The 72,089-nt window shown below is 35.1% G+C and overlaps 1 pseudogene; it reads right to left on the reverse strand.

Moving 5' to 3' along the window:
* Positions 1-42,903: 42,903 nt before the first annotated feature.
* LOC120208168 lies at positions 42,904-50,911 on the reverse strand (annotated as a pseudogene).
* Between the last annotated feature and the right edge of the window lie 21,178 nt (positions 50,912-72,089).

Below are 72,089 nucleotides of genomic sequence, written 5' to 3' on the forward strand. Positions count from 1 at the left end.
CAAAACGAACTTCGGATTCAGATTGAGGACGTAAAAAACATAAAATATGACTTTAAATTTTTTTAACTTTTTGGTCAAAGTCAACGGTCAAACTAGTAAAATATCAAAGTCAAAGTTAATGGGTCTATTCAACGGTAAATGGGCAAGTCAACGATTTGGTTCAAAGTTAATGGGTCAAACCAGTTTGGATTAACTCGGGCTGGTTCGTGTTAACTCGGGTTGGTCCAAGTTAACTCAGAGCAGTTCGAGTTGACTCGGACTGGTTCTAGGGTGTTCTAAGTCTAGAGAGGAGCCCCACGTGCACGCGACGGTGTGTGGAGGTAGTAACGGGGTTAGGGTGGTAGTCGATTACCCCAGATGCAATCCCATACTAAAATCAACTCGAAATCAACCAATAATTCATTCTACAAGAAACAAACTAGTTGAAAATTGACCGAAACTTACCCAACAACGGTAACAGAGAAACAATGATATGACCCAAGGGTTGGGTTTTGGTTAGGCGACAACAGGGAGTCCAGTGCTGGGGGTGATGAGGATGAACAACATCGGGTTCGACCGAAAAATGCGTAAAATTATAGCGATAGGGGTTATCTCTAGTGAAACTTTAAAAACTTCTCCCCCAACGGACGGTGGGTCTTTAGTGACAATGGTTGGTAGGGGCTAGCTCGTGTTGGCCTAACTGGTTCAGGTGGTGACAACCACCGACGGCCAGATGAAGCTGAATCGATGAAGCTGGTGGCGGTGGCTAGGGATTTAGGGATTTTGGGTTTCAAATCTAGAAAGGGGAACCATTTTGGGTTATAACCCAAGCCAAAATTAACCAAAAGATATTTTGGTTATTTTATTACACCAATAGTGGCCTATCCTAGTTGATAGAAGGATGGTTGGCCATGTTGTTAAACAAGGGTTTAAACCCCATCAGTTACACTACCATAACAACCCAAAAATGGAAAAATTTAGAAATAAGTCCCTAAACTTCCTAAACATTTAAGATTAACCCCAAAATTTCAAAATTATCTATTTTGGTCTCTTAATTAAATTTAATGAATTAAATATATTTTAAATTAAATATTTAGGGTGTGACAACTCTCCTCCCCTTAAAAGAATTTTGTCCTCTAAATTACTTTGAGTCAATCAGGAAATGAAAACTAGGTCTCTAAAGGTTCCTTCAAAGGACAAAGTCTAATTACTATATTGATAATAATAGAAAATCTCACTAGACTTAGAACAAAAACAATGATCTCGGTGCCTTAAATAAAAAATCTAAGGGTCTTAAGATACGAAACTTGAATATAGAAAGGATGCTATTAGAAATGAATGGTAAGTAACGAAAATAATAATAAATATACATGTAGAAGTCCTGGCTCAACTCAATCATCAGAACGTCGGGTAGCATAGACAAGGGCAAACTATCTAGCCTCTAAAGCAGTTGGTCTTCTACTCTACGATCAAGCTCTATTATCAGCCCTAGAAATAGATATGGAAGTCATTCCTTGACTGTGACTCTTAGCAAGAGTCTGAACAGAAGCCTTTGAATGTGCAGGAGTCTAAGAAGGGGTCCGATCGACAGAGGCTGGATGCAGACAATTTCTCAAAAAGTGCTCACTAGATCCAAAACGATAACATATACCCATATTTTTATGACACTCTTTCACGTGTCGATTTCCACAATACTCATAACTCGATATCGGAGAGAAATCTGAAGATCACCTCGACTAACTGTTGGAGGTAGAGGTGACGCATGCCTCAAACCAGTATATCTCCTCTGATGGACAACAGTACGAGTCCTCTTATCAGGGAGTGCAGAAAGGTTAAACTGGCAGAATGTCTCCTAGATTGCTCTCTACCCTATCTCTATCAGGAGTAGAGGCCTCAACTTCCTCAACATTTTTCTTTATCCCAACTACAAGATCAAACAACTCATTCTGATGAGTAACCACCTAACGACACAGCTCGTATATGAGTCCCTGAGCAAACGTTTAGCACCTATCCCTCTCAGTAGGTACCATACTAGAACCATACTTCAGCAACTTCAACAACTCTATCTCATACTCATAAACTATCATATTTCTTGAACTAGGTCCTGAAACTGCTGTCATCTTTACACTAAATATCGTTCTTTAAGAAAAATGACTCCTAAAATTCTCTCTAAAGAAGTCCCATGTCAGATAATCATCTGATACACTGCTCACTACATACTCTAACCAGGTGTGGGCATTATAGTCCAACATAGAGACGGCTTCCAGATAATGTCGTTGCGAGTATAATCCTAACTGGTCCATACGTCGCTCGGTATTACCAAGCTAATCCTCATCTTCAGTCAGAGCTCCACCAGTGGGGCCTCCAAATGTACTGACATTATTAGAAATAAGGGTCTAAGAAATGGGGACTTCAGGTGTAACACCAGCAGCTAGAACCGCTCCCTGAATCAATTGAGGTAACTGTCTACCAAGATTTTCATATAATACTACACTTGCAGGCTCAGGCTCAGACTCAGAAGCGATCACTCCTCTAACTGGAGTAGTCAAGCCTATACCAAGGGTAGGGGTAGATTCATAGGGGTTGCAACGGCTGAATTATCTACTAGAGGTGGGGGATCTACACGCGTCTCGTCTATCGGTTCTGTAAATCTAGTCACTTGATCTCACCCACGGCTAGGTCGACGACCACACCTAGCACTAATCTTGGAAAACCTGAGTTCTCTATAGGAGGATAAAACCTAAGATTAGATTTGGCACTTGGAGTCTCATACACAGTTAAATTCATAAAAAAAACTTTGTGACATGGCCTTCGTTACTTATTCTGTAAAATATTTAAAAACTGTATTTTTATTTAGGACTCACCCACAGTCCGAGGTCTAAAAACCAAAAGATCTGAAACCAACTAAATGTTGTTGAACTATGTTTTATAATATTTTGATATAATAAATTAAGGTAAAATGTGTTTGGACTTGAATTAATTTTTTTCAAAGTTTTCAAATGTTTTCAAAAATAATTCAAAGTCCATTAAAATGGAATTTGAGCACAAAATTGTTTTTTTGGGTATGTAGTACTGATATTGCTCTTACAGTAACAATACTGCATGAACAATACTGATATTTTTCACGTAGTACCAATACCAAAGGTAAGAGAAATATCATTACTCTCAAGGTAGTATTGATATTACCAGCTTGCTGAAATTCTAGAATACAAAAAGGTACCGATAGCAAAAGGGGTACAAATACTACTTTACATAGTAGTATCGATACCATAAGCATAGGATCAATACCGTTAAGCCCAACAACTAGTAACGAATAGTTTTATTTAAAAATATTAAAGGAAATATCGATACTCCATGTCCTGGGCAGTATTATTTTGTAGAGAAAACATCCCCAACGGCTCCAAATCACTCCCAACTGCTACAAACGGCCACAAACACATTCCAACATATAAATAAAAGTTTAAGACACTTGAAGAAGGGTTAGAATACCTATCCAAGCAATCATACACAAGAGAAGAATTTTCATTCTTATTTTATTTCTCTTGTAAATATTTTTGTTCTTGTGAGCTTAATTCTTTGTAAACACCTACCTTAGAGAGGTTTTCTTGTTTACATCTTTTTCCTTTTGTAAAAGGGTTTTGGTTCTATCTTAGCCAATTGAAAAGATAAGGAGTTGTAAAGGTTACTCTTGATCCTTGAAAAAGAAAGAACAAATTAGTGGATTTGTTGGAAAATCCTAAGTGAGGAGCTTAGGTAGTGGATGTAAACTTCATTGAGGGAGTTGAACCACTATAAATCTTTGTGTCAAATTGTCTATACTTTCTTTATCCTTACTCCCTAAACATAATTTACCAATTAACCCCTCTTGGAACATTTTCGTTTGTTAATTAAGCTTCATAAATCCTAAAATTAATATATCAGAGCTTGACTCAATAAAATGTTTAGAAAATTGAGATGATTAATCAATTCCCGACGCAACCAAGAAGATGGCTTCGACCTCATACTCTTACTACATTAAAGACTCTAATTGGTTAACAAACCACCTTATTTTAATGGAGCAAATTATGTCTATTCGAAGAATATAATAATGCTCTTCATTCAACCTAATGATCTAGGAGCTTGGAACTCAATCATGAAGGGATACTCCATTCTAACCGATGATATGGATGATTGGAGTGATGGAGAGAAGAAGAAGAAGTTCCAACTCAATGCAATGGCTATGCACATCTACTTTTTTGCATTAGGCCCGGATGAATATGGAAGAGTCTCCTCTTGTTCCAAAGCCAAAGAGATTTGGGACAAGCTCCAAATCACTCACGAAGGAACCAATGAAGTGAGGGAAACCAAAATCAGTCTTCTCAACCATAGTTATGAGAATTTCAAGATGAAATTAGATGAAGACGTCAAAGCTACGACAGATAGATATTATGTGATTGTCAACTGTCTCAAGGGATTTGGAGAAGTAATCCCTAATGAGAAGCTTGTGAGGAAGATGATCTACTCTCTTCCAAAGTCTTGGAAATGAAAGAAGACTACAATTATCGAAGCTAAAAACCTCAAGTCACTCACTTTTGATGAGCTTATCAGTTCTCTTCTCACTCATGAGTTGATCCTAAAGGAAGAAGAAGATTATGAAGAAAAGAAAAACAAGAAGAAAGAGGTAGGCATTGCCTTCAAATCCACCAATGAGAGCAATCAAGATACAAATGAAAAGGTGGATGATGATGATGATGAAGAATAATATATGGCCAAACTCTTTAAAAGATTCAAGAGATTCATGACTTCTAAGGAAGCGAAGTATTAATTAAGCAAAAAGAAGAGTCCCCCGGTATGCTTCAATTGTCAAATAACGAGCATGTCAAGTATGATTGTCTCCTCCTAAAGAAGAAGTGATCAAGTAAGAAGAAGGCATTAGTGGCAGCTTGGAGTGATGAAGATAAAGTAGCCAGCCTATGCCTCATGGCCATCAATGAAGATACGATGGTAACTTCGAACTCTAGTGAATTAAATTCTTATTCGTTTGATGAGTTACAAGTTGCCTATGATGAATTGTGTTTGAAATTTAAAACCATGAATTCCAAATCTAAGAAATTGATTTAAAAATTCAAATTTGAAATTGATTTTCTCTTGAAAGTAGAATTTGATTTTGAAAAGCAAAATGAAATTTTGAAAAATGATTTTAAGGTTTCAAAAATCAAAATCAATGATTTGGAAAAAGAAAAATTTGATTTGAAAGTTAAGCTTGAATGCTTAACAAAAGAAAAAAAATCATTTCTAAAAACAATTCAACTATGATAAAAATGGAAAAATGCTCACTTTGCCATTTTTATGGTCATTTGGAACATACTTGTCCTTTAAATAAAGGAAAATATTTTAAAATTTAACAAGTATGGGTTTCAAAAGGAACAAGGGCATTTAAACTAACGTTGAATGATCCAAAACAATTTGGATACCAAAATCCAATTAAATGTCTCTTGTAGGTGTGTGAGAGAAATGGTGATGGAAATGAAGATATTCAAGTACTCTAGTCACACTTGAAAAGGAATGAGTAACCTCTAAGCTTATTTTGATTACCTTGCATAATTGGTTGCTCATTTAGGTTTAAGCATGCATGATTTTTTATATTAAATATTTTTATGTTTTCTATCTCATGTATGTTGAAAATGTATTATGATGGACATTTTAAAGTTTTAATGATTTCTCATAATTTTTAGTTCATTATAATGAATTTTGGTCAAAATTGGTTTTAAATGCAAATGATATATCTCTAACAATTGATATCAATTTTTCAAATTAATGCTTTGATTTTACAAATTTTAATCTTTGACCTTAATTTAAATGCTTATGCATATGGTTTATTGCAAATGATATCTTTCTAACAATTAATGTTTTGTTTGTATTGCATCGTACAACTTTTATTTGTTTGTTGTACTAACGTGTGATTTACATGTTTCGGATTTCTGACTTTTGTTTTAGTCTGTTTGTTTTTTGATCGAGGGAAAGGATTGTGAGTTTCCCTCACTCGCGCTATAACCGTTTGAGTATTTAGAGCCTTCTAACTATGTTCTGTCCCGTTAGGTAATGGTGAACGCTACGCTTACGTGAGAAAAATTATTTTTCTCCGCATGGGCTTTAGCAAGTAACCTCTGGGGTGCATATACCTCATGTTTATGAGTAAACCATTGAGTTTCCTCGTATGGACATAGGGAAATGAATCCTCTTGAATTGAACTAGACCTATTTAAGCCTATAATGGATAATGATCGAGGGTTTGGTAGGCCCAATAGGACACCAACAAAGAATAATTCGAGGACCATGTTAGTAATATCGAAACTCTTCCCATTTCATACTAAATTTATGTCTGCAGTTCTTCAAAAGTTACAAAGGGGAAACCCACTCTAACATTTTCCTCGAATTTATTTATTTATTTTGCAAAAAGCATTAGAACTAGAAGAGTATGTGGTTAGATTTTATATTTCCGTACGAAGCCTGTGAACTAGAAAAATGTGGATAAGGTTTATTTACCAAATAAAAGCATGAGGGTAAATATCATGTTGGGTAGATTACATGTGGGTAAGGTTTATGATATTTTTTTGTTGTTATTTGATTATTCATTGTATATACCGACACATTTCTATTTTTGTTTCTGTTTTTTTTTGTATTGTTGCATTGCATGATCATTCATTAAGAAAAGTGTTGGTTCACGAAGTGGTCATCAGAGTAGAAGGCGGTCATAAAATGGACAAGAGTTTTTATAACAAGGAAATAAAGAATGCAGAGGCGAGGTCATTGTCTGAAGAAACTCAGAAAAAACGGGAGATAGTTTGACTGAGGACTATATCAGTGCTACCAGAGGTCGCTCTAGATAGTCTTAAGCAAAATTATCTGCAAGGGCTACGTGAAATCTGGGAAAGTTGGAAATTTGATACGAGGCATGCATTCTGGAAAAATAATGGTGACATACACTACTAGAAAAACCCCTTTATTGACGCACATTGCGCGTCATCTATGGGTGCAGATGACACACAAATGTGTGTCATTGAAGCCACCGATATAAATCTCAGATGACACGTAATTGTGTGTCATAAATCTACGACCCGCATTTATGACGCTCATTGCGCGTCATTGAAGCCCTCGTCATAAATGAAGATGACACACATTTGTGTGTCATAAATTTATGACACACATTTATGACTTACATTACGTGTCATTGAAGCACACATTATTAAAAAAGATGACATATATATATATATATATATATATATATTATATTTATATTTATATTGTAGATTGTTAAATAATCAAACTAAATCACATTTAATTCCTCATAATACTAAATATATATATCATATTATATATAAGCAATCCATTTGCATACAATATATTAACATTAAGTTATCGCAAATATTGTAATCATATGTCCATACAAAATATCACGGCATAATAAATTTTGCCACTTAGATACCCATTCTTTGCGAATATCATCAATGTCATCATCCATGTATTCTTCCTTCCCATCGCCAACCTAAGTAAAAAATATGAAATAAGTATACAATTTATACTTATTTAAAGTGAAGTATATAACTATCAAAGTGTACTAAAATGACAAAAAACGACCAAGAATCCCAAAAGAAACGAGAATCAGGTTCAACATATAGCGCATAAGCTTGTAACTACATATTGTAATTATTTTTCAGACAGAAATGTACCCCAAAAATGTGTGGATGCCAGAACCTTTGAGAGATATTTAATAGTAGCCTTCCCTGGTTTTATATTTGGTATCCTGGCACTCATCTTATTCAGGTAATCTGCTATTTCCTTCGGTAAGTTGGTATGCACAGGAGTTTCCACACAAACAACAAACATAAAGAAGCAATGAGTAGTGGATAAACTAATATAAGCCAGAATTGCAGAATTCTTCAAACAAACACATCATATAAACAAATTCAAGGATTGATTATTAGATTTGAAAGATTAGTCCAATGTATACAAATAGGAAAATGGAAGAAATTTAGATAGCAATAGCACACAATAAGCATATAATCATCAGAAACTTAGAATTACAGAGGTTCAAAAGAACTTACAATGTCAAAGATATTAAACAGAAAAACAAAAAACACATATATTGAATAGTAAACCCATGGTTCTGCTCCAACAGATATTGCAGGGTTCAATATCTCCTTAACATGCTCCCATAATGGTGAACCAAGGATATTGCCAATAATGCAATGTGTTAAGATCATTTTGGGCATTCAAAAAAAAAAGATAGCTTTAAGGTAAGTCCGTAGGATAAGACAAACAACAAACCAAAGATATGTATTGCATCAGAAGAATATTGCCCAAAAAATGTGAATAGTACAGAGGATTCAAAATAAGTTTTTAAATCACTTCAGGGCACAATTACCTTGCAACAATACTTGGAAAAGCCAATAGATAAGTGGTAGTGAGAACAGGCTGCATTCCTGATGGATTAATATTAAAAGGAATATAGGGTTCTACTTCAGTGATCAGGGTATCTTCCTTATCCAACACACAAAACAAAGAAAATATGACCTTGAGAAAGAACATATAACCATTATTATAAGTTAATAAACAAACACTGAAAGTTACAAATCTCCTTAAATGAATTCAACAATAGTAGTCCTAGTTCACATAAAATTAGTTATTGCTCTCTGCTCGGATTAGCCATGAACTGTACGATCTATGCTGCACAAAGAAGAATTGAAACCAAAGCCTATGTCTCTCCACCAAATGCATCTAATGTCTAGGTAAGTAGCACTGACTTTACCTTGCAGCAGATGTTAGTTTAAACCCATAGTACTGTAAATTTATTTTCCTGCAACCCTCAGTTACAACAACTGCCCACATGGTGACTACAGTAAAAACACCTAATACAACAAGAATGTACGACCACCAACTCACGGCACTGCCTGAGAGTTGAGTTAACATCTCGTACAACGTATCTGTGTATCCAGTTAATATTCCAACACATATAATTAGAGACGAACATTGACATAAAACACACAAGCAGTGAATTAAGAAGGCCACAATACTCAAAACATCGTAGTAATGTGCAGCTTCATCACTTTCAAAATATAAGAAAACAAGATCTTTAAAAACCACACCAATTTTATATGAACTTTCCTTGACTTTGGACAAGGTGAAAGGCTGAAACTTTTAATGAATTTCTATAACTTCTATAATCTTGGATAAAAGCATATTTCTCGTTTCAAGCTGAACATATGAGAAGAATATCACTATTTCCTATTATTTCCTCCAATCCAACATAAGGTCTCTGCAAATCGAATAAACTCTTTTGCTTAAAGCTCTATTTCCAGAGTTTTCCTCATTATAGATTCTAGAGAAAATAACCACTAGCTTTAAATTTATTCGGTTAGTTACTCAGTTTTTATTATTAAATTAAAAACTTGTCTGCAACAATTGAAATAAATAAGAAGTAAATGTAATAAGAATGATACCAAATCCGGATTCTGATATTGTATCACAAATCCATGTCATAGTCATTGCACCATAAACCAAAAGTAAAGCAGTCACCATCACATGCTTAACCCTGCAAAAACCATAAGAATTTAATTTACAAATAAAAGCTCAAATATAAGGCATAGATGGAAAAAATGAATAGAGAACATGTGAAAATTATGTTTAAGTTTTATTCCAGGAAAAGGCTGAATATGCGTCATATCCTGTCAATTTTTTGTGAGAAATAAAATCATTAGAAATTGTTGCTTTCATGTTTATATTGCTAAAGTACCTGTAACTGGCTGCATAAATTGCATAAGGAAGAGAATAGCAAGCAACTATAATAGCTTCTAGTATTGCAAAGCCAGGTGAAATCCACCAGCTACAATGAAAGAATAATAGCATGCTTTGTAAGTAACGATAACTTTTCCTTTAGTAGTTTTTCCCTTTATTGTCAGACCTCTTTGTTTAGAGTCTTCATCATGACTCGAAGACTGATCTGATGCCATGGTTCCAAGTAGAACCTGTTTCAACATGATTCAAGTAAAAAAAAGTTAGTACATTGTTATTTCTTGCAGTTGGGACAGAACTAATAACGTACAAATGTTGAAATAAAAACATACCAAAAATTAAAGATTTTATTTTGCACACAATATTTTAAACTTGGCAGCATATTATTTCACTCGAAAGGTTCAATCATGCATATCATTTCCATAATCATAACTTGACAACATAGATGACAAATATAGTTGCAAAATGTGACTACCAAGAATTTTAGCAAACAAAAAGGCAAGAGTAATTCACTCGAAGAAGACAACCAGGAAAGGGAAGTTCCACCACCAAAAGCCAAGCATGATTCATGTATTACCTCAAGAGTAATGAACCCACAAAGGGCCCTGAATTCTATTATGCCTAAAGCCATCTCAGGTTTATGATTAGCATCCTTATAGAGATTTGGCTTTAACTTATGCAATTCTTTGGCCATTTCTTTATCCGGATGTGCCTGTATTGAAAGGGGTTTTTCCACTGAAAGTACCTATATTAAAGCATATGAAAAACGAAATCAGGTTGGGATTTTACTTGCAAAAGATAAATACCAGAAGAAGAAAATGCTCATATTGTAGTTAAAGTTTATGCTGGTTGCCATTTTTAACTGTTAAGCTTAATTCTTTGCCATTAACATCTCTAATATGCATTCCAGTTCCCTAATTTCTATCTTGATCACTTTGATCTAAACTTAAATTGAGATGAAAACAACCCAAAAAGTAAAATTTTACACTTCTAAATATCAAAAGAAGGAGAGGGGGAAATAATAAGGGACATCACAAAAATGGTAAAAATGGAAATTTTAGATGAATGGTGAGAATTCAATTTCCATGAATACTGAAGCAAAAGTTCTGGCCATTACCATTAAAATGAAAAAGAAAACTCATTAACCCAATTCTAAACACATGCACACAAAAATCAAAATTCAATTTCCCAGTAATTTAAGGAAATAAGAGGAAAAAAAAAAGAAATCCTTAGAAAGAAAGTAGAGAAATACGTGTAAAAGAAAAGAACAAACATTGAACAGAAAAAGAAGATCAAGCCCCCATTTTTTCAAAACCTTGTGACCAAGCACATTCGGATTCTTCAAAATCCAAACTTTTAAACCCAAATTCCTACCTTCTCCATTGTCATTAGCCATAAAACTTGGCCTTAAGTCATGGGTTCCCATCCAAAACTCAGCACATGGCCTATTAGGCTTAATCTCAGACCCAGAATTCAAATCCAAAAGCTTCACCACCTGTGCCTCCATCCCACATCTTCCCCAATTATAGTTTTGAACCCAACCTTTAGCTGATTTTGAAGAAAAATGAGAAGAGAAGAGAAGGGGTTATGAGAAAATGGTAATGCGGAAGAGAGGGGTTTTTTTTTGCTGGTATTTGAAGAGTTTGTAAGGGTATGTAGAGAGAGGGAAACAGGCTGGAAAAAGAGACCGAAAAGAAGTGAAGATGAAATTATGGGGGAAAATTAAAAGACAACCTTTAGAGATGACACAAATGAAAAGTGTACTCCGTGTTTTGCTAAATTTTTTGGATTATGACTATTAAATATGACACATTATTGTAAGTCATAAATCGTTAAGATTTTAAGAAACATGGCTTTTTTTATGGCACACATGTTTTGCAAGTCATAAATTAGCGTGTGTCATCGTTCGTGTGTTATTAAAGGTATATTTTCTTGTAGTGATATCTCTTTTGTTGTATGTGAAACAAATGTGCCATTGATCAAGGCTCTAATCCAGTTTTGAAATCCATCATATAGTTGTTTCACTTTCAACAAAGAGGACATAACTCCCACTCTGGAAGAGTACACCTCCCTGTTTCATTTTGAAACGATGCACTTGGATAGAATCTACTCAAAGGCGACAATAGTAAAACCTTTCAAAGCAAGCTCACAAAAATTACCGGAATGAGGGAGAAACGGGTAACTGACCACATCCAAAAAAAAAGGAGACTCCGACTGTTTTCCTTGGTTGTGCATTAAAGAATTGATTGTCAAACACAATGATACTAAGAAGAGCATGAAAATGTTCGCTTTGGAAATTTACGGATTAGCAATTTTCGCAAAAGTTCTTTGCCATATAGACTCTGTCGTGGTTGATCTATTTGAACGTTTGGAAAGGAAAGTAAATCTTGTTCTTATAGTCTTAGCTGAGACATTCAGGTCACTTAACAGTTGCAAAAGAGCAGAGAGTAGCCGCTTCACTAGGTGTGTTTAGTTGTTTACTGTGTAAATCCGTAGCCACTTCTAGAAGATTGAAAGAGAATACTGTTGTCGATTCTCAAGTGTTTATTATCCATTGAAAGATTTCCTTACCAAAGAATGGCTAGAGCATCTCACAAGAAAATATTGGGTTTCATTTTCAGGAATTTACAAGATCACGACATAGTGTGGCGCATCCCCTGGTTAGTCTATGTTGATATATTGTACAATTATGTGGACTCTGATTGGATAACTTTGTTAGGGTTATAGGGTGGAGTAGGTTATGCTCCACCAATGGTGGTAAGGCAATATACGACACACCAGTTCATCCCAGCCACCTATGGCCTAAGTAAGTCTGAATTTGTGTACCACAGATATCACTACAAGAAAACAGTTCGTTTAATGTTAGATTCTTAGAAGTTAACCTTTCGAACCGATGTGGTAGCAGTGGATGTCATGTTAACACCAGATTATGTGGATTGGAGAAATGCAAGGAAGAATGACATCATTCCCTTACATGACTGTGATCGAGTTATTCCTTTATAATAGCAATTCATATATGTGCCATTTGAGTTGGAAATAATGAGGAATGAATGTGAAGCCGAAATTACCAAGATAGAAAAAGCGTGTGAAGGTCTTATATGAGAAAATTTCATGTTGAAACTCGATATTGGGTTCTATAGTAAACAATTTGAGCTCATGCAAAAGAGGAAAGATGAGTTTGAGACTAATTTCACGGATATACAGAAAGATTACGGAAAGATTAATCAAGCCTGGGAAATTGTTGGACTAGGAAAAACTTCAGAACAGTGGAAGTTGGAACTCAAGGCTGTAAAAGACCGTCGAATTAAGGACGTCAGACCTGAAAGAGAACGTCGAGTTAGAGAGATAGAGGCAGAGAATAAGAAAAAAGATCTGGAGCTCAAAGTAAAGAAGAAATCATGGACTCATGCACAAAGTGGTGAAAGAAAAGAGGCCAAAGAATTAAGACAAAGGCACACCCTAAGCAAGAAGTGAGAAGAGGAGCTCACTTTTGAAGTGCAAGGGTTGCAAGCTATGATTGAGGAGCTCAAAGCTGAAAATCAAGGCCTATTAAGCGAGCTAGAAGAGGAAAAGGGAAGGGTCAAAAAGTTAGAAGTTGAGAAAAGTAATATATTCAAAGGGTTCAAAATGGAGGTGAATAGCATGCTGAAAAAACTCGAGATTAGAGGACGAAGAATAGATGAGCTTGAATCTGAAAAGAAGCGAAGTAGTGAAGAGTTTAAATTGGAAAGGAAACATCGAGATCATGTGCTCTAAGGAAAGCAAGATGAAGTTTTCCTTTGGATACAACGATGTGGGATGAAGAACAAGTGAATAGAGGTCCTCACTCAGAAGAGACAAGAGATGGAAGCAAGGCACAAGGAAGAGTTAGCTCAAGCTAAGGCTAAGAATGAATAGTATAGTGCTTACATTCTATAGCTCGAAAATTCCTTATTTATGGAAAATGGTTAGCATGGGCCAATAGCTTTAAGAGTTAGCCTCGAAGAGAATACCACTTTGCGAAGAATGGTTAGTGGCTTAGAGGATGCTCTGCAAAGTTGTCAAGTGCATATCACTGGTCTTGAGTGCACTATCCGAAGCTCCAGGCGACAATGGCAGAATGTGAATGATTACTATGAGGACTGGAAAACAAATGTGAATCGTGTGATAATTGAAACTACGAATCAGTTGAGTAGTGTTGCAAGAAAGCTAGGAGAGATGGATATCCAAGCAAGAGTCATCCAAAGCTACATGAATCCATCATCAAATTTGGGAAAAAGGGTTACTTGGCTTATCAACGATATAATGGAGTTGAATATTAGAGCTAGGATTTTTCTATAATGGATTCATCTTGTAATGATAGTGCTTTTGTCCTTAAACGAAAGTTATTCTAAGACTGACAACGTTTTATGAATCGATGCATTTGCACTTTATTTAACGTCCAAGTTTTGCGTTCTGCATTTTATTTGCACTTTTACAGTTATTTATTTAGTATTTTGCTTCCATATAATTAATATTCATCGTTAAAACATAGAAATTAACAATAAAGGGTACACTACATAATATTGGAAACTTCTAAGCACCCGTAAAATACCAGAAAAAGGCAATGGATGAGAGAATCGTTCAAATTGAGAATGCCTAACTCGAAATGCAGGAGAGCTTCAGGAAAGCTCAAGAGGAGATGCATGAAAAAATGTTGAAATCCCAAAATGATCTGATGGAGAAGTTAGCAAGTATGCTACAAGGGAGAAATATAGATCGAGAAGAGATTCCAGCTGTCGGTGCTACTGCTGAAAAACCTCTATACCCCCAGGTTTCGCACCACGAGTAGATCGTGGTAAGGCTTCGGCTGTTGGAGTTATTACTGAAGAACTCCTATACCCTTCAGGCTTTACACCGCCTCATATTATAGTACAACAAAGAGCAACTGCTCAGCTAGGAAGGGTGCATATAAACTTGCCTGGCACCTCCGTAAAGAAAAAAGAAGCTGAAGATGTCCCAAATTTTGACGAGGGGGTAAAAAAGAGCTGAACAAACAATTAGAAGAAAAATAGAAGCATCTGGAAGAAGAAATTAGGCTATAAGGAGGACAATAATACATATAGGATTGATGCTAAGGAGCTAAGTCTGGTTCCCGATTTAGTGCTTCCACCCAAGTTCAAAATTTTAGATTTTGAAAAGTTTCATGGCACAAGATGTCATTTTGTACACATTACAATGTTCTACAAAAAATGATCGACTTAGTAGGATCATCCATCCGCTGGTACAATCAATTGAGTAGGGATCAAATTAAATTCTGGAAGGAATTAGCTAAAGCTTTTCTGAAACATTATAAGCACGTAAAAGATCTGAGGCCTAATTAAATCATGTTGTAGAGCATGGAGAAGAGGTCCAACGAAAGCTTCAAGCAACATGCCCAAAGGTGGAGGGATGTGGTTGTACAAGTTCAACCATTGCTTGAGGAAAAAGAAACTAACATGCTCTTTGTGAACACTCTAAAAGCCCCATTCTTTGGCCACCTCATAGGAAATTCATCCAAGAGCTTCGCTGATGTGGTCATAGCAGGAGAGATGATTGGAATGGCAATCAAGAGTGGAAATCTTGATGGAGGAGAATCTAGTAGGAAATCGCCATCGAAAAGAAAGGATAATGAAGTCAATAATGTGAGGAAGTATGACTCCAATAACATTATTGTGTCTCAACTGCAAGCCATAGGGTGTTCCACACAGAACTCTACCATACAAGGGGAAAGAGAACATAGATAATAAAGGGAAATGATTCAATTTTACCTGATCCCCATGACCTATAAAGAATTATTTCATATATTATATGATAAACATGTGGTATCGCCTTACCACACTTCATCGATACAACCTCTTTACCCAAAATAGTATGACGCCAATGCCTAATGTGAATATCACGCGGGGGCTTTAGAATATTCAATAGAAAATTGCATTTTCTTTAAAAAGATTGGACAAAGATTAATGCAGAGAAACTTCATCAACTTTGGTAACAGGGAGCAACTCAATATGGCTTAGAACCTACTGCCGAACACACAAGGGTAGGTGTCAATGTAATAATCGAGGGGAGAGGAAAAAAGATTATAACCGAGGTGAATGAGTTGAAGTCACCCATGCATTTTGTGTGGAGGCAGATGGTTAAGGTAGGCTTGTTGGTCTTAGACGTGGTTGATAGAAGTAAGCGTGTATGCCCATACCATAACTGTGAAGGTTATACCATACATGATTGTGCTGAGTTCTGAGACTTGGTGCAAAGGCTGATGGATAACAATGAAATTTAATTTTATCAAGACACTGTTGAAGAGGAAATATATATTTATGCATCTAAGGGTTCAAACTAGGGAGTCTACAATATCGACTGTCCTCTGGTTATCACACCAAAAACTCGTGTGGTAGAGAGAGTGCCAGTTAAATAACGTGGGTGTTTCAAAGGTCACCAAAGGAGAAGTGGATGAGGTAGGTCATTTCACCAGAAGTCGGAGATGTTATTCTCCCAACCAGACCAATGAATCTGAGAAAAGAGTTGTTGTTGATAAAAGGAATAGAGTCGAGATACTGCTGAATGATGATGAACCGGTCATTAATGAGCCTGTAATGGAAAACGAGGTTGTATTGTTCATGAAATTTTTAAAGCTGATAACTCCGTAAAAAGACTATATTTTAGGTCTTTTTACTTAAGTTATTGATTGTCTAAAAGCCATTGACATATCATTTAAGCTTCAAATAGTTGCATTTAGGACATATTTTCATGTGGTGGATAAGTTTTGCCGAGGCAAAGTTTATTTCATTAAACTGATGCTGTTGATAAGAAAGGTTGTTTGTTGATTGTTATTGACCTCACGTGCAAGAAATCCCCCAAAAGTCTGACAACAGCCAGCCGCCTTTCCATTTATAGCTGGACAAGAAAAAATGATTATTTAGGGGGCATTTAATGATTTGAAACCCTAGGAAAATTCCCATTATAAATACCCAGTCACAGCCTCCATAAAAGGAGAGAGGGGAGAATCATACAGAGAAAATTCCCTAGGTTTGGAAAAAGGCGATCACGGCGTCCTTTTTTCTACCACCCCCACTCGTCCGTCCTTGGTGCCCTCCATATCCAGGCTTCACCGTGGTGGCGGCCAGGCCCTGGAGAGAGGCTGGTGTGCTAGAGCAGTCATGGTGGTGGTCTGATGTCAAGATAGAGCTCTATTCTGGGAGTTTTTATTCCTCTTATTCTTCATGTTTTAATTTTCTAAGGGCTTGTACTTAATGAATATTTTTGGGATTATGTTAACCACACCATAAACTATTTTATTTGGTGTTGGAAATGCTTGGATGATATTTTATTTTGCCGTTAATGAATGATTAAGCATGTTTTTGTTAAGTGTTGTTTTGTTCACTATTTTAACCTTTTGCCTTGACACTGTAAGAGCTTCGAGAGATTGCCTGGTGCCTAGGCAAAATATTTCTAGATCTTGTAAGAGCTTTCGAGAGATTGTCATTTTTATAGAAATAGATTCTTAGATTCGAGAGAATTAAGATATATCTACGTGAACAATGGAATGGATCCGGGATGGTGATGTTTTAACTTATCTACCTTAGAGATAAGGAGAGAGTTTCAATCAACTAAAAGGGATAAACGCTTGAGTAGGATATACAATGACTATAGTTCACGCTGAGGGGTATTTCCACAACAACAGTCTGACAAACCAAGGGTTGTAGCTCACGCCGAGTAGTATTACCATAGCAACCGTCTAAGAAATCTCACGTCGTGCAGCCTAAGCATAGCATACCAAATCATTCTTGGCATGAAATAACTTCTCGCCATAGCAAAACCAACCCAAATGCTTCGTTAGAAGTCTGATTGTGAGAGGTTTCCAGTTTATTTACATAGTTTTGATAACTTTAACCTTGACAACTTTTATTTGTTTACCTTTGCATATTTTTCTTGTCTTGACCATACTTTTCTCGATCTGTTCATTCCATTTTGCTTGCCTTAGCATATACATTTACAAGCGATCAAGTTTTTGGCAATGTTGTCGGGGATTGGCAATTGGTGTTTTTAAAAGTTTTGTTATAGCATTATCTTGTTTCTTTATTATTGTATTTTTATTTTTATGGATTTATTCGTTATTTTCGTTTACCTTTTTTAGGTGTTGAGTGGTTGCATAACTTGTAAAAGTCCCAAGGAACCATTATCTCATTTTGAGCCTGAGATTGAAAAAAAATTCTGTCAAAGAAATTATGTTCAAGGAGCTCAAAAAGCTATATACGAAGTTCAAAATGAAGTGAAGGAACCTGAAGAATTAAAGGTCACAGCAAATAAAAATGCGAAGAATGTTGCAAGACCATGAACTATTAGAGATCACTTAGCTCCCACCTTGGATGACCTTAAGCCTGCTATTATAACTCCTGAGATTCAAGCAGACCACTTCGAGCTCAAACTGGTTTTGTTTGACATGTTGGACTTGATTGGATAGTTTGGTGGACCTCCCCATGAGGATGCAATGCAACATGTTCGAGCATTTTTGGAGGTCTGTGACTCTTTTCAACAACAAGGTATGCATGAAGATGTGCTGAAATTGAAGTTATTTCCATATTCTTTGAAAAATCATGCTAGGGCATGGCTTAATGGACTACCTTCCGGCTTGATAAGGTCTTGGGTAGATTTGTGCAAACAATTTTTGCTATGGTATAATCCACCCAATATGAACAACCATCTCAGGAATGACATAGCATCTTTTTGCCAAAGCGATGAAGAGTCTATGTATGAGTGTTGGGACCGATACAAAAGTTTGCTTCGTAAGTGCACCAATCATGGATTTCATGACTGGACTCAAGTTGTGATGTTCTACAATGGAGTCAACGCACCCACTCGCATGATGTTGGATGCCTCGACAACTGGTACTCTGCTTGACAAATCACCCGAGGAAGCCTTTGATATGCTTAATAGGATAGCCAATAATGATTATCAATTCCTGTCTACAAGGCTTAGAACTGGAAGGAAAGTGTCTGGGGCATTTGAACTTGATGCCAAGGATTCAGTGTCTGCCCAACTTTCTGCCATAACAATTATGTTGAGAAATTTACAGCATTCCAGCGAGGTGAAGGAAGTTAAGGTAACCAGCTCAGCATGCAATTTTTGTCACGGCAACCATCATGAAAGTGAATGCCCAGAAAACCAGGAGTCCATCAATTTTGTGGGCAGTTTTAATAGAAGCAACAACAACCCCTACTCTAATACATACTATCCTAGATGGCGACAACATCCAAATTTTTCGTGGGATAATTAAGGGACCAACAACAACCATGCATGTAACCTTAACATGCCACAACAAAGTATTTCTGAACCTACAAATTTTTAGCATCAACAGATGCCCTGGCAAAATATTAACAAGGGTTCATTATCTTTCTCAAATTCTAATTCCCTCGAAGCTTCACTGCAAGATTTTATGGCCTCGACAAAAGATTTCACAACTTCAACTAAGGCCTTGCTGCATGAACACTCTTCAACAATTAAAAAGACAAGGCATACTATTGCAAAGTCAGACAACTTTATTACGAAGTCATAGCTCATCTTTGAGAGTATTGGAGAACCAAGTGAGCCAAATTGCCAAGGCATTACATGCTCGCCTACAAGGAAGCCTCCCTAGTGATATTGAGGTCACTAAGCCTCATGAAAATGAGCAATGCAGTGCGCTTACAATGAGGAGTGGTACCCAGCTCAATCAAGAAGACAAGTTTGGGGTGAAGAATCAAGAAAATATTCGCCGCAACACTGTACCAGAAGAATCTAAAAGTCAATCTGAATTTGTTGTTCAAGAAGAATTGCCTATGGAGATGGAAAAGGACGAGGGTTTAACAAGTCATTCTGCTGATGGTGGAAAATTTATTGCCATGGCAAAAGTTTCACCCCCACCTGTAGCAGATAAAGTCAGGTCCCCTCAACCCTTCCCTCAATGATTGAAGGAGCATAACGAAGAGATCCTATTCCACTACAATTCAGCTTCATGCAGAGAGCACTTTAAAGGAGAGAGGACTACTGCAAAGGTCCTACAATTCAGATGTGAAAGATACGAACTGCCAGGACAAAATATTTTGAAGGTGGAACTGTTATATGTGTGGGAGACTTTGGTTTATACTGGTGCTCCGATAGAACACGACAAAACTGCCATATCATTTCAGGATGTTTAGAGTTTGCATCCCTTCAACCCTCTTTATTTTTGTTGTCATGGCAAATTTTTTTTTGTGTGTGTTTGTTTTTCTTTGCTTTATTTCTTTATTTACTTTTAATAATAGTTTTTGTAAGAACAAGCTCCTAAGCATGTGGATAAGAGTAAAGCCCCTGTGGTTGTTGCACCCACTTAGAAAGGAGACTCAATTGGTGTTGGCACAAACGATGACATTACTGATGATGTCTACCCATCTGCACAAATGCCAAGGCAAATTGCAACACCTCTGATCAAGCATCACCTGAAGAGAATAACAAATCACGTTTGGACTTCTCCACCTTAAGAATCTGCGCAAAATAACCCCACCACCATCAAAGTAGATGTTAGTCAAGGTACCTTGCATTACATTTCATCTTTAGTTTAGTCTTCATGCATCAAGGACAATATATCTCTCAAGTTTGGGGGAGGTGTTGTACTCCATACTTAGTTTTTTTATTGTTGATAATAATTGGTTGAAATATTTGTTTTCATGGCATAAGGTTCATTAGGATAGTTGTTGGAAAAAGTTGATGATGCACAATGATGAAAGAAAATTTTATTGCCTAGGCCAAAATTATTTTACATGACTGTTGAAGGCTAGAACCGACCTTAGGACTTGATTCTTTGTGACTCTTTGAACACGGTTGTATGTTTTCTCTGCTTAAGGTGCTTAGAAAATTTTTAATAAAGAACTTTTTGCACGTCATGGCATTAAATGTTTGAAAGGCTAAATTGAACTCCTTAATGTTTTGAATTGTGTGAATTACAAATAAATGTCTCGATATAACTGTAGAGGGACAGTCCTCTGTGTAATGGCATGACCTAGAAAAATCCCTTAAATAAATGGTTGCCTCGGCATATGAGTGAATGAAAGCAGTCACGGGATGACTCTACCTGACTAGCTCAGGGGTGGAAAGTATGCTCCCTTTCACCTAGAGTGTGGGATGGTAGGTGTGATGGGCTGACTCCCCTCAAAATAGTGTTTAAAAAACTCTACCTGACTAGCTCGGGGGTGGAAGGTATACTCCCTTTCACTTAGAGTGTGGGATGGTAGTGTGATGAGCTGACTCTCCTTGAAGTAAAAAAACTGAAGTTATATGTTGAAAACTAAATAGGAGTGAAACTATGCTTGATGAATAATTTGATGTCTTGGAAAAATAGAAGAGCTTACTTATGAGTTTTCAAACTACGTTAAAGCATAGACTGCTATACAATCACACACACACACACCGACAAAGAATCCTAACCTAGGAAATGTACTTGACTTCTCGAACAGTTTGCCATGTTGAGGCTAAACTTTTTGCTAAGGGCTGAAATTTTAAACCCCGTGATTGTCCTAATTTTTTTTCTTTAACATGGAAACTTATTTCTCAATTGCTTATTATCCATTGCTTGAGGACAGTCGATAGCTTAAGTTTGGGGGTGTGATAACTCCGTAAAAAGACTATATTTTAGGTCTTTTTACTTAAGTTATTGATTTTCTAAAAGCCATTGACATAGTATTTTAGCTTCATATAGTTGCATTTAGGACATATTTTCATGTGGTGGATAAGTTTTACCGAGGCAAAGTTTATTTCATTAAACTGATGCTGTTGATGAGAAAGGTTGTTTGTTGATTATGATGATGCATGAAATGTCTGAGAAAAAAATTATTTGCTGAAACAAATTAATTTGATAGGTCCAATGGAACACAGAAAACGAAGACAATGAAGAACATATTTTCCTTGACAAGGCAAGGAAAATCTAACAAGTCTGACGCGAATCTGACGAACTGCTGACGTCACCTGCCAGCTGCCTGATTGACCTCGCATGCAAGAAATCCCCCAAAAGTCTGAAAACAGCCAACCGCATTTCCATTTATAGTTGGACATGAAAAAATAGTTATTTAGGGGGCATTTAATGATGTAAAACCCTAGGAAAATTCCTATTATAAATACCCAGTCACAACCGCCAAAAAGGGAGAGAGGGGAGAATCATACAGATAAAATTCCCTAGGTTTGGAAAAAGACGATCGCGGCGTCCTTTTTTCCATCGCCCCCACTCGTCCGTCCTTGGTTCCCTCTATAGTCAGGCTTCACCGGGGCAATGACCAAGCCCTCGAGAGAGGCTAGTGCGCTGGAGCAGTCATGGTGGTGGTCTGATGTCAGGACAGAGCTCTGTTCTGGGAGTTTTTCTTCCTCTTGTTCTTCATGTTTTATTTTTGTAAGGGCTTTTACTTATTGAATATTTTTGGGATGATGTTAACCACACCATAAACTATTTTATTTGGTGTTGGGAATGCTTGGATGGTATTTTATTTTATCATTAATGAATGATTAAGTATGTTTTTGTTAAGTGTTGTTTTGTTCACTATTTTAACCTTTTTCCTTGATACTGTAAGAGCTTCGAGAGATTGTCTGGTGCCTAGGCGAAATATTTTTAGATCTTGTAGGAGCTTTCGAGAGATTACCATTTTTTTATAAATATATTCTTAGATTCGAGAGAATTAAGATAGATCTACGTGAACAATGGAATGGATCCGAGATGATAATGTTTTAAATTATCTACCTTAGAGATAAGGAGAGAGTTTCAATCGACTAAAAGGGATAAACCCTTGAGTAAGATAAACAACGACTATAGTTCAGGCTGAGGGGTATTGCCACAACAACAGTCTAACAAACCAAGGGTTGTAGGTCACGCCGAGTAGTATTCCCATAGCAACCGTCTAAGAATACTCAGTAATCCTGTCGGGCAGCCTAAGCATAGCATACCAAATCATTCTTAGCATGAAATAACTTCTCGCCATAGCAAAACCAACCCAAGTGCTCCGTTAGAAGTCTGATTGTGAGATGTTTCCAGTTTATTTACATAGTTTTGATAACTTTAACCTTTACAACTTTTATTTGTTTACCTTTGCATATTTTTCTTGTCTTGACCATACGTTTCTCGATCTGTTCATACCATTTGCCATTGCATATTTTCCTTGTTTATATCATTAGACTTATATACTTAGGATTAGTTAGTGACACCTATTCCTAGCTATAGAAATCTTTTAAAAGCCCTCTAGTGGAGATGGTAACTCACTCACTACTATATTACTTGCATCGATTGTGTATACTTGCAAAGATTTGCTTGCCTTAGCATATACATTTACAAGCGATCAAAAGCATAGCGAGTAAAACATCGTCGAACAGCTACACAAGATATCAGATCGCATATCGATCCTGGCTCTTCTGTTAAGCTCAGAGACACACCAAAATGACTTGTTGAAAGTCTTGAGTCAGACTTTTGTATTGAAGGATGTACCTATAGAAAAGATATATCGACTGGTTGCGTATATCCAAGTCGATAATTTCATCTCTTTCTCCAATGACGAGATCCCGTATGGGATGGTTGGTAATCCCAAGGCCCTGCACATTACCATCAGGTACAAGGGTCATGTGTTATACCGAGTGCTACTTGATAACGACTCTCACTAAATGTGATGTCGTTAGTGACCCTGAAGAAGTTTTCGGTTGACAGTACGCAGTGATAAATTACCAAAATGTCAATCGAACTTTCGATGGAACGAAAAGAGAGGTGTTGAGAAAGATTGACATCCCTTTGACCATAGTCCCATCAACTTACAAGGTTGAATTCCTTGTCATGGATATCATGCCGGCCTATAATTGCTTATTGGGAAGGCCTTGGATCCAACAGGCAGGAGTCGTGCCATCCACTATGAATCAGAAGCTCAAGTTTGTAATTAAGGGAAGACTGGTGTGCCTTAATGCTGATGAAGACATCACTGCATTCATATCTACTACCACCCCATATGTCGAAGTGGAGGAAAAAGCTATTGAGTGTTATTTCAAGTCTCTAGAGTTTGTTAATGCCACTTTCTTGGCCAAGGGAAAGAAAATAACAAACCTCAGGTTGTCCAATTGTACTAGAATGGGACTCAAATGTCTCTGGGAAGGGGAGCTAAGGTTGAAAGAGGGCTAGGTAGCCACCTACAGGCATTCGTTGGTCCAGTTTTTTCCGTCATCAAGAGAGACCACTTTGGCCTGGGATACCACCTGACCTTGAAGGAAAAGTTGAGAGGTATTCAGAAGAGTAAGGAAAAGAATAGAGCAAAGCTATACAGGGAGGATATTAAGTGGGAGCCTTTTACTTTTTCGCCAGTATGTGACACCTTTATATCTGGGGGACATATGTTTTAGGGAGGCCATACATCCTATGACAGTCGATCGACCGATCTACCCAGAAGACTCGACTCAACCTAAACTCTCATACTACTAAATGTAACACACTCGGACCGATACAAGTGACCTGATCCGATCTGAGGTATCACATTAGGGGCACCAGAGCGACCATAGTAAAAATCCAGTGAAAATTTAAAATTTCTGTTAAAACGTGTAAAATTATAAAATAATTTATAAATAAAATACTAGTTCAGAAAATCATTCATATATTATAAACATAAATAAAATCATACAAGTTCATACTCATTGTAAAAATCAAATGTGACATACTAATTACACTTGTACCATACTCTTCATCCCAAGCCAAAGGAACTCCCATTACAGATGTCGATGTTGCACCGGATCAATTTTTTAACCTGAAATGGAGAGTAAAATAGTGGGCTTTGGGAAGCTCAGTAATACATAACTACCAAGTGATGCTGAAGGGCATGCAGATAATATGCAAGCCTAAAAATTTCTTTATCGATTCAGATGTCTATAGGTTTTTGGGCTGAGATATGGTTCCACTGATATTTCTTCAAGTAAAAGACATAAAGCTCACAGTTCAGAAGAAAACGTTTAGAGGACCAGGTTCAGGAGATCGAAAAATGATGTATAGTGTGTTCGAACAAAACAAAGTAATGTATATAGATCCTTTAAAAATATTAACAGTTTAAAACATATTTTAAAACCACAGTAATACCCTTTAACCATATACCTTTATGCAGTTTCCCCATAACTACATCCATAATCACTTACCCTAAGCACACAATAAAATACCACTATAAGGGAGTACCTTGGGGCCTACCCAAGGGTCTCTTTAGGTCCATAAGGAATTACCAGCTCGATCGGTCTAAACCTATATAGGGAATTACCAGTTTGACCGAGCTGAACCTCCACACTCTAGCATACCCATACACTACCCAGTAGAAATCAGATTGAGCAGTAACTTTAATATCAAAATATGATCTAGTAGTATATTATAAAAATGGTCATGTAGTTATTTAAATCACATAAATATCCTCCACCCATACACTATATGCAACCCCATGATTTACCCAAGGGAGTACCTTGGGGCCTGAGAGCCTACCCAATAAATATTTTCGGGGCCTCGGAGCCTACCTTAGGTCTGTAAGGAATTACCAGCTCGATTGACCTGAATCTATATAAGGAATTACTAGTTTGACCGAGTTGAACCTCCATACTCCAGCCTACCTAGATAATCTCCTAATAAAATAGTTCAAGTAGTAACCAGTAGATCTCATGATCCATAAATAAGGAAAAATTATATTTTCCAGTGAAAACATGTAATTAGATAACACACATCATGTAACCATAGTTCATTTAACATTAAATCAAAACATCAGTAAATCTATAATTTCAGAAGATCATGTTTTAAATTAGGTAAAATATTTACATGTCACATAAGGAACACACAAGAGGATCCAAATATTCTTTGGATATACTTGGTATTTATTAGGTAGTGGACCATGAAACTTTTGTTGTTTAACAGGATTTCAAAATCAAGATCCCTATAAAAAGAGGTTTGATAGCTAACAGAGTCATCATTCATTCATAATTGATTTATCAAGATCATATAGTATTTGGGTATTTTTCAGAGATACGAAGTAATCAGGAAGGTACTCAAAATATTTTGCATTAGAGTTACTTGAGATTTCAAATATGACCGGGGTGATTCCATTATTCAGAAAATCGGGGGCATTTTGGATATTTGGGTCTTGGAGAATTCTTAGTAATTTATTCTAATAAGGGTGAAACGATGATTCATGGTATTTAAGATTAATGTTAAATTACCAGGATATCGAGTCAACTCGAACTGCACAAATTCCAGCACCATGATACCTGTCAACCAGTCAAATCGATATACTTCAAGGATATAAATATTCACACTTTAATACTGACATCACTAGTCAAACTAATCATCTTCAAAATCATTGTTTAATGGATCATAGGGAGACGGACATATATTCCAATGGTATTTATTTCTTTTATGTATTGTAACGGTATCAAGAAATGTTTGGTTGCTTGATTTGTGGTTCAAAACCCTTATGGAATGTACAATATATAAGTTCATCATCATTTCCAGACTTATCCAAATCACTTGCTTAATTTCAGGTCAATGAGGGGTACTCAGGTCAATTAGCATTCAAGTTTATCCCGGTCACTTCAGAGTTTCCAGAGTAATTCGATCATTTTAACAATTCGAATACGTACAATACTTCCATTCAGTTCAACTTTGTCATATGATATTGTCATTTGAATATCGAAGGTTATTTTAGTTATTTCGTAGCTCGAGGACATTTCGGTAATTTTGATCAATTCAAACATATGTACCTTTTTTGGTAATTTGGTGATTGGTCAGATATATCTGTTCAGCATTATTTTTTACTTTTAGGGGTAATCTTGGTCTTTTTACAGTGTAAGGGCATTTTGGTCAAATTATAATTCAAGGGTATTCCAGTCCTTTCCTTCATTCCAGTCTTTCCATTTAATTAAATTTTTTCGAATAAGTCAAACATGACTAGTACTTCTGATGAATTAATCTTTAGGTGCCTGTTAATAAGTCAGTAATTATATGCCTTCTACCTTCTCCTATTTTAGGATCTGATTATCAATGATTTTTCGAGCATATTAGAAATTTAACAGGTGAATCAGTATTCTATCGAATTAAATCCAAATTCTCATGGTACTTTCACTCTCAGGGTCAATCCGGGCCATTTTCACCTTATACGGGCAATTTCGTAATTTTAAAATCAGGTAGTTTCGATATTAAATTTTTTAACAAGGATAAATAGAGTTTAGAGTCTCTGAGGTTATTTGCCTTTTCGGATAATCACTGAACTTGAAATCATTTGTATCAGTGTTCTTGAGTCTATTTAGGTGGTCTAAGCCTTATTTAGTTTAATTTATTATATTTCACAATCGGATCGAGTTTAGAAAATTTAACTACACGCATGTAACCATATATATATTCAACCGTGCATTTACCAATACCAACATGTTCTATAGAACATGCATAAGGTAGTATTGTATTACATCAATTTTTATACTCCATAAATCGAACGTTTAAACTCCATTCGATCACTTTAAAACTTGAATCTAACGTCCAATACTATCTCGGATACATATAAATAGAAATTACATAAAAAAATGAGGCTTAATTACGGTAAAAGATCGAATTGGAAGGTAAAATATTGAAAAACAACTTATCGGGTTTGAATTTGGGGAAACAGACTTCGGATTCGAACTTAGGAAGTCGAAAAACATAAAATATGACTTTCTAAAAATTTTGACTTTTTAGGTCAAAGTCAACTCTAGTCAAAGTCAACAGTAAACTTTGGTCAAAGTCAATGTGCCAGGTCAAAGTCAACGGATCAGATTATATTGACTTGGTTCGGTTCAAACAGACTCGGTTCATACTGGATTGGCTGTAGACCGACTGGACCGGTTCTAGAAGGTTTCCAAGGAAGGAAGAAGAGCCCCATGCGTACGTGAAGTCGCGTAGCAACGGCGACGGGCTCAGGGTGATAGACCGATAGCTTCAATTAACCAATTACAATCATTATTTAGCCAAACATCAGTCCAAAACAATGCCAAAACTGAAATAAAATTAACCAACTATAAACCCAAGCTTACCCTCAATAATAGTCGACGACAGCGCAACGATAGAGGCGTCGTTCACCTAGGTTTTGTTCACACATCGCCAATGAAGTTAATGGTGGCGGCGGTGTTCTGAAACAAAGATCGGATTGGCAAAAAAAGGTAATATCAGAGGCGGCCAAGATTTCCTCGACATTTCGATCGAACGCCGATTAATGACGAACGAAAATGATTCATGGCTTGGAACTAAGGGGGTTTTGGTCAGTACGAGGTGGCGGTTCAGATGGAGGTGGCAGCGGTGGCTATGGAGCTCAGACGGTGGTAGATTTGATAATGGTCAGCATAGAGGAAATTAAGGATTGGGTTTTTGGGGTTTAATCATGTTTTAATAAACTAGAAAAATTAGGAAAATTCCGGACTAAGTACCGAACTTCCTACCGGTTCCAAAACCGAGCTGTAAACTTTTAAAAGTTTGTAATTTGATCATCAACTTTCTTTTAATTAAATTTTGGGTGTTACACCTTTTTTCCATGGAGATACCTTCAAAAGACTTGATCTTCAACTTAAACTCGATGTTTTTCCTCCTCTTATCAGTATAAGGCTTATGTCTATTAAATGCCTCTTTCAGGCTGTCACAGATCAATCTGACTATGTCCTCTGTCTCACACACTTACTCAGGTCCCAATGTCTTTCGATCACACAACTCAGTCCAAAAAATTGCAGTGAGACATATATGTCCATAAAGTGCTTCATACAGTGCAATACAAATGTTGGCCTTGTATATGCTATTGTAAGCAAACTCAGCCAAAGGCAAAAAGTTCTCCCAACTACCACGAAAATCAATTATGCAATCTCGAAGCATATCCTTTAGAAAATGAATCAATCGCTCAAATTGACTATCAATCTGCGGGTGAAAGGCTATACTGAAATTCAATCTCATATCAAGAGTATTATACAGTGCCTTTTAGAACCTTGAAGTAAATCTCAGATCTCGATTAGAAATGATAGATAACGGGACACCATGTAATCTGACGATCTCTAAGATATACAATCTAGCTAGTTTATCCAAGGAATAATTTACACACATAGGAATGAAGTGAGCTGAGTTGGTAAGTCTATCAATAATCACCCAAACATAATCCTTTTTCGAATGAGTCAAGGGCAAGACAGTAACAAAATCAATTGTAATATGCTCCCATCTCTATTTGAGAATCTTGATAGGATGTAACAAACTCAACGGATTATTGGTGTTTTGTCTTAACTTGCTGACAAGTCAAACATCCAGACAAAAATCAAAGATATCATTCTTTATGCCAATCCAATGATACCTCTCTCCCAGATTTCGGTACATCTTGTCTCCACTGGGGTTGTAATACACCAATTATCATGTAAGTGACTTTATTGAAAAGACTTAAATTGTGAGGATTTATTTTAATTAAATGGTGAAAGACGAGGAAATAATTTGGAATAGTGTTTAGGCTAATTTTTGATAATAGATAAATTAAGAGGGCACTTTGTTCTTTTAAAAGGGTACATCTTCTCTCTTTTCTCTTCTTTCCCATGGAAAGGCTCTCCCCCATATCAAAGGTGAGTTTTCAAATTGTTAGTTTATTCTTCGATTTTGGTTGGTTATTGAAGCCTTAACTATGATAGAAGCTTAAGGAAGAGATAAGATTAAAATTATGAGATAGAGGAAATAATAGATAATTTAGAAAATGGGTTTTGAAATGATATGTTAATACATGAGTGTTAATTGATGTTTATTGGTCGAATTGACATGTCAAACAGGTAAATGAGATATTAGAAGCATTGGATAAGTTTAAAAACAAGTTATAAATCTTGGTGTGATTCTTAGAATCAAATGATCTTGAGGGATACTAGATGTTTTAATTATCTAAATGAAGGAAAGTTAGTATGGATAAGTAGAGAAGAGTTACATAGTATTATTAGGGGTAAACATGAGAAAATTTGATCCCATTTGTGTAATATTCGTATGAAAAACTGAAAAATTTGAGCATGAGTATCGGTACTGATAGAACAGTACCGATACTATAGGAAAAAATGGGATGAATTAACCGAGTAGCATCAATATTGATTCAATCAGCGTCGATATCGAAGGGGGAGTATCGATACTGAAGGAAAGGTGTCAATACCATTTTAAAACAGAATGTAAAAATGGTATCGATACCATAAGAGGGTGTCGGTACCATAGTATAGTAGTATCGATACCATGGTAGGGGTATCGATACTGAGGAGCTAGAAATTGTAAAATAGGTTGATATCGTAGTAGAAATGTTAATAATAAGTATTTTTAGTAATGTTTAAGTGTAATTGTTATAAAACATACTAACAAATGATATTATACATGTATTTAATGGATATGGAAAAGATCGAAATCAAGCTCTCGAGTCAAGAGAAAAGGCAAAGGCCAAGTTCCAGAGTAATAAGCTTTGCGTTGTGGATACCAAAGCAAGGCAATCCAGGTGAGTACATTTATTGTATGCAATCTAGTTGAATACGATTCACAATAAGTCTTGTTATAATATTTAAATTTTAATGTATGTTATACAATAGTTAATATATTTTTATGTAATGTGTGGAAATGATGTTGTGAATGAGTTTTAGAGTATGAACTGCTCTAAAACAAATGAAAATAATAATAATGCATATGGGTACATTATCGGCATGAAATGATACTAAAATAATATTGCATATGGGTGCATTATCAGCATGAAATGATGCCAAAATAATAATGTATATGGGTGCATTATTGCATGAAAGGATGCCGAAATAATAATGCATATGGGTGCATTAATTGCATGAAAGGATACCATAACTAAAAATGCATGAACGAATACATTAAAGAAACGAAAGGATGACATAACAAAAAATGTATGAACGTATGCATTAAGGCATGAAAGGATGTCATAACCAAAAATGAATGAACGGATGCATTAAGGCATGAAAGGATGCCATAACTAAAAATGTATGAATGGCTACATTAAGGCATAAAAGGATGTCATAAATTAAATTATCGAATAATTACTAAAGGAAAAAAATGAAAAGCAAAAATGTATAGGAATGAAAGGTATGATGGACATATTAAGAATGTTTATGATAAGAATTATGAAATAAGTTTGGTTTCAATAATAAGGGCTTATCTAATTCTTATGGAAGATACGAATTAGTTAAAAAACTAAGAAATTCTTAATAAGTTTATAAATTTTTCTATTGGTAGTTGGTGTGTAACCCATGTAAATTATAGAAATGTATGGGGAATGACTGTTTTGGCACTACAGTTGTAAAATATAGAATTTATAATGAAATTAAATAGTTAATGGAAAATATGAATAATTATTAGAGAAGGATCTGGTTAAAAATAAAAGATTAATGGCCTAGTTATGCATTTGGCAGAAAGATGTCAGTCATTCAAGTTAGATGACATGTTAAACGCCTTTGGGTAAAAGACTAAAGGAAGAATAATGCATTTTGATATAAACAATGTATAAGTGGTATTAAGGATGTTATATATATATAATGTACATCAATGCATAATTGGTAAGAATGGATGTTATAAAGGAAATGTAAACAATACATAATGGGCATGAAAGGAGGCCCTAAATAAAAATACAAAATGGTGTGTTAATAGTATTTAAGGTGACGCCCATGATGATTATGAAATATACATGATCAATTGGCACTTTTATGCAACACATGTATCGTATTTTCTCATTTAAGGTGCACAGGAAAAATAAAGAATAATGGAAAATATACAAAATGATAAGTATGTTGGGTCTACTAAGCATAATTCCGATAATTGCATGAAAGAATTATAGTTTAATTGGGAAAGGCTTATCTGGTCCTTATGGATTATGAAATGTAATTCGTTACTCAATAGTAATAAAATACTTATGTATAAATTGTACTATCATTACAATATTATGTCTCACTAAGTAAATACTTAACGTGTGATGCTTCCACATGTAGGTAAAAGACAAGGCAAATCAAATAAGGCGTGCAGTAGTAGCAACATATAACATCAATTAAGGTTGATTCGTCAGTAACTATAGGACAATTTGGTTTGTTTTGTAAAAAAAATTTAGTTGGCATGTAATTAAAGTATGAAAAATGCTCTGAATTGTATTTAAGAAAAACCTCTTATCATATTTTAATTAATGTTTTCCTTTATATTAATATTGTTAAGTCTTAAGAAAATCTGGAAACAAAATTTTTACAGGTTTTTCTAAAGGGAAATATTTTAAAATTGATGTGACAGATGTATTTCGTGTACGGAAATGTATACGGAATATGGGTGTTACATATATTGGTAGCAGAGCTACGAGTTTAACCAATTATCGGCTGAAATTGAATGTATTTTGATGTAAAAATGATTACATTCTATTAAGATTGTCTAAGTTACTGATATGGTATCAATTAGATGAAGATTGATGTCACTCCTTATTAGCTTGAGTGTTATTATTATGTATATCCTAATAGATGTCGGTAACCAAGGACAAGGGTAAAAAAGTAGATGATATTGAAAGGAGGGTTGAGATCAAAATCGACCCAAGAGAATTTGACATGATTTTAGTATCATGCCAAAAAAGGGTAGAAGCTGCTAGGGATTTTCTTCATTCTGTGGAAGGAATGCCCCAGTGTTTAACGATGATTCTGCATTTGAGAAATATTTTAGTGAAACATTAAATGGTTCAAAGTGTTGTTAAATTGAGTAAGAGGAAATGAGTAAGCGGTAAATACAACGATTGCTAAAAGTTTAATGATAGACGAATTATTAGTAGATCAAATGATTATGAGCTTATTTAAGAGTAAATTTGGTTTCTAGAGTAATTTTTGCATTAACTGCTATGAGGTTATCGCTACAAAGTTGTCAAATATTCTTATTTAATTATGTGGATAATTAGACTTTCATAGTCGAGAGAGAAAATGTTCCATTGCTCGAAATTATTTAAAGGATCTGGAAAGTTACATGGATTTTCTCAAGAAGGAAATGAAAGATTTTAAAATAAAAGTATTCTATTTAACTTAATCTCAAGTGAGATGATAACAGTAAACCCTAACGGGTCATAATGTAGAGATGAGTTGAACATGTAGTAAACAATTGATAAAGATTCTAGGGTCTATGTTCCTGGTGAACCTGATGAAATTATCAATTGATGAGTTAAAATCATATTGAATATAAGTTGTTTGTCTCTAGAGACGATTATTTCAGAAAGATATATATATATATAGCTTTTATGGTTAAGGTGATAGATACTCAAATAATTAAAGTAGAATAGTTGGATAATTTGACAAAATTTTGGAAATTTATAGTTGTCTTCTTAGGTAAATTTATTGAGTTACCTCCATATAGAAAGGTGGAATTCAAGGTTAATAGTTATTAAGATATTGAACATGTTTCTATGATTTAGTATTAAATGACTTATGTGAGTGAAAAGAATTAGAGACTCAATTATAAGAGTTGATTGATCAAAGTTTTATCAACTCGAATATTTCATTTTGGGAAATATGTGCGTTATTAGCGAAAAGAAAGATAAATCTATGTGGTTATACATAGATTTTTACAGTTAAATAAAACTCTTCGAGAGAAGAACTTGTTTTCCAGACTATTCAAATGTTGAAACTTTGGTTAGCAAAGATGGTTTCTTCTGATCATGTTGTTTTGGCATAAGTTACAAGAGTAAATCTTAAGAAAAAAACTCATGTTGTAGTAAACTAGAAACTACCAATGAATGATTCTGAAGTTTGGATTTCTTTGGGGCTTGCTGTTTACTATCGAAGGTTAGTGAAAAACTTTTCGACGTTAGCTTTGCTGCTAACTGAGTTTTAAGGAAATATATGTCTTTTTGGTAGAATGAAAAAGGGTCAAGAGAGTTTTGAAATACTAAAGAGGATTGTAACAAAGATACCAGTGTTTATATAACTTGAGTTGGGTAAAGATTATGTGGTTTTACTAATGCATCTATCAACGTTTAGGAAGTGTGCTTATGCACAAAGGTAAGTTTGTGGCATATGCCTCAATTAAGTTAAAGACTCACAATAAGAAATTATCTTTGCATGATTTGGAGTCGGCCATAGTCAAATACCTTAAAAGATTTGATGTCATTAATTATATAGTGAGCAGTACTATAGTTGTGTTAATTAGAAAAGTCTTATGCCGATTTAAAGAGAAATATAGTTGAGTAGCAAGAAAGTGATAAAGTTTTTCTGAAAGTATCACGTTGGAAGGAGGTATTGCGGTTTCGACTGAGTTCGAGAATTATTGAACCTTGATAGATTTTATTAGTTAGCTTTTGTCTCCTGAAAAGGAAAAGACCTATATTGTTTTCATGTGTCATTGCGTATTAATGATCAATCAAATCCATTGTATGTTCTTACATTGGGAAATGGAGATTCTATTAAAAATTGAATTATGAAAAAGAACCAATACAGATTTGAACTAGAGAAATCCAAAAAACGCATAACAAAACGATTTCTCTAGTTGAAGTATTGTGGTAAACACATAAAGTCTTTAAATTTGAAAACGAATTTTCTTAAGGGGAGAATTGTAATACCCCAATTATCATGTAAGTGAATTTATTAAAAAGATTTAAATTGTGAGGATTTAGTTGATTAAATGGTAAAAGATGAGGAAATGATTTTGAATAGTGTTTAGGCTAATTTGTGACAATAGATAAATTAAGAGGGCACTTTGGTCTTTTAAAAGGGAAATGAATTTAAAATATATCCCTATTAGGGATTTAAAAAGGGGAAAGAGAGGAAAGTAAACTATCTCTCTCTTTTCTCTTTTTCTCGTGGAAAGGCTCTACTCTATAGCAAAGGTGAGTTTTCAAATTGTTAGTTTATCCTTTCGATTTTGGTTGGTTATTGAAGCCTTAAGTATGATAGAATCTTAAGGAAGGTTTAGATGAGATTCAAATTATGAGATAGAGGAAATAATGGAGAATTTAGAAAAACAGTTTTGAAATGATATGTTAATACATGAGTATTAATTGATGTTTATTGATAGAATTGACTTGTCAAAGAGGTAAATGAGAGATTAGAAGCATTGGATTAGTTTAAAAACAAGTTAGAAATCTTGGTGTGATTCTTAGAATCAAAATATCATGAGGGATACTAGATGATTAAAGTATCTAAATGAAGAAAAGTTAGTATGGATAAGTAGAGAAGAGTTACATAGTATTGTTGGCAGTAAACATGAGGAAATTTGATCCCATTTGTGTAATATTCAAGTGGAAAACTAGAAAATATGGTCATAGGTATCGGTACTGATAGAACAGTACTGATACTATAGGCTAAAATGTGATGAATTAACTGAATAGTATCGATACTGATTAAATCAGTATCGATATCGAAGAGGGAGTATCGATATCGAAGGGGGAGTATCGATACCGAAGGGAAGGTATCGATACCATTTTGAAACAGAATGGAAAAATGGTATTGATACCATAGGAGGGTATCGGTACCATAGTATAGTATGGTAGGGGTATCGATACTGATGAGCTAGAAATTGTAAGATAGGCTGATATCGTTGTAGAAAAGTTAATAATAAGTACTTTTGAGTAATGTTTAAGTGTAATTGTTAGAAAACATACTAACAAATCATATTGTACATGTATTTAATGGATATGGAAAAGATCGAAATCAAACTCTTAAGTCAAGAAAAAAGGTAAAGGCCAAGTTCAAGAGTAATCAACTTTGTGTTGAGGATACCAAAGTGAGGCAAGCCATGTGAGTACATTTATTGTATGCAATCTAGATGAAGACGATTCGTAATGAGTCAAGTTAGAATATTTAAATTTTAATGTATGTTATACAATAGTTAATATGTTTTTATGTAATGTATGGAAATGATGTTGTGAATGAGTTTTAGAGTATGAACTGCTCTGAAACGAATGGACAAAATAATAATGTGTATGGGTGCATTATCGGTATTAAAGGATGCCAAAATAATAATGCATATGGGTTCATTATCAGCATGAAAGGATGCCAAAATAATAATGCATATGGGTGCATTATCGGTATGAAAGGATGCAATAACTAAAAATACATGAACGGATGCATTAAGGCATGAAAGTATGACATAACCAAAAATGTATGAACGAATGCATTAATGCATGAAAGGATGCCATAACCAAAAATGTATAATTGGATGTATTAAGACATAAAAGGATGCTATAACTATAAATGTATGAATGCATTTAGGCATAAAAGAATGCCATGAATGAAATTAACGAATAGTTACTAAAAAATGAAAAGCAAAAATGTATAAGAATGAAAGGTATAATGGACATATTAAGGATGTTTATGATAAGAATTATGAAAGAAGTTCGGTTTCAATAACAAGGGTTTATCTAATCCTTATGGATGATACGAATTAGCTCAAAAACTAAGAAATTCATAATAAGTTTATAAATTTTCGTATTGGTAGTGGGTGTGCAACCCATGTAAATTATAGAAATGTATGGGGAATGATTGTTTTGGCACTACAGGTGTAAACTATATAATTTATAATGAAATTAAATTGTTAATGGATAATATGAATAATTATTAGAGAAGGATTTGGTTAAAAATAAAAGATTAATGGCCAAGTTGTGCATTTGGCAGAAAGGTGTCAGTCATTCAAGTTAGATGAAATGTTAAATGCAATTGCGTAAAAGATTAAAGGAAGAATAATGAATTTTGATATAAACGGTGCATAAGTGGTAGAAAGGATTCTTTATATATATGTATAAAATGTACATAAATGCATAATTGGTAAGAATGGATGTCATAAAGGAAATGTAAACAATACATAGTGGGAATGAAAGGAGGCCCTAAATGAAAATACAAAATGGTGTGTTAAAAGTATTTAAGGTGACGCCCATAATGATTATGAAAGATACATGATCAATTGGCTCTTTGATGCAACACATGTACAATATTGTCTCATTTAAGGTACATAGGGAAAATAAAGAATAATAGGAAAAATATGCAGAAGGATAAGTATGTTGGGTCTACTAAGAATAATTCTGATGAATGCATGAAAGAATTATAGTTTAACTGGAAAAGGCTTATATGTTCCTTATGGATTATGAAATTTAATTCGTTACTCAATAGTAATAAAATACTTGTATAAATTGTCTTATCTTTACAATATTATGTCTCACTAAGTAAATACTTAATGTGTGATGCTTCTATGACTAGGTAAATGACAAGGAAAATCAAATAAGGAGTGCAACAGTAGTAACGGATAACATCAATTAAGGTTGATTCGTCAGTAACTATAGGACAATTTGGTTTGTTTTGTAAAAAAAATTTAGTATAACCTCTTATCATATTTTAATTAATGTTTTTCTTTATATTTATAATGTTAAGTCTTAAGAAAATCTGGAAACAAAATTTTTACGGGTTTTTCTAAAGGGAAATATTTTAAAAGTGATGTGACATCTGTATTTTGTGTGCAGAAAGGTATACAGGATATGGGTGTTACAGGGGTGCACAACATCAGGGCTACTTTGAACCTCACTAAGGATAACCTCTCTCAAATCTGCATCATCAGGCACACAATATCGACCCTTGAAGAATAAAACTCTATCATGGTTAAAAGCATAATATAAGGTCGTCCCTTGTTCAACTTGCTCAAAGATGGGAAGCAAGGAACTATCAAGAGGATGCTTGGCCTTAATCTCCTCGACCAAGGTCAGCTTGACCTACAATTCTGCTAACAGAACGCCATCATCATATAACTTCAATCTGGCAAATTAGGACCTCAAATCAGCTATCGCCTTCAGGCTGAAAACATTTGCAACAACATTAACTTTACCCTGATGTTAGTCAATCTCATAATCATAATCCTTCAGAAGCTCTAGCCAAAGAAGCTTCCTTAGATCAAGTTCCTTCTGGGTCAGAAGATACTTCAAACTCTTGTGATCCATAAAACTGTAACACTTCTCTCCAAAGAGATAATATCTCTAGATCTTTAAAGTAAAGATCATAGCTGCCAACTCCAAATTATGGGTCGGATAATTACACTCATGCAGCCTCAACTGATGGGATGCATAAGTGACTACTCTCCATTCCTACATCAGTACACAACCAAGTCCAAAGTGTGAAGCATTACTATACACTGTAAAATCTTTCCCGGGCTCAGGTTGAGTTAAAACTGGAGCTTGAGTCAAAGCCATCTTCAATTTATCAAAACTCTCATACTATTCATCACCCTAATCAAACGGAACACTCTTCCTCAACAACTTCATCAAAAGAGCAGCAATGATCGAGAAGCCCTCAACAAAGCGTCTGTAATATTCGATTAAGCCCAAGAAACTGTAGATCTCAGAGACATTCTTGGGTCACTTCTAACTCAAAATAACCTCAATCTTACTCAGATCGACCTGAATGACTTTCTTATAAACAATATGCCCAAGAAACGACACTTCCCGAAGCCATAACTCACACTTGCTTAGCTTGGCATACAAACGATGCTCTTTTGATGTCTGCAGAACAATCCTCGAGTGCTTGTCATACTCTGCCTCAGTATGGGAATAGACTAGAATACCATCAATGAAAATCACTATAATTGATCTAGGTAGGGCCGAAACACACGATTCATCAGGTCCATAAAAGCTACGGGAGCATTCGTTAGACCAAAAGGCATCACTAGGAACTCAAAATGCCCATATCTAATGAGGATGATAATCTTCGCAACACCTAAACCCTTAATTTTCAACTGGTAGTATCCCGAGCGAAGATCAATCTTTGAAAATATAGTAGCTCCTCATAACTGATCGAATAAGTCATCAATCCTGGGCAGTGGATATTTATTCTTAACCGTCACCTTATTCAACTTTCGGTAATCGATGCATAGCTTAAGTGATCCATCATTCTTTTTCACAAACAGGACTGAAGCTCCCCAAGGTGATGTACTATGTCTGATGAATTCTCAATCAAGTAATTCCTACAAATAAACCTTCAGCTCCTTAAGTTCATTTGGGTCCATGCAATAGGGTGCCATGGAAACAAGCGCAGATCCGAGACAAGTCTCAATCTCAAACTCTACCTCTCTATCAGGAAGTAACCCTGACAACTCATACGGAAATACATCGAGAAACTCACTAACTGTATGAATCTCCTCAATCATGGACAAGGAGCCTTTCATGTTTGAGATACAGGCAATGATAATCTTATATCCCTTCCAGATCATCCGGTCAACAACCAAAGTCGATACTATATTGGAGAGATAGCCACGACACTCACCAACTAACATAACAGTCCAACCATCATAAGTTTTCAAAGTATCTCTCCTGTAGTCGCAATCCAAACTGACCTTGTGTTCATTCAACTAATCTATCCCCAAAATCAGATCGAACTCCTCTAAAGGAAGCTCTATAAGGTCAGCGGGAAAAATTTTACCCTGAACCTCTAGAGGACAGCGACCAAATACCTTATTTACAACCACTAATTGTCCTACTAAATTGATAACCGTAACAACACTCTCAGAGTCCTCAATAGGAATCTGAAGACCTCGAGATACCAAACTTGAAACATATGAGTGGATTGAGCCATTTTCTAGTAATGTAAAGTATGGAACAAAATAAATAATAAATGTACCTACAGTAACCTTTGGCTCATCTCTATCATCCCAACATCTGGTGGCATACACCAAAGCTGGATGTCTGGCCTCTGATACTACTGGCCCTATGCTCTACTATAAATGTGCTCTATTGTCTGCCCTGTAAGCTGATTTGAAAGTCTTTCCCTAGCTACAATATCTAGATGGGGTCTGAACCGAAGCTTGAGAATGCGTGGGAGTATGGGTAGCTATCCGCTCTGACGAGGCTAATTGTGGACAATTCCTCCAGAAATGACCACTTGATCTACAATGGAAATTGGTACACGTCTTCTTACGGAACTCTGCTCCATGTCGATTTCCATAAAAGTCACAAAGGGGCATCTGAGGCAAATCGATGAACCACCACGACTAACAGCTGAGGGTGGAGGTGTTGTAGGCCTAGAACTGGTATTGCTCATCTGGGGGTTGAAGTACGAGTTCTTTTCTCAGGAAGCGCAGAATACTTACTCGGGTCGGATGACTTCCTAGGCCGCTCTCGATTAACACAATCTTTAACATGAGCCAAGGCCTCCACCTTCTCAGCATCCTTTGCTCTATTCACCATAACATCAAGTATCTATCTCGACATCTATTTCTCTTGGTGGTAACCAGACTAGTACCATATTTCAACATTTTGAAGAGTTCTATCTCATGCTCAGAAATTGACATGTCTCTATGTATCAATTCTTGGAACTGCTACTGCCTCTCATCCAAATAATGCTCTCCAAGAAAATGCTTCCTTTAGCGCTATTTAAAGAAATCCCATGTCACATGGTCAATGGGAACACTGCTCACTACTGACTTCCACCAGGTGTGGGCATTCTCATCAAGCATCACAACGGCTCCTAAATATCTATTCACTAGACCCAAACCCAACTGATCCATATATCTCTTAGTATCACAGAGCCAGTCTTCAATTTCAGTAGGAGCTCCTCCAGTTAGACATCCAAAAGTGATGACCACATTAACAATCAAGGTCTAAGTATTCGAGACCTCAAGGACGACACGAGCAGTTCTGATCACACCCTAAATCAGTTGTAGAATCTGCCTACCGAGAGTCTCATCTAGCACCATTCTCGTAGGCTCAGAACTAGTGTATGAAGCTCCTCTAACAGGGGTCATCATATCTATATGAGGAGCAGGTGGCGAGTCTAATGTAGAATCATCTATGGAGTTAGTAAACCTAGTAGCTCGATCTCGCCCGTGACCAGGTCGACGACCTCATCTAGCACTCATCGAGAAGGATCTTAATTTAAACAAAAGGTAAACTTAGGGTTAGATTTGACACTTAAGTACTGGACACATTTAACTTATAAAAACAGGTGACATGGACTTACATAAATTTGTAAAACATTTTCAAAATAGTGTAAAATTTTATGTAGGACCCACTCACCGTGCGAGGTTTAAAAAGAAAATTATATGATACCAAATAAATGTAACCCCTAGACTCAACCTATGCATTTCAACTAGGTCTAACATATTACATTAAAATTTCCCAAAACATTTTGATAATTTAAAACTGTATTATAAATATTTTTTTTAACAAAAAGGACTTAGTTAATATCGATGAAATCAACAAGTAAATATGAACCTTCAGTGAATGAGTAAAATAAGACATCATAAATCCACAATACAATAAAGATCATAAGAACAAGTATTTAAAATTAATGGAACATGTCATTGTAAATAAAACATTTTGAAAGATAGAAACATTACAAAAAAAATGCTTTGTAAGAATGTGTCGATCCTCTAAGTACCTGGTTCAAGGTGCCTATCCAAAAGTATCTGAAAGGGGAAAACATTTTAAAAATAGTGAGCTAGGTGGCTCAGTTTGTCCCAATAGTGCAAATAAATTGTAATGGAGAAATAATTAAGTAATAGTTCAGTAAAATATCATAAATATCGTAGTGAAAATAAATTTAAAAAATTGAAGTCACCCTTATCCTGTACACCATATGAAATTACCCATAACTATTTTCATAGGGCTTACCTTATACCAGTGGGTATAAGGATCCAACCTAAGGGAACATCTTGGGGCCCGAGAGCCTACCCAAGGGTCACATTAGGTCCGTAAGGAATTACCAGCTTGATTAGAGCTAAACCTACATACTCCAGTGTCCTACCCAAATTAGTATCTCAAATAAACAATTCGCACAGTAAGCAGTAAATTCCATGAATCCATAATCGACATAATCATATTTATAGTGAAAACAATTAACCAGATAACATATTTCAATCAATCACAGTTCATAAGTAATCAACCAGTAAATCAGTAAGTCATTAATCTTAGTGAAAACATATTTCATAAGAGATAAAATAATCATGTAGCACATAGGGAATACACCTCGCAAAATGGAATCAGAGAGCAAATCTACTGAGCACCGACCTTACCACACTCTACAGCAGTGCTCAAACCTAATTAATAGTAAACTGAGTTAATATTGAAGTAATATTCTAATCTCGGAATTCATAAGGATCACAAGTCATACGAGTGACTGCTAGCTCACGAGGTCGAACTGATAGAGAGGAGCTATGTCGAGCTACCGAACGATCGGGAGAGTCTCTTGTACCTTCAAATAATAATATCATATCAGTCTCTAAACTTAATTTAATTATTCGTAAATAAAAAACTTAAGTACATATGCATGCTCGGGTTTGACGGTTAATTTGGAAGCTTTTAGGTTTGAATTTGGCAAAAACAAACTTTGAATTCAGACTCATGACGTCGAAAAACATAAAATATGACTTTTCAAAATTTTTGACTTTTTGGGTCAAAGTCAATGGGTTGACTCAGATGAGTTGATTCAGACGAGTTGACTCAGTCTAGGTTGACTCAGTTCAGGTCAGTTTGACTAAACCAGTTCAGTCTGACTAGATCTATTTCAGACGTCTCCTGGACTGAAAAATGAGCCCCACATACGCTGTCCGCACATGGCGACGCATGCGACGGTGACAGGGGCCATTTTTACCGGCTGATTTATCCCCATTCATAAACACGCACAAATTAACCAATATTGACCCCCAAATTCTCAGTAAACTATCTCCAAGGTCACTGGAAATGATTCAAAACTTACCTATACCGTTGAGGAAGAAAACGACGACCAAAGAACAATCCACGGGTTGGGTTATGAGTGGCCAGGGATGGCGAACACAACCTCAGCAGTGGTGAGGTGAAGCAACACCTTGATCGGTCAAAATCGTGTGGAAATCGAGTAAGATTTAGGGTTTTTGTCAAAGCTTCATGGTGGGTTTTATGATGAATGACACCGATTTTGGATGAGGCGTTTGAGAGGTTTTGTTCGCCGGTCAATGACGAGCCTAACTGGGGTGGTGGCACGAGATGCGACGACCAAACGGTGGTGAATTCGGGGTGGAAAGGGACAGAGCACGACTGGGCTAGGGATTTGGCTCAGTTTAATTTGGGGGGTTTTGGGCTTATCGGTTTCTTAATCGATTATATATATATATATATATATATATATATATACCATCAACTATACCCTAGCCTAAATGGTTAGGGTATGGGTAGCCTTACCATGGATCAGGGGTTTGAAACCCTTCATCCACAAGTCCCTGAACTTTTCAAAGTTTCAAAATCAAGATGCAAATTTCTAAAACTTGAAATTTAGTCCATTAAATTTACTTAAATTAATTCTAAGTTTTAATTTTTCTTTTATTTTAAAAGTGGGGTTATTACAAATTTTATGAACATGACTCACGTATGATGGCAAGGTGGCATTATGGACCATAAAAGAAATGCAATAAATTGGATGATGTTAACTTTCCTGATGTTATTGCTTCATGTCATAGCGGTTGTCGTTTATGCTTTTAGTAACAACAAGATGGTTAATGCAGTAGCAATAGTCGAGATGAGGCGTCCAGTATTTTCTAAAAGCTTGTGATGAATTGACTCAGTTTTGTATTCTATTATAGGATAAATATTGGTACTCTCCAAAATTAGATATTGGCAAGGGTTGAGTAACTACTTGGTGCTTGTTGTGATAAGGGATAGAACAAAGGGGAGTTGGGGATACTCGTCATTTTAAAAATTTTAAATTATTATTCATTTTAGATATTTTCTTTGTATTTTCTATTAACAAGATGTTTTTTTGTCCCCTAAAATTGTATAAATTTGTCCCCAACAAAAAAATTTACATATGTGTCCTTAGTAATGATGTTTTCTTAGGAAGATAAAAAGATGTTGGGTAATCAACTTTTATCCTGACTTGTACGACGGTCTTAAAAAATGCAATGACATCTCTGATAGAATTTACATATGCTAGAAACATAACCAATCGATCCAAACTATACGCGAATCCCCCTGCAAAAATACAGATAAATAACAAGTGAACTTTTATTCCAGATCGAAAGAGGTTTGTTTTTTGGCCTAAGCATGTCATACCATGTGGAGGAGCACCCATGTCTATAGCTTCCAGAAGATAGCCAAACTTATCTTCAGCCTGTAAATAACATAAAACAACATTATTTGGACAGGGAGACAATTGAGAACTCAAACAAAGTATAATCTTCGTTTTTCTAAGATCCAGAAGTTTTCTGGTTTATATGTTCTTCTACGACGGTATGTATAGGATCAGACTATTAAATTCACACTAATTAGATGACAGAATCATCCACTACCTTGGTTTTCTTGGCGGCAACAATAACTGCAATAGGAAGATATCTAATGGGACACGAGAGTTACATAGTTACATGGTACAATTGGTATCCATAGATTTATAAATTCTTGAATAGATCAAGGTTCTTCTCACCTGTTCAGGAGAGATGCCAATACTTTCTGTTGGACCTTGCGTTTATAAATTCTAAAATTTCCTCCACCAATCTGAAAGCGCATAATATAAATACCTCAACTCCTTTGTAAACCATGTCATACGCTAGGGCACGTGTGGAAGAAAGATCTCCCATGTCTTCAGGGTTTGGTGCAGTAAATGGATGATGTAAGGGCTACAATATAAGTAAAAGTAAATTTTCAACAAGCAGGTGCAAACAGCAAATACTGTTAAACTTCCATATATATATATATATATATATTATAAAAAATTTAACAATCTAAACCTTCTATATATATTACTTTAACAAACTAAAGCTTTCACCAAGTTATGTTGCATAAACACAATAACACATGTGAAAACAAAAAGAACAAATTTTAAACTATATCTACTTATATTTTGACACAACAAAGAGAACTTACAATACCAAAGAAAACTTAATCTTAAAATGCAGCTACTCTGTTAATTATTCAAAAATGATAGAATTAAACATTGATATAATAGCAAACTAGCATAGGAATTAATAGTAAGATGTACAAAGGGGAGTATGTCACACAAAAATGCCAAAATATCCAAAGACATAATAAGAGCATGACACAAACCTCAAGTCTCTGCTCTGAATCATTCCACTCGAACATTGGGAAATCAGTCACGCACAAAATTGAATGCCTAGACTGCAATTCAAAATTGAAGCAAATACTTAATTTCAGAAAAAACAATAAGAAGAAAGCAACAAATATATATATCGGATAACTGATCAGGAACTTACGTGGTCAACCAAACCCAGTTAGTGGGCCATGAAAACCCTAAGTGGATCTAAGGTTCTACTAACTGATGTAGGATGACCCACTACAAACAAGATCAGATTACCTGGTTATGCAGAGCATTTTCTAAAAAATTATTCTCTTTTTGTTGGACCTAAACTAGATACCAGTGCAAGAATTCCTTCAATCTCTCCCACAAGAATAATAAAAACCATCAAAACCATATTTACAAATAGAAAATCATTTTTTTTGAAGGAGGAGATGTTCACATCTCAACTATATAAAGGATATTCCTATTTACCATCATCCAAGACCTTAAGGTAGGGTAAACCCTTTGCACCAGACTTGATTGCCTCATTGTAAACATCACCTTTCTTGAGTGCTGTGTTTGAAAATCTTTTAGCACCCGAAGGCACACATATTATTTTGATGATTCCTCCATTTTTTAATGTGTCTGCAAAGAGCCTGGAGGGGGAGTCTATGAAGACATTAGATACCTGCATCTCCAGCCGGAGGCAAAAAAACAGCAAATATAAGACAATAAAGTAAAACTTTAAAAACTAGACAATATGTGCCAAGTAAGAACTGGTCAATGGCCGTTACATTTTTCAACTCTAGATCAAATTTGATATCCGGAAAATCAGAACCATATCAATCCATTGCCTCAGCATATGTCGGGTTAGGTAGCCCGATGCCTTTAATCTCTAGAAAGACCTGCATTATATAAGCTTTCTTAACCGTCCTACAATGAGAAGATACTAAAATGATCTGAAATTCTTGTGAAAGCATAAACACTAATTCTTTCCTTGATTTTGGTAGGGTCAAAGCTATATATGCTGAAATAGACTTTGACAATGGTTATACTCCATCGAATCAAATGGTAATGATAATATATGCCTTATTGACAATGATTGTATAAGTTGCCAAAAATATACCCAAATGAGTCTTTGGAAGAAGACAATGAAAAAACTATGAAGGAATCGATGGGGCTGCGACCTCTCTTCTCAAATGAATTTGGTCCCTGTAAATTTATATTTTTTAGATGAATCTAATAAATCTATATATTTGGTCCCTATAAATTTATATATCTTTTAAATGACCCTAATAAATTTATATTTTTTAAATAATTCATAATAAATGAGGGTGAGTTCTATCCTTGAAAGATGATGAGTTTTATTCAAGAGCTGATTACTATATCCAAAGCTAAGAAGATTCAAGTCAATCTATAATGTAAGGCTTCATTCAATCTTACATCAATGGGCTGAACCATTAATACATCATGGGCTGAACCATGAAGGCACAAAGGAGGAAAATCTTTGATCATGTAAAAATTATTATTATTATGTATAAGATTTTCCACACCCCAAATTTTCAATATTAATTTTACTATTTTAATTGAGGGACTAAAATGAATAATTTTTAAGATTTTTGAGTCAAATTCGAAAGTTTGAGAAGTTTAGGGACTAGTCCTATAATTTCACCATAACCTATTTGAACCCAGAAGTAAAAACCCCGTAATCTATACTTCCCAAGTGTGAGTGAACCCGTGTAATCCCTAACCCCAAACCACACCCCACCGATTATCGCCTCAATCTGCCGCCACCGTTCGATCGTCCCAGCTCATGCAGCCACCACCATTTAATTCGTCATTGATCTACGAACAAACCCCATATTCCACCACTCAAAGTGGCCACCGATTGTCGCGATTAAGTCGTAAAAGTCTCAAAATTTCTAAACTTTCAAAATGTCATTTCCCTTGATTTCGGTTGATCAAGATATCGCCTCACCTCACCGCCGTGCCCATTAGCCTCGTCTTCATTGTGCACACAAAACCCGCCTAGTGCGATGCGCCGTCATCGCCGTTCATCATCGAGGTAAGTTCCCTATTTAATTTCAAAAACTTTGGTGTATTATTGCTGCAAATTAGGATTGATTTTTTTTTTTTGTTAAATTGAAGTGTGTATAAGATCTGGGAAGAATTGGTCAGTTGAAATAGCCCCCGTCGTCCCGCATGAGCCACCACATGTCAACAGTGTGTGCGGGATTCGTCTGCTAGTCCAGGAAGCTTCTGGAATCGGCCTAGCCGGACCAAATCGGTCCAGTCAAACCGGGTCAGTTTGACACAAACCGAGTCTATCCAACTAGACCCATTGACTTTGACCCGACCCGTTGAACGTTGATTGGTCTAACCATTGACTTTGACCAGTTTAAACGTTAACTTTAACTTTGACCAAAAAAGTCAAATTTTCCAAAAAGTCATATTTTATGTTTTTCGACGTCCTGAGTTCGAAATCCGATTTGCCAAATTCGCACTAGGTAAGACGTTTTTCAATGTTTTATCTTCATAATCAAATTTGGGTTTCCAATTAAGTTCATTTTCTGACGTAAATTCGTTTGCTATGTATCTGAGGAATTATTGGACATTAAATTCAAGTTCGAGAGTGATCGAATGGAGTTTAAATTTTTGATCGATTGAGCACAAAAATCGAGGTAATACTCTACTACCTTTTTTATGCTTTTCGGAACACATTGATAATTGGTAAATGCATGAATGGAAATAATTGCTCCATGGGATGTATTTAATTATCATTAAACTCAAATTGAATTTGGAATAAAGACGGAACATTGTATAAGACACAGACAACTCATAAAAGAAATAGGTAGATTGATCGGAAATAAATCTAAGTCAGTGATTTAATCAATAAATCAATCAATCTCGGGACTCATAAATTCTAATTAATCTCGTTAAAGTTTAAATATCATAAATGATTGGATAAGAAATAACGAAAATACCGGTATGATATAAAACATAAGGATTTTCCGAGAAAGTGAAAATAATCATGTTAATCGATCATGATGCTTGAGAATGTAAAAGACAAATTTTCTAATTCCTGAGCGAACACCCAGAGGCTAAATTATCGAAAGTACCTTACACGTATGAATTTCTTGTAATGACAAAGTTGAACTGAATGGAATTACTATACATATTTGAATTGTTAAAAATGATAGAATTACTTTAGAAACTCCTAAGTGACTAGGATAAACTTAAATACTAATTTATTTAAGTACCCCAATGACCTTGAATTAAGCGAATAACTTGGATAAGTCTAGAAACACTGATAATCTTATATGTTGTACCATGCATAAGGGTTTTGAACCATGAATCAAGCACGTCGACATTTCCTGATATTGTTGCAATGTAGAAATGAAATAAAGACCATTGGAATATATGTTCGCCTCCCTAAGATCCATTCAACGATATTTTGAAGATAATCAATTGAAAAGAGTTGTATGTATTAAAGAGTGAATACCCTTGAAGTGTAACGATTTGACCAATTGTCAGGTATTATTGATGGGATTTGTACAGTTCGAGTTAACTCGATATTCCGATAGATTGACACAAATATTAAATGCCCTAAATCTTCGTTTCTCCCTTATTAGCTCAAATCATTAAGAATTCTCCAATAACCTAACACCCAAAATGCCTCTGATTTCTTGAATAGTGGAATTACTCCTATCATAACTAGAAAAAAAACAACTATGATGCATAGGATTCTGAATACCTTTCTTATTACATAGTGCCTCCGAAAAATATCCGAATAATATATGATCCTGTTAAATCACGTTCCGAATAATTGATGAATCTTTAAACTATCAAACCCTTTTATGGGGAACTCATTTATAAATTTAATCAATTTACAGAAGTTTCATGACTCCCTATCTGATAAATACAAATCACCTTCAGAATATAAATGAATCCTCTAGTGTGTTCCCTATGTGTTATATGATTGTTTTATCTATTCTGAAATGTGTTTTACTGAGATTTCTGAGTTACTAAAGTTGTAAAATATGCATGTCTGATTCTTGATCTCTGGATATTGCTTCTACTGAATTGATATGTCTAAACTTTTATTTCATGCTACCTCTGGTTACTGTCTGAAAAATGTTTTCTTTATGGTACTCTGGGATCTGGTATAAAGTATCTACAGGTTCAGTTCAGTCAAATTGATAATTCCTTAGATAGGTTCAGACAGATCAAGCTGGTAATTCCTTATGGAGGCGACTCTTGGGTGGGCTCCTGGGCCTAATGGGCCTAATGTTAATACCTTATAAACCCTAAGGCACTCCCTTAGGGTGGTTTCTCTGCTGGGTGGATAGGGTAAGTCCTTATGGGCCTACGGCCACTCCCCTCAAGTGGGTACCTATGCTTCGGCTAGGGTAAGACCTTATGGACCTAAAGTGCTCCCTTAGGTTGGAATCTATGCCCTTTGGGCCTAGGGTTAGTCCTTATGGATGCAGTTATGGGGAATTGCATATTGGCGTTTGGTTAGAGGGTTTTACTATAGTTTTTAAAAATATGTTTTAAACTACTAATGTTTTAAAATGATATGTACATTTTCACTGGTTTGTAGGAACATACTAGACACCATATTCTGATCTCCTGAACCTAGTCCTCCGAACCTTTACTCTAAACCGAAAACTTCGTTTCTTTTACTACCTTAAATATCAGTGGGACCTCAGCTCATTACAAAAATTTGTAGATATATGAATAAATAAGGAAAATTATGCTTACCTATGACCTGCATATCCTTCAGCATCACTTGGTAGTACTGTATTACTGAGCTTTCCAAAGCTCACTCTGTTACTCACTATTTCAAGTTAAAAGAATTGAATCAGTGTAACTGTCGACATCAATAAATGAGTTCCACCGGCATTGCTTGTGGAGTACGGTGCATGTGTTTAAGGGCATGTTGGTGGTATTCTGTTTTTATATCCGAGTCTAAAATGTTTATGATTTTATTCATGTTTATAACATATGAATATTTTTCTGAATTTTTATTATTATAAATTGTTTATGATTTTACAGGTTTAACATAAATTTTAAATTTTTTGAGATTTTTACTATGGGTCACTCCTATGGCTTTAATGTGACACCCCAAATCGAATCAGGTCACTCGTATCGGTTTGTGGGTGGTACATTTAGTGGTATCTAAACTTAGGTTGATTAAAGTTTTCTAGGTAGATCAGTCGGTCGACTATCATAGGATGTCTGGTCAGTACATGCCCCTAGACTATAACTGTACTTCTTTAAGTTAGAACTCCAAAGTCGATATCTTCTCTGTACTAGGCTAACCTAAGTTTTCTATCCATTAGGGCTCGACCTATGCATAAAGGAATACTAGTAATGTTTGTCCAAATTCTGTAGGGATATGTTACCGCTCTATGAACCTAGCCTCGTAGCAAGGTCGAATTGATTCCACAAAGATAATTATGTTCAAATTCTTTTATTAGGATGAGGGAGAGTTTTGACGAGAAAGTATACTCAGCTGGTTAAGGATTAGTAGAGGACTCGTACTTTTGTAAAAGCTACTTGAAGATATTGAAAAATTGTTGGAAGCATCACTTCTGTATTTCTGTGGCTTGAATGAATTTCGAGGACGAAATTCTTTTAAGGGGAGGAGAATTGTCACACACCAATTTTTCAATATTAATTTTATTATTTTAATTGAGGGACTAAAATGAATAATTTTGAAGATTTCTGAGTCAAATTCAAAAGTTTGAGAAGTTCATAGACTAATCTTATAATTTCAACATAACCTATTTGAACCCAAAATTAAAAACCCAGAAACCCATTTTCCCCGAGTGTGAGTGAGCTCGTGTAATCCCTAACCCCAAACTACACCCCGTCGGTCATTGCCTCATTCTGTCATTGTCCTAATACCCCAGTTCGTGTCACCACCACCATTCGGTTCGTCGTTGACCGATGAACAAGACCCTCATATTCCCCCACCGAAAGCAGCCACTGATCGTTGCGATTAAGTCATCAAAGTCTAGTCATTTCTAAACTTTTGACACTTCGAATTTCCCTTGATTTTGACTGATCGAGATATTGTCTCACCTCACCACCATGCCCATCATCCTCGTCGTCATTGTGCGCACAAAACCCGCCCAGTGTGACTCGCCGTTGTCACCTCCACTGCCATCCATCATCGGGGTAAGTTCCCGATTTAATTTCAGAAACTTTGGCGTATTATTGCTGCAAATTGGGATTGATTTTTGGTTAAATTGAAGTGTATAGAAGATCAAAGAATAATTTGCCAGTCGAAACAACCCTCGTTGTCCCCGAACATGCCGCCACACACCGACAGTGCACGTGGGATTTGTTTGCCAGTCCAGGAAGCTTTTGGAACCGACCCATCCAGACTAAATCGGTCCAGTCGAACATGGTCTGTTTGACCCAAAACGAATCAACCCAACCTTTCCAATTGACTTTGACCCACCCCATTGACTGTTGACCAGTCTGACTGTTGAATTTGACTGGTTTATCTGTTGACCGTTAACTTTCACTTTGACAAAAAATTTAAAATTTTCAAAAAGTCCTATTTTATGTTTCTCGTTGTATTGAGTTTGAATCCAAAGTCCGTTTTTCCAAATTCGCATTCGGTAATCTATTTTTCAATGTTTTGTCTTCAGAATTAAATTTGGTTTTCCAATTAAGTTTAGTTTTTGACGTAAATTCGTTTGTTATGTATCAACTGGACATTGAATTCAAGTTTGAGAGTGATAAAATGGATTTTAAATGTTCGATCGGTGGAGCAAAAAAATTGAGGTAATACTCTACTACATTTTGTATGCTTTCGGGAACACACTGATAATTGGTAAATGCATGAATGGAAATAATTGGTCCATGAGGTGTATTTAAGTATCATTGGACTCAAATTGAATTTGGAATAAAGAAGGAACACTGTATAAGACTTAGACGGCTCATAAAAGAAATTGGTAGACCGATCAAAAACAAATCTTAGTTTAGTGATTTAATCAGCAAATCAATCAATCTCAAAACTCGTAAATTCTGATTAATCTCGTTAAAGGTTAAATGTCGGAAATGCTTTGACAAGAAACAACGAAAATACCGATATGATATAAAAGATAATGATTTTCCCAAAAAGTGAAAATAATCAAGTTAATCGATCATGATTCTTGAGATGGTAAAAGACTTAAATTTTCTAATTCCTAAGCAAACACCCGGAGGCTAAAATTACTGTAGAAACTCCTAAGTGACTAGGATAAACTTGAATACTAATTGATTTAAGTACCATAATGACCTTGAATTAAGCGAATAACTTGGATAATTCTGGAAACACTGATGATCTTATATGTTGTACCATCCATAAGGGTTTTGAACCATGAATCAAGTACGTCGACATTTCCTGATATCGTTGCAATGTAGAAATGAATTAAAGACCATTGGAATATATGTTCTTCTCCCTAAGATACATTCAACGATGATTCTAAAGATGATCAATTGCAAAGAATTGTTTGTATTAAAGAGTGAACACTCTTGAAGTGCAACGATTTGACCAGTTGACAGATATCATTGTTGGGATTTGTATAGTTCGAGTTAACTCAATATTTCGATAGATCGACACAAATCTTAAATGCCCTAAATCTTCGTTTCTCCCTTATTAGCTCAAATTACAAAGAATTCTCCAATAGCCTAATGCCCAAAATGCCTATGATTTTCTAGATAATGGAATTACTCCTGTCATATCTGAAAAAAAAAACAAGTAACTCTTATGCATAGGATTCTGAATACCATTCTGATTACATATTGCCTCTGAAAAATATCTGAATACTATATGATCCTGTGAAATCACATTCTGAATAATTGATGAATTTGTCAGCTATCAAACCCTTTTATGGGGATCTCATTTATGAATTTAATCAATTTACAAAAGTTTCATGACTCCTTATCTGATAAATACCCATAACCTTCAGAAAATAACTAAATCCTCTAGTGTGTACCCTATGTGTTATAGGATTGTTTTATTTGTTCTGAAGTCTATTTTAATGAGATTTTTGAGTTACTGAAGTTTTAAATCTGCCTTTCTGATTCATGATCTCTAGATACCGTTTCTACTAAATTGATATGTCTGAACTCTGATTTCCTACTACCACTAGTTATTGTCTTAAAAATGTTTTATTCGGGGTACTCTAGGATCTATTCTGAAGTCTCTACAGGTTCATCTCGGTCAAATTAATAATTACTTAGATAGGTACAGACTGAGCTGGTAATTCCTTATAGAACTAAGGCGACTCTTGGGTGGGCTCTTTGGCCTAATGGGGCTAGTGGATGACCTTATGGACCCTAAGACAGTCGCTTATGGTGGTTCATCTATTGTGTGCATTGTGTAAGTCCTTATGGGCCTGATGGCACTCCCCTCAGGTGGGCACCTACATTTCAGCTAGGGTAAGACCTTATGGATCCAAGGTGCTCCCTTAGGTTGGCACCTACGCCCTTTGCGCCTAGGGTAAATCGTTATGGATGCAGTTCTGGGGAATTGCATATTGGCATTCGGTTGGGGGTTTTACTATGGTTTTTAAAAATATGTTTTAAACTGCTACTGTTTTAAAAAGATCTGTACATTTTCACTAGTTTTATGGGAACACATTAGACACCCTATTCTGATCTCCTGAACCTAGTTCTCAGAACATTTACTCTTAACTGAAAGCTTCCTGTCTTTTACTACCTAAAATATCAGTGGGACCTCAGATCATCACAAAAATCTATAGATGTCTGAATCAATAAGGAAAATTACGCTTATCTATTATTTGCATGCCCTTTAGCATCACTTGGTAGTACTGTATTACTGAGCTTCCTAAAGCTCACTCTGTTACTCACTATTTCAGGTTAAAAGAATTGAACCAATGTAACTATCAACATCAGTAAAGGAGTTCCACCAGTATTGCTTGCGGAGTATGGTGCATGTATTTAGGGGGCATGTAGGTGGTAGTCTATTTTTATATCCGAGTCTGAAACGTGTATGATTTTAATCTTGTTTATAACATATGAATGGTTTTGAATTTTTATTATTATAAATTGTTTTATGATTTTACGCATTTAAAAGGAATTTTAAATTTTCCAGGATTTTTACTATGGGTTGCTCCGGTGGCCTTAATGTGACACCCCGAATTGGATCGGGTCACCCGTATCGTTCTGTGGGTATTACAAGATTAATATTTTGAGTTCTAATTAAATAATTATAAGACATAATATATATCTTGTTTCCTTTTGAGGAGTAATTTTAAAATTTACTTGACACATTTTTTCCAATTGATATCTATGATTAGTAGAATTATAGGCGAATGTAACTAAATTAGGTAGCGGAATATAATAGGATAAGCTTCATCGTTGTCAATAGGTTAAAAGATGGGAATGTCATAATTTTACCAACAAAAAAAAACAACATACCTACCATATAATATTATATGTTTGGTTTAAATTTATTATAAAATAAAATAATTGACAAATCTAATCCGAAGTCTATATATAGAACGTGAATTTATGTGCAGATTTTTGCTTTCGTATAAAAACGTTATGTAATGACTAAAATCCTTCGATTTTAAAAATAAATCTATTTTCTCTCTTCATCTCGACATTCTCCAAATGTTAGGTTGGTCTTTTTAAAAAGATTGTGAATTTAACACTCTTTGAAGTACTTAAGTCGCCTTTATTCTCTACTCGTATGAAAAAGGGTGTTTGTTGTTTTGTTGGATGAAAATATGATAGATGGTGGATTAATTGTTCTCAATATAAAAATTGCATCACCAAGATATAATCTTAAACCGATAAAAGAATACATTGCCAATCATTCAAAGAAATTATAATATTAAATGATTGTTTTCATTAGAGGTGTTTTACTGTTTTTGCTTAGGGCTTTTGATATTTTTGAATTTTTCTTATGTAGGGGCTTGTTATCCATAGTCATGTAGTGTTTTTAATATTAATAAAATAATTATTATGCTGAAAAAAGAATAAAATAAATTAAGCAAAATAATATTTATCTCGTAAAATGAGTTTAACCAAGTTCACTAGTATTATACCGATGAGTTTTTACCCTAAGATTCTTTACAGCCGCAGCCACCATCAGTAGAAGATGGATCATTTGTCATCGCCCAACTTTTCGGCTCCTAATCGGCGCATGAGCTTCACTAGTCGCCCCCAGCCACATGAGATGCCACTGTCGTCATCAATCTGACCCAAACAGTGACAGAAATTAACCAAACAGTAAAAATTATTTTAAATCCCAACATATCCTGAAAAATCTGGGAACCATATCTGAAAAACAGGGATCTCAATAGCGAACCCAATAGAGCCACCATCACTCCTCTGCCAAATCTCACCAAACAAGAAAGAGGGGGCATTAAAACATGCAAGAGGAGGTCATTTAGAGCGTGAGGAGGGGGCAGATTCGAATCGTAAAAAAATGGGTGAGAGGGATTTTAGATTTGGTAAAAAGGAGAAGATTCTCCCCTTAAAAAATATTTTTGTACAAAGGGTACTCGACCCTATTTTTTGAGAATAAAAGTAATACAAAAAAATTCAGAGCAATTTTTTTATTTCGAAATGTGAGACTCGTTTGAAGCAATATAGAGCAATAGAAAAAGAAAGAGAGAGGTTTACCTTTGATGGAAGCTTCGCCGGTGTTAGGGGACCCCATTTGAAGATCCGAACGGTCAGGATGAAGAAGAGAGGCCAACGAGCAACATACCTCGAGATTGGCTTGATCTAATGGCGGAAGGTGGCGATTAGAGCCGAGAAAACCGAATGGTCTCGGCTCTATTTCACGACATTGAAGGCTAGGAGTGTAGTGGCTGGCAGCGGTCAGCGAGGATAAGTGGCCAGCGATGACCGATTTTCTAGAGAAAAGGGAGACATTCTCTCTATAGTTTTTTTTTTATAAAAAAAGAAAAAAGATTGTATTTATAGAAAATTTTAGAGGAAATTGCACTTAGGTCCCCCTAAGTTAGGCGTGTTTTTGCAAAATGGTCATCTGTATTGAATGTTTTCATAATTTACCCATTTATGTTTGTGCTTTTTAATTTTTGGTGTAATTTCTATTTAGCCCCATTAGTTTAGCCATGTTTTGTATGTTAGTCACAGGTTGGGACTGTTTTTTTGTAATTTACCCACTTTTATGTATGTTATATATTTTTAGGGTTATTTACTATTTGATTCTTATATATTTATGCGTGTTTTGCATTTTGATCATGCATAGTGGCTTTTTTAATTTTTTAAAAAATGCTTAGGGACTAATTTAGTAATTTTCCCTTCTTATTTCAAATGTATATTTTAGGCTAAAAATGGAATATTTAGGAAATAACCCCTGTAGTTTTTTCATTTTTGTACTTTGAACCAGAATTTGTCTTTCTATTTATTTTAATTTGGCCATGAAATTTTAATTTATTTTAATTTAGTCTGCATGTTTTATTTTGTATTATTTGTAATTTCAGCACTCAATATTGAAAATGATCATTTTAGTCACTCTTATACTTTATTTTATTTTAATTTTGGCATGATGGGTTGGTTGTTTATGTTTTAGTCCTTTTCTGCTTCTTATCTTATTTTTATGATTATTTTGAGCACCTTACTTTAATAATTTTCATTTTTGTCTTGGATGATTAAAGTTGGTTTATTTACGATTACAATGCCTAGTTTGTAAAATATTTGCAATGGTTGCCTTTATTTCTTTTTGGTTTTATGATTTAATCCCTAAAGCCACCATATTTATTATTTTAACACATCATTTACATATTTGTTAATTTCTTGCCATTTGTAATATTTTCAAATATTATTTTACTCGAGAAATTTATAGAAATGCGCCTTAAATGACAAGGAGTGTGTTTCCATGAATTGTTTGAACAAAATAATAGATTTTATATCCGATTTAATTTTTTTATTATATGTATTTTATTTAAAATTAGGGCAATATGATTTTGTATGGGGAATCCATGAAAATGCCCTCTTAACTAACAAGAAAGGTATTTTCGAGAATTATTCGTACAAAATAACAACCCCTATATTTTTTCTAAAAATGGATCATAATTTAAATGTACATTTGAATTTACCAATTTCAATATTTAAATGATGTATAATTGCTTTCGTATCGATTTCGGGTGTTGTGGGGTGGTAATCCTTCCCCATGCATAATCGGCTCTCGAACCCTTTTTCAAATAGATTTCTGGTTAAACGCATATCATTTTTTTATCTTTTAAAATTATTTTTATAAAAATAATTTTAAAATGTACTTTTAGGTATTCAACCCACCTAACCCAAAGGTCGATGGAAACTCAAAATTTGTTTATTTATGCATTTATTTTAAAACCCAACCTTTTCCAATATTAAGTTGGTTTGCTCCCCGCCATAGTCCTAAAAAGCTTAAGGATCGTTCAGACAACTTGGCGACTCCACTAAGGACTTTAGAGACTCAGGCCGTAATCAATTACACGTCATCTTTTTAGTCGAAAATGGAAAATTTGAATGATATTTAAAATTTTGATCCTCATGTTTTGGTTACATCACATTGTACATCTTTTATTTATTAGTTGTACTAACGTGTGATTTGCATGCTTAAGATTTCTGAATTTTGTTTTAGTGTGTTGGTTTTTGGGTCGAGACAAAGGATTGTGAGTTTCCCCCCACTCGTGCTATAACCATTCAAATATTATGAGCCTTCTAACTATGCTCTGTCCAGTTAGGTAAGGGTGAACGCTACGTTTACGTGAGAAAAATTATTTTTCTCCACATGGGCTTTAGTAAGTAACCTTTAGGATACATAGGTCTTGTGTTTACGAGTGAAACATTAAGTTTATTCGCATGGATATAGGGAAATGCATCATCTTGAATTGAACTCGATCTATTTAAGCCTATAATGGGTGAGGATCGAGGGTCTGGCAAGCCCAAAGGGGCACCGATAAAGGACAATTCGAGGACCCTGTTAGTAATACTGAAACTCTTTCTGTTTCATACTAAACTTTTGTTTGTTGTTCTTCAAAAGTCACAATGGGGAAACTCACTCTAACCTTTCCTCATACTTATTTATTTATTTATTTTGTTAAAAAGCATTATAACTAGAAGAGTATGTGGATAGGTTTTATATTTCCATACGAAACCTGTAAAATAGAAAAATGAGGTTAGGATTTATACGTTGAACAAAGCATAGAGGTAGAAAACATGTTTCGATAGAACTGTTATAAAAACATGTCAGGTTAGATACCATGTTGGGTAGATTCTTTTCTTTTCGTAAACATTTCTTTTTTTTTTTTATCTTATTTTTATATGCCTTATGTTTGCATTTTCATTTTCACATCGTAACCAAACAAGGTGTTAATTCACAAGTGATTGATCAAATCAAAAGGCTTTCATATCGACATAATAGTTCCATAACTAGATAGTCAGCTCCGTAAGGACGACAACTTACAAGAAAAGTTGATCGAAGAGAGAAGAGCTCAAAGTTGATCGAGATGGTACCAAATAGTCAGATTCTAATTGAGTCAAGAGTGAGAAGATCCTTCGTGAGATATCAATGACACTTTCCTCTTAGAGAGTCCCACGAAAATAGATGCCTAGAGATCCAACAATCACGGTAAGTGAAGTAAAATGAAGAAAGGCGGATCAACATTTTGAGAAGTCCAATAACTATAAAGACAAAGACCAAATCATGAGAAATACCTAGATCGAGTAAATGAAGAAAATGAAGTTCATCTGTCTAGTGTAAGGAGTACTTATGGTCTGATGAAGGTTGTTCTATGATGATCGCTTTTGGAATTAACACCTTGTGTATTTGCATTTGCATTCGCATTCTGGTTTTGCATTAGCTTATTAATTCATTTTGATTGCTTTTACAGTAATTTTTGTCATTTTTACTAACGTGTTTTTATGTTTTTGCTTGCATCGCATGAGCATGACATAATCAAGGTGTTGATTTGTGAGTGATCAACAGAGTAAAAGGTTTTCATGATGGAAAAATGGTTTTATGATCAAGTAAACTATAACACAGCTAGGGAATACTATCTTAAGGAAACTCTGAGAATAGGGGAGAGCTATGCACCCAAAGATCGAATGGGCGACGAAGAGCAAAATGAGATAAGAGATATAAGAGAGAAAATGTCCAAGATGATGGATAGAATAGTTGCTTTGGTCAAGAGGAAAGAGACTTCTATAAAAGAAAAGAAAGAGCTCGATGAAGAATATCTCGCAATGTTAAATGCACAAGGGACTACTTTAGAATGAGTTGATCCTAGCCAATCTAAAAAATCACGCACAATCGCCATTCATATCGACAAGTTGTCTGGAGATATGAAGGAAATGATTACAACTATAGAAGTTCAGAAAGATGAAAATAAACCATGCAATCAGAACTCGTGGGAATTTGAGAATACTCCTAACATCAGGAGAAATGAATCTGAAGACTCTAGTCCAATCCAAACCGAGAGGTGGCTCTCATTTTGATACTATCCCTATATCATATAAGAAGTTGTATGATAAGCTTTTAGAAGCTTGAGAGGTGGGCCCGCATTATGTGAAACCTTGGAAGCCTCCATATCCAAATTGGTATGACATCAGTGTTCGTTGTGAATATCATGTTGGAGCTCAAGGACATCTCATTGAGAATTGCACCGCCTTCAAGCATCGAGTCTAACATGTTTTAGATCATGGAGTATTGGGGTTCAAAATGAAAGGTCGACCTAGTTTTGTAACTGATTGTCCTGTTATGTTCAAAGGTAAGGATATCAGTGGGGGCATCTAGTAGGAAAAAGATTTACTAGGGTACGAAGTTCAAGTGCGTCCTTTGAGGAGTGGACAGCAGGGGTCACTGAACTGTAAAATAGTGCTGAACACTGAAGAAAGAATTATATGGTGCATGAAGGTCATGCCAAAAAGCCCTCTTATGATTTACATATTGCAGAAAGAAGACACAATATAGACATGGATGATTTGGAAAGGTGCCAAGTCGATAATCAAATGTTGAATATGTCTATAGCCAATATGGAAGCATCATATCAGTGCCACAAGCATGAGATCAATGCTGAGTTAGAAGCCACTAGATCCAGTAACAAAACATTGATGAGGATTATAGATGATTGTGGTGATATTGGAGAAGAATTTCTTAACAACAAAGACTTTTTTATAAAGAAAAATGAACAATAGTATCTACAGCTCCAAGAATTGACACATAAGATTGAGGAAAAGACATCGTCATGAAAGAATATATAATCCAAGCGAGCAATGTGGCTCCCAAGTTTATTGATTTAGCAAGCTTTGCAAGAGAATTAAAGCAGATCGACAACTTAACACCCGAATATGAGAGGAAGTTAACTTAACTTCTGAGAGAAATAGAAAAGTTAGGAGTTAAAGCTATCCCTTATATTTAAAGTTTGTTTGACATGCCAAAACCCTTGTGTTCAATGAAAGTTGTTTTAAGAGGGTCAATCTGAAATGACACCTCTTGCATATATACATTTGCATCGCACATTTTGCATTCCCATTTCTGTATTTTCACATTTTTATGTGCATTTTTGCATCTTTATATTCACATATATACATCACACATTGCACAATATATATTGCATCTCAACGTGGATTAATCGCGAATCTTGGTGGTAACTCGAGGAGAATCTTGTGATAGAAATATTGAAGGTAAATTGAGGCCACCGCGTTCATGCGTAGAGAAGATTCGAGAGCTAGATATGAAGTTTGGGGCATGCCACTAAGAATTGTGGGGTACCGAAGAGCAAGTTACATAATCTAATCGATTCAGAGACATGGTTTTTTAATGAGCAAGTGGGGCATTAGATTGTAATAACCTAGAAGATCCAGTCGAGCACCCACATGTCTGATGAGTAACGAGGCTTCTTAATTAGGAAGAGATCATTTCATCCATCATGAAGCTCTATTTCACATACATTGTCTTGTTTGAGATTGTTTTTGTTATTTCTTTCTTTCTTTACTTAAATATTTTGTCAAAATGTCTGGTGATTGAACTTATAATACTTTTAAGGTGTTGAGAAATGAATCAAATTTTTAATATGTTAGTTCTTTGAGTATCAAATTAAATAAATATTCTTTATATTTTTCAAGAATTATAGATCTTTGGCAAGTAGCAAAATTAGACCTTTCATATCCCTTCCAAAGCCATAAACACAATTACTTGATTTTTTTTACCTTAAATAATTCACGGTCATTACCAAAACCAAATTTTGGTACTACATTTATTTGAGACTCAAAAGCCATACCTTTACCTTTTTCGAGGCACCAAATTCATACTTTTACCTTCTCGGGTAGAGTCGATCTGGTTATAACACTACCTTTCCCCATATACACTCTTCAAAGTCACACCTTTGTCTTTTCTGACACAAATCCATGATTTTTCTTTATACCAATAAAACTGAAAGGCCTCAAGTGCAAAATTTTCATTTGTTCGTGAATCTTCCTACAATAAGAGATAGAATGTGGCATCATGAATCCACTTTTTGAAGAAAAGATAGAATAATTACGGCATGACCGATGCAAGAAGAAGAAGAAATAAAGAGAATGATTTAAATAATTCTATCATGCATTAATTACATTGTTTTCATGTAAATAAAAATTAATCCTGAATATTCATCCCCTAAGGATACCTCTTTTTACAAGGACTTCTGTGTATGAAATGATGAACGACCTTCTTTCATTTATCACTCAACAAAAAGAGAAAATATATCCCTTGTTATCCCTAACCAAGGATCACCATCCAAATTGGGGGCAAGGTGAAGGATATCTGTTCGTAGGAGTAAAGACCGTCAATCCAGGTTTTATTATAAGGGCAAATCTCTGTGAAAAAAAAGAGGAATAACAAGGGACTGCAAGGTAGATGAAATGCAAAGTGCTTGGAGATTAGATCCAGTCAAGAATAGCAAAAAAAGTTCCAAATCAAGAAACAAAGAGGACAAGAAGGTGCTTAAAGCAATTGAAGTCATATACTCCTCCAATAAATTCATTAAAATATGTAAATGTAAAAAATGAGAGAAAGAAAAGAAAAGAAAAGAGAAAAGATAGAAAAAGAAGGAAAAAAGAGAACAAAGAAAAGATAAAAGATAAAAGAAGAAGAAAAGAAAAAAAGAAAAGAAAAAAGGGAAAGAAAATAAATCAAGTATTTCAAGATGAGTGATCATGGAGTCTCAAGCCATAAGGTTGGTCAAGTGCAATTGTTTCAAAGATTAAGATTCAACAAGAAGAGAAAGAAATGCCTAAGATATAAGAAAATGGAGATGAAATCTAGGGTGAAAACCCAAAAATGGGTAGAAATGAGTAGTCTAAAGGGATCCAGAAAAAGCAAAAGAAAATAAAAGACAGGTAGCAAGCAAATCCAAGCCAAGCAAGGCAAGATTGAAGGCATCAGAATGAATTGATCCCTGGTTCAATTACCCTTAAACACTTGTGTGAGCCTATATATTCCTTTCTTTCATAACCGTGAGCCCTGGCCTATGTTACGAACCTGGAAAATCCATTCTAATCATACATGGATTTCTAAGTGAAAGATATTATCTTCAAATTTCATTCCACTTCTCAGGATTAATTTTTATTTGCAAAAATTGATTTTCTAAAATCTTTAATGCATGATAGGAAAATAATAAAGGGGGTTCAAGACATAAAATTTTGAATAATGTCTTAAAACCGAAGGAGAATTCGAGTTGAAAACCTTAAAGGGCTATTTGAATATTAAATTATGCAAAGACGACATAAGAGGCGGTCTTACAAAGCTCTTGATGAAGCACCACACATCTCAAATGAGTCCTTAAGAGTTTGGAACCAATGAGTATCTCTAGAAGATGAGCATAACAACCACTTCCTCAAGTCAGTGGAAGCCTAAAGACCCATATATGTTATAATAAAAAGACCAACCTGAGAGACCTTACCTTTTGAAAATCAACCTATACCTTAAATTTGTCATTAATTTTGACACTTGCCAATGGGATATGATTTTTAAAAGATTAAAAGAGTAGTTGACTTGTTTGATATTCATTGAACTCTTGATTTAAAATTCACTTCAATTATGAGCCCATTGTATGGGACACCATTTTGCAAAAATTCTTCATCAAACATTTTTGAAAATAAAATAAAGAAGATAAACATTTTCAAACTAGACAATCTCTTTAGAATAGATCTTGGTAGTTGACACGTATCTCTCAAACGCAGAGTTCATATTGAGAATCAGGGCTGGAGCAAGGAAATGATAAATGTTGGGGAATTTTTTAAAGCCATATCATAGGGGAATACAAGATCATTGAATTGGGAGACATGTATTTTCAATAAGACATAAAGGTGTGAAGAATGAAAATGGTGAAATAGGGACAATGGAGCTTACTATATAAGATTATTTTGTCTATCATCATAACATACAATTACATTATTTTGGTGATTTCCCATGCATAAATGTTGGCAAGCCAAAGCGTCCAACTTATATTCCCACTCGGCTTTGTTCTTTGGTGCCCTTGCAACGCCATATTAAAGCTCTGAACACCATGCAAAGAGTTTCCTTGGTTGAAAAATCTAGGCATAAGCCACAAGAAAGGATGAATGAGTTGTCGAATGTTTTACGAACCAGTAAATATGGCGTTGGACCAATGTTGCATCATGTGATGTTTCCATAAATTCTAATTTTACTCAAGATGAAGGTTTTCTTCTACAACTCTGAGGTTAAATGTGAGGAATGGTGAAGATTCTTTCCACAGAATGGGCAATTGAAACTCTAACAGCAAGAAACTAGTGGATCCAACTAAGATTAAAGGAGGGGTTATTGTTAAACTTCTCGGCACGATGTGATACAAATAGCCCTGATCAAGATTTGATTAGATGTGGGGGCATGAAATGAATTAGGATTGACCCTCCCTTTGATATGTTTCAAGAGTCAATTCAGAATAGACACTACTCTTCTGTTGATATAGTTGATAAAATAATCAAGGACATCTAATCTAAGCTTCCTGAAGCTCCACAATTCTTTTTTTTACCTGATAAGAAAAATTATGATCTTTATAGTTTGGCATAGTCACACAAGTGTATGGTAGTACCTTACAAATTTGCTTCTAAAAATCAATGCAAAGCTTAGAGGACTAAGTTTGAGGTTAGAAATTGAGTAAATATCTTCATTTTCAGTTGTTTCTAAGGTTTCAACCATCATCCTTGGCGTGGATGAGTCTCATAGCTCTCCTAGGCAGTCTGAATTTTAATAAATTGTTACGATGGTTAGTTTCAGGCAATGGCATTTGATTTCCCGTTATAGGGAAACAACACATACACAATCTCCAAAGCTTGAAATGGTGTATTCTATTTTCAAAGATGAAAACTCTATTGGATTTCTACACAAGTTGAAGAAGAGAAAGTCAATCTTATCAGAGGAAAAATTTGTTGGGGTAAGAAGAAATTGACACAAGTCAATAATACAAGACTGTGACCAGTAAAGGATGAATTTTGGTACCCAAGTACGGAAGAGCCATGAAAACACCCACCTTGGGGTATGACCAAAAAACCCAGATCATGTTGAGATAACAAGGTTAAGACCAAAAAGACATTGAGAATAGGTCTCACGATTTGGAGTGTCAGGAGTAGACCATAAATTTGAGCAAAGCTTACCAGGTAAAGTAAACCATCCAAGCATCAATTAACTATAGATTTCTGGAAAAACAAATCTTAAAGCGTAATTGAGCCAAGGACATAAAGGGGCATCAAGATCATTTACTGACAGCAACAAGAATTCGAGAGAGAAAACATTTCCTCCCAAATTGGAGACAAAAAAAATATCACAGAAGGATCAGGCTGATCCCCAGAAGTCTACAAACCAGAGCTGACGAGTTGCTAGAGGTTCTATGAAAAAATGACCAAGTGAAGAAAGACTGAGGTCTCCAATTTGATACGAAAGGAAGATTGATCAACATTTCTTCATACAAGAAATTCATGCATTACATTTAAAGATCTTTAAGTGCGTTCATCTTGTTATATACGCATACATGTTTCTTACTGATTATTCAAGAAAAGAAGAGAAAAGAAAAATCAGAATTCAAGCTTGAAATGGAGGTAATTGCATTAAGTGTGGCAGAAACTCAAGAGTTGAGGAACCCAATGATCAAAATAATCATCATTTTTGAAGTGGGCATGTTGCCTAGATAATGTGTTTTTTAGAAACTAAGTTTGATTTTCAAAGGTTTCTTGACATGGTATTTTTAAATGAGTTTTCAAAGAAACTAAGTTTGCTTTTTAGAGGTTTTTAAACATGATAGATTTTTTGAAAAACTAAACTTGATTTGCAAGATTTTCTTACTTAGTAAGTCCTTTGGGCCATCAGTAAGTCTTTCGAGCATGATGTTTAAATCCTTCAGGTCATCTCGGGTAATCCATAAGACCTTCGGGCAATTCATAAGACCTTCGAGCAAGGGGTTTTCACTTGTTTTTTGAAAAATGAGAAAAGTTTCTCATTTAATTCTGAAAATTGAAATTTTGGAAAAAAAGAAAATGATTTCCAAAGTTTCTTTCCTAGTAAACTATTTTCCAAAAATGGTAAGTCCTTCGGGCCATTCATAAGGCATTCATGCAAGAGGTTTTTGCATGATTTTTCGTAAACACTGAGAAAACAATTTCCAAAGTTTATCGTTTAAATATTTTCTGAAAAATGAAATTTTTGAAAAAAAATAACCAATTCAAGGTCTTAAAAAGAGAGAGATTCAACTGACACTTAGTGGAGATAGATTCCCATATTTGATGGTTGCGAGACAAGTTTCTACAAGAAAATCAATTTCCAAAGATTATCCTCCCAAGACTTTCAAGTATGATGTTTTCGAATCTTTAAACACATACTAACAATGATTAATGTTTAATTTTCAGATTTTATATGCTGGAAGACAAGAGAAGAAAATCAAACTCGATCCAATCTTCCCTTAAGAATAATGGAATGAATCAACATCCCCAGATCTGATTTTCCCTCAAGAAGAAGCGTAACATATCCCTTTCTTTTCATATTTGATATTATATGACTAACAGTGGAACAAGTCTACCTTGATTCAATATTCTCTGAGTAATAGTGGAATGAATCAATGTCCCCAGATCTGATTTTCCCTCAGGAAGAAGTGGAACATATCATTTTCTTTCAAGATTTTATATTCCCTGAGTAACGGTGGAACAAGTATGCCTCGATTCAATCTTCCCTAAAGAATAGTGAAATGAATCAACGTCACCAGATATGCTTTACCCATAGGAAGAAGCGAAACAAATCCCTTGTTTTCAAGATTTGTTATTCCCTTAGTAATAGTGGAACAAGTCTGCCTTGATTCAATCTTCCCTAAAGAACAGTGAATGAATGAACGTCCCCATATCTAATTTTCCCTCGGGAAGAATCAAAACACATCCCTTGTTTTCAAGATTTGATATTACCTGAATAACAATGGAACAAGTGTACCTCGATTCAATCTTCCTTGAAGAATAGTGGAATGAATCAACATTTCTAGATCTGATCTACCTTGAAGAAACAGTGGAGTGGATCCAATATCATATTTCAAAGCTTAGTTTCGACCGGATGAAAACTCACTGTCTCTTCATCTATTCCCTATTATTATTAGTACAAGAATGGACAAAGAGGGGATGTTGTGGACACCTATTTTTGTCCAGATAGAAACTGATTTATTATTATTATTATTTTCTTTTTTCTTTTTTCTTTTTATTTTTTCTTTTTATTATTTTGAAGACCAAATACAATTCAAGCCCAAAATTAGGGCCCAATGCCACTCAGCCCAAAAAAAGGTAGACCCACAAGTCTAACCAACCTACTCAAACCTGGTTATAGTTATCCCGGGCTGAGTTAGGGTTTTGACATTAAGGTTCTTTACAGTCGTTGCCGCCATAAGTAGAAGATGAATCGTCTGTCACTGGCGCGTATAGACACACGCCCAAATTTTTGGCTCCCAACCAACACGTGAGCTTCACTGGTTGCCCCCCGACCACTGAGCTACCACCGTCATCATTAGTCTGGCCCAAACAGTGACAAAAATTAACCAAATTGTAAAAACTATTTTAAATCCCATCATATCCTGGAAAATCCGGGAACTGTGCCAAAAAATCCAAGATCTCAACAGTGAACCCAACAGAGCCATCATCACTCCTCTGCCAAATCTCACCAAACAAGAAAGGGTGGGCATTAAAGCATGCAAGAGGATGCCATTTAGGGCTGGGGGCATATTCGAATCGTAAAAAAATGGGGAAGAGGGATTTTTGATTTTGTAAAAAGGGAGAATAATCTCCCTTTCAAAAAAATATTTCGTACAAAGGGTACTCGACCCTATTGTTTTGAGAAAAAAGTAAAATAAAAAAATTCAGAGCAACATTTTTTTATTTCGAAAAAAAATCGAGAAAAAATGTAAGGCTTGTTTGAAGCAATATAGAGTAATAGAAAAAAAAAAAAGATATTTACCTTTGATGGAAGCTTCACTGGTGTTATGGGACCCCATTTGAAGATCCAAACAATCAGGATGAAGAAGAGAGGCTAGCGAGCAACATACCTCGAAATTAGCCAAATCCAACAACGGACGACAGCGATCGAAGCCTAGGAAAGTCGAAGAGTCTCGGCTCGATTTCACGGCGTTGGAGGATGTCACGGCGTTGGAGACTTTTTTGTGTGAAATTGAACCCGGATCTGTAACCACCAAGTCGAGGTGAGCAAGCTAGTGAAATTAGTGGCTAACGGCCACCGACGATTGCGACAGTCGGGACGGCGACCAGCGTAGGTAAGTGGCCGACGACGGTCGATTTTCTAGAGAAAAGGGATCTATTTTCTCTCTAGTTTTTTAAGAAAGAAATGAAAAATAATAAAAAAGAAAAAAGTTTGTATTTATAGAAAACATTTTGGGGAAATTACACTTAGGTCCCCTTAAGTTAGGCATATTTTTGCAAAATGATCACATGTATGGACCGTTTTCATAATTTACCAATTTATGTTTCTGATTTGTAAATTTTGGTGTAATTTATGTTTAGACCCCCTAGTTTAGCCGTGATTTTTCATGTTAGACACCTATAGGGACTATTTTTTAATCTACCCACTTTTATGCATGTTATATATTTTTAGGGTTATTTGTTGTTTTATCCCTGTATATTTATGTGTGTTTTCCAAGATTAAGTTGAATATCTCCTCGCCATTGCCCTAAAAAGCTTAAGGATTGTTTCAATAGCTTGGCGACTCCACTGGAAACTTTAGAGAGTCGGGCTGTAATTGATTATACGTCTTCTTTTTAGTCGAAAATGGTAAATTTGAATGATAATTAAAGTTTGATCCCCATATTTTGGTTGTATTGCATTGTACATCTTTTATTTATTAGTTTTACTAACGTGTGATTTGTATGTTTTAGATTTCTGACTTTTATTTTAGTCTATTGGTTTTTGGGTCGAGTAAAAGGATTGTGAGTTTTCCCTCACTAGTGCTATAACTGTTCAAGTATTAAGAGCCTTCTAACTGAGCTATGTCTCATTAGGTAGGGGTAAACGCTATGCTTAGGTGAGAAAATTTATTTTTCTCTTCATGGGCTTTAGCAAGTAACGTTTGGTGTACATATGCCTTGCGTTTACAAGTGAAACATTACGTTTCTTCGTAAGGACATAGGGAAATACGTCCTCTTGAATTGAACTCAAACCTTTTAAGCCTATAATGAGTGAGGATCGAGGGTCTGGCAGGCCCAAAGGGGCAACGACAAAGGACAATTCGTGGACCTTATTAGTAATACTGAAACTCTGTCCGTTTCATAATGAATTTATGTTTGTTGTTCTTTAAAAGTCATAAAGGGGAAACTCACTCCAAGTTTTCCTTAAACTTATTTATTTATTTATTTATTTTACAAAAAACAATAGAACTAGAAGAGTATGCGGTTAGATTTTATATTTTCGTACGAAGCCTATGAAATAGAAAAATAAGGTTAGGATTTATACATTGAACAAAGCATGGAGGTAGAAAACATGTCTGGGCAGAACTGTTATAAAAATATATCAGGCAAATACCATGTTGGGTAGGATATTTTCTTTTTGGTTAGGTGATACTAACAATTTCATTTGTTTTATCTCATTTTTATATGCCTTATGTTTGTATTTGCATTTTCACATCATAACCAAACAAGGTGTTAATTCATAAGTGATCAAATCAGAAGGCTTTTATATCGACATAAGAGTTCCATAACTAGATAGTCAACTCCGTAAGGGCGACAACATACAAACAAAGTTGATCGAAAAGAGAATAACTCAAATTCGATCGAAGACTCCTGTTAAATGAACAAAGATCAAGATGGTACCAAATAGTCAGATGCTAGTTGAGTCAAGAGTGAGAAGATCCTTTGCGAGATATTAATGACACTTACCTCTTAAAGATTCCAATAAAAATGGAAGTCTAGAGATCCAACAATCATGGTTAGTGAAGTAAAATAAAGAAAGGTGGATTAATATTTTGAGAAGTCCAACAACTATAAACACAAAGACCAAATCGTGAGAAAGACTTAGATCGAGTAAATGAAGAAAATAAAGCTTGTCTGTCTAGTGTAAGGAGCACTTATGGTCTGATGAAGGTTGTTCCATGGTAATCACTTTTGGAATTAACACCTTGTGAATTTGCATTCGCATTCTGGTTTTACATTAGGTTATTAATTTATTTTGATTACATTTATAGTATTTTTTATCATTTTGTACTAACGGGTTTTTATGTTTTTGCTTGCATTGCATGAGCATGACATAATCAAGGTTTGTATTTGTGAGTGGTTATCAGAGTAAAAGGTTTCCATGATGGACAAAGGGTTTTATGTTTAAGTAAATTATAACATAGCTAGGGAATCGCATCTTGAGGAAACTTTAAGAATAGGGGAGAGTTATGTACCCAAAGATCGAATGGACGATGAAGTTCAAAATGAGATAAGAGAGATAATAGAGCAAATGTCCACGATGATGGATAGAACAGATGCTTGGTCAATGGGAAAAGTACTTCTACAAAAGAAAAGAAATAGCTCGATGAAGACAATCTCGTAATGTCAAAAGCACAAGGGACTACTTTAGAACGAGGTGATCCTAGCAAATCTGAAAAATCACGCATAGTCGCCATTCATAACAATAAGTTGTCTGGAGATACCAAGGAAATGATGACAACTGTAAAAGTTCAAAAAGATGTAAAGAAGCCATGTAATCAGAACTTGTGAGCATTTGAGAGTACTCCTAACATTATGAGAAATGAATCTAAAGACTCCAGTTCAATCCAATCCAAGAGGTGGCTCTCATTTTGATATTATCCCTATATCATATAAGGAGTTGTATGATAAGCTTTTAGAAGCTCTAGAGGTGGCCCCGCATTATGTGGAACCTTGGCAACCTCCATATCTAAATTGGTATGACATCAGTGTTCGTTGTGAATATCATGCCAGAGCTTAAGGACATCCCATTGAGAATTACACCACCTTTAAGCATTGATTCTAACATCTTTTGGATCATGAAGTATTAGGGTTCGAAATAAAAGGTAAACCTAGTTTGGTAACTGATTGTCCTGTTAGGTTCAAATGTAAGGATATCAATGGGGGCATCTAGGAGGAAGCAAATTTACTAGGGTACAAAGCTCAAGTGCGTCCTTTGAGGAGTGGACAACAAGGGTCACTGAACTGAAAAACAACGTTGAACACTGGAGAAGGAATTACAAGGTGCATGAAAGTTGAGCCAAGAAGTCATCTCATGATTTACATATTGCAGAAAGTATATGCAATACAACCATGGATGATTTGGAAAGGTGCCAAGTCGATAATCAAATGTCGAATATGTCTAAAGCCAACATGAAAGCTTCATATCAACGCCACAAGTGTGAGATCGATGTTGAGTTGGAAGCCACTAGAGTTAGGAACAAGACATGGATAAGTATTATAGATAATTATGGAGATATTGTACAAGAATTTCATAACAACAAAGATTTTTTTAGCAAGAAAAATTAACAACAATATCTACGACTCCAATAATTGACACATAAAATTGAGGAAAAGACGTCGTCATGAAAGAAGCTATAATACAAGCAAGCAATGTGGCTCCCAAGTTGATTGAATTAGCTGGATTTGTAAGAGAATTAAAGCAGATCAACAACTCAACACCCGAATATGAGAGAAAGTTAACTTGACTTCTAAGAGAAATATAAAAGTTAGGAGTTAAAGTTATCCCTTATATGTAAAGTTTGTTTGACATACGAGAATCCTTGTGTTCAATGAAAGTTATTTTAAGATGGTCACTTTGGAATAACACCTCTTGTATATATACATTTGCATCATATATTTTTCATTTCTATTTCTTTATTTTCACCTTCGTATGTGAATTTTTGCATCTTTACATTCACATATATACGCCATACATTGCACAATATACATTGCATCTCAACATGCATTATTCACGGATCGTGGTGGTAACTCGAGGAGAATCTTGTGACAGAAATATTGAAGGAAAATTGAGGCCACCATGTTCGTCCTAGAGAAGATTTGAGAGCTAGATATGAAGTTTGGGGCATGCCACTAAGAACTATGGGGTACCAAAGAGCAAGTTACAAAATCTGATCGATTCGAAGACATGGTCTTTTAACGAGTAAGTAGGGCATTATATTATAACAACCCTGAAGATCCAGTTGATCACCACATGTATGATGAGTAATGGGGCTTCTTAATTAGGAAGAGATCATTTCATCCATCATGAAGCTCTATTTCACTTGTACTGTCTTGTTTGAGTTTGTTTTTGATCTTTCTTTCTGTATTTACCTAAATATTTTGTCAAAATGTATGGTGAACGAACTTATAATACTTTTAAGGTTATGAGCAATGAATCAAAACTTTAACCGGTTAGTTCTTTGAGTATCAAATTAATTAAAGATTCTTTTCATGAATTATAGATCTCTGGTAAATGGAAAAATTAGATCTTTCATATCCCTTCCAAATCCAAAAGCACAATTACTCGACTTTTTTACCATAAATAATTCATGTTCATTACCAAAACAAAATTTTGATACTACAATTATCTAAGACTCCAAAGTCATACATTTACCATTTTCTTGGCACCAAATTCATACTTTTACCTTATCGGGTAGAGCCGATCAGGTTATAACACTATCTTTCCCCATATACATGACTTCAAAGTCACACATTTGTCTTTTCCGACACAAAACCATCATTTTTCTTTATACCAATAAAACTAAAAGGCCTCAAGTGCAAAATTTTCATTTGTTCATGAATATTCCTGCAAGAAGAGACGAGATGGGGCATCATGAATCACTTTTTAAATAATTTTATCATGCATTAATTATATTGTTTTCATGTAAAT

Source organism: Hibiscus syriacus, unplaced genomic scaffold, assembly GCF_006381635.1.
Source record: "Hibiscus syriacus cultivar Baekdansim isolate YM2019G1 unplaced genomic scaffold, ASM638163v2 tig00016004_pilon, whole genome shotgun sequence".
NCBI classification, from domain to species: Eukaryota; Viridiplantae; Streptophyta; class Magnoliopsida; order Malvales; family Malvaceae; genus Hibiscus; species Hibiscus syriacus.